This window comes from Dendrobates tinctorius, unplaced genomic scaffold, assembly GCF_039654945.1.
Source record: "Dendrobates tinctorius isolate UK_male_01 unplaced genomic scaffold, ASM3965494v1 ptg000051l, whole genome shotgun sequence".
Classification (NCBI taxonomy): domain Eukaryota; kingdom Metazoa; phylum Chordata; class Amphibia; order Anura; family Dendrobatidae; genus Dendrobates; species Dendrobates tinctorius.
This window is the reverse complement of record NW_027361719.1, coordinates 11,582,173-11,654,261: the sequence shown is the minus strand read 5'-3', so window position 1 is coordinate 11,654,261 and position 72,089 is coordinate 11,582,173. Positions and strand designations below refer to the sequence as shown.

Below are 72,089 nucleotides of genomic sequence, written 5' to 3'. Positions count from 1 at the left end.
ACTGCCACCAAGTAGGCCTCGGCCTGCACCCTGGTTCTCCCTGTGCTCCAACAACGCTAGTTGGTGCTCAGAAGTGCTGTCCACACAGAAAAACACACTCATTCATGTGAAAGTGGGGGTCAGTAATGTCAGCTGATCCCCTGCTGTGTGGAGGGCAAAGTGTCCTGCTCCCTCCAAAGTCAAAATACCTCAGCTTTACACCTGGCTCCTAGTAGACCTCGGCCTGTACCATGATTGTCCCTGGGTTCCAACAACGCTAGTTGGTGCTCGGAAGTGCTGTCCACACAGAAAAACACACTCGTTCATGTGAAAGTGGGGGTCAGTAACGTCAGCTGATCCCCTGCTGTGTGGAGGGCAAAGTGTCCTGCTCCCTCCAAAGTCAAAATACCTCAGCTTTACACCTGGCTCCTAGTAGGCCTCGGCCTGCACCATGATTGTCCCTGGGTTCCAACAACGCTAGTTGGTGCTCGGAAGTGCTGTCCACACAGAAAAACACTCTCGTTCATGTGAAAGTGGGGTTCGGTAACGTCAGCTGATCCCCTGCTGTGTGGAGGGCAAACTGCTGCTGCCTCCAAATTGTAACTACTTCAGATTTAAACATTCTCTGATTTGGCCTCTGTCTCCACTCTGTCTCTAGTATTTCCCCTGACCTCCAACACCGCCAGTTCCTGCACACAGTTGCCGTCCACGCATTCCACACTTGTTCCTGTGTTCCTGGAGTTCTGTAACGTGAGCTGATCCCCCAATGTGTGTCCGGCACTGTCTCCTGCGCTGTCCACCTTCCCACTGCAAGTGGTGGGAATGTGGACAGAGCAGGAGACATTGGCAGACAAACATCAGGGGATCTGCTGACATTACAGAACACCAGTAACACAGGAACACGTGTGGATTGGGCAGACGGCTACTGTATGCATAAACTGGCGGTGTTGGTAGTCACGTGAAATCCTGGAAACAGAGTGGAGACAGATGCCTAATTGGAGCACGTTGACAGTCTGCTGTAGCCTACAAACAATCTAAAACTACCACCAAGTAGGCCTCGGCCTACACCATGATTGTCCCTGGGCTCCAACAACGCCAGTTGGTGCTCGGCAGTGTCTTTGGCACGGGGACTCCCTGTTGCCCAGCCTGGTTCCAGCACGCCTGCTGTTTCCGGGTAGTGTCAAGGTCACTATGCCACCAATCCGTTGTCCTGTCGTCTTGCGGCCGGGTTAGCCGACTCTACGGTGCCTGCAGTTTAGGTGACTCCAATGTGGGCTGCGGGAACTGGCACTGAAGGCTGGATCAATGGGACATGGACCCCCTGTAGGACTGTGGGTTTCGGTAACTGCGGCCGGCTTGCGGCCTGGCTACTTTGCTTTCAATGGGTACCTTCTGCTACCCACCCGGGTTCCAGCACTGTCTGCTGGTTCTCGCCAGAGCCTTTGGCCTAGGTGCCTCCATCTCGGTATCCGAGGTCCAGCACCGTCAGCTGGTCCTTGGTAGTGCTTTCTAGCACAGGTACCTCCTGCCTAGTATCCGTGGTCCAGCACCGTCAGCTGTTCCTCGGTAGTGCCATTGGCTCTTGTAGCTTTTGCTACCCATCTGGGTTCCAGCACCGTCAGCTGGTTCTCGGCAGTGTCTTTGGCACGGGGACTCCCTGTTGCCCAGCCTGGTTCCAGCACGCCTGCTGTTTCCGGGTAGTGTCAAGGTCACTATGCCACCAATCCGTTGTCCTGTCGTCTTGCGGCCGGGTTAGCCGACTCTACGGTGCCTGCAGTTTAGGTGACTCCTATGTGGGCTGCGGGAACTGGCACTGAAGGCTGGATCCGTAGTGCCAATGGGACATGGACCCCCTGTAGGACTGTGGGTTTCGGTAACTGCAGCCGGCTTGCGGCCTGGCTACTTTGCTTTCAATGGGTACCTTCTGCTACCCACCCGTTTTCCAGCACTGTCTGCTGGTTCTCGCCAGAGCCTTTGGCCTAGGTGCCTCCATCTCGGTATCCGAGGTCCAGCACCGTCAGCTGGTCCTTGGTAGTGCTTTCTAGCACAGGTACCTCCTGCCTAGTAACCGTGGTCCAGCACCGTCAGCTGTTCCTCGGTAGTGCCATTGGCTCTTGTAGCTTTTGCTACCCATCTGGGTTCCAGCACCGTCAGCTGGTTCTCGGCAGTGTCTTTGGCACGGGGACTCCCTGTTGCCCAGCCTGGTTCCAGCACGCCTGCTGTTTCCGGATAGTGTCAAGGTCACTATGCCACCAATCCGTTGTCCTGTCGTCTTGCGACCGGGTTAGATGACTCTACAGTGCCTGCAGTTTAGGTGACTCCTATGTGGGCTGCGGGAACTGGCACTGAAGGCTGGATCCGTAGTGCCAATGGGACATGGACCCCCTGTAGGACTGTGGGTTTCGGTAACTGCGGCCGGCTTGCGGCCTGGCTACTTTGCTTTCAATGGGTACCTTCTGCTACCTACCTGGGTTCCAGCACTGTCTGCTGGTTCTCGCCACAGCCTTTGGCCTAGGTGCCTCCATCTCGGTATCCGAGGTCCAGCACCGTCAGCTGGTCCTTCGTAGTGCTTTTTAGCACAGGTACCTTCTGCTTAGTAACCGTGGTCCAGCACCGTCAGTTGGTCCTCGGTAGTGCCATTGGCTCTTGTTCCTTCTGCTACCCATCCGGGTGCCAGCACTGTCTGCTGGTTCTCGCCAGTTTCTCAGCCTTCTTGTACCTTCTGCTACATTTCCAAGATCAAGCTTTTTGAAATTGTCTTTGGTAATCCTTATTGATCTCCATGACGATGACCCTGATGATGACGACCCTGAAGACCACACCAAAGAAGACCAGAAATATGACCCTAAATAATAAGACCAAGAGGACAAAGAACATGAAGACAACCACCAAGATACAGAAGAACAAGAAGCAGAAGATCATTAAGCATAAGACAAAAAATCAGCATAGAAGAAATCAAAATTATAAGCAGAAGAAGACTAAGCAGTAAATGGGGGTGAGTCCGTTCCTCCTCGTGGTGCCCCTGGAAAATGCCTGCTGCTGCAGGCCAAACTGAACGCGGACAAATCCTGTTGTAAATCTTTAGTGACAGGCAGAACGTAAGGTGTAATCTTATAACTTTTATAGATAAGTACTACAGGAATGCCTGTCACCATAAGAAAATGAAGAAAAAGAAGAATAGGAAGAAGATGAAGAAATAGCATATGAAAATTAATAATGGCTGAATAAGAAGAATATGAAGAATGGAAAAAAAAAATTAATGGGAAGAAGGTGAAGAAGAAGAAGATGAATAAGGTGAAGAAAAAGTTGATGAAAAAAATGCTACTGCTGCGGATCATGAAGGAGAAAGTGTGGGAGAAGTACAAAAGAAGGTGAAGAGCATGGAAGTTGCGAAACATACATATCTGACTAAATATAAAAAAGTTAACATATTCAATATCTTTTTAACTCCGAACGTCTTGAAAAAAAAATTGGAATTAATGCTATGCCATGTGATTTGAATAAACCACTATGCTTTTAATGTCTCCTCCACCTCCCACAATACATTCTACATGATTCTTATTTGTTTTCAATTATGTAGAATTAGCCAACAAGGAAATAAAGGCCTTTTTTTTAATTCCGATACCGGAAGTCCCATTGACTTGAATGGGACTTCCGGTATCGGAATCGGCGATACCCGATATTTTTTTCGTATCGGGCGATACCATCCGATACGATATTTTTGGGTATCGAACGGTATCGCTCAACACTACTGATTAGGCAAAATTTGACAAAGAGTGGAATCCACTAACAAGACATTCCAATGTCATTCCCAAAACCCTGTCTGATGACAAATGCACATATAGCAACCCTAGGTAGGTGTGGGGTTATTTTTATCAGTAGTTTGCACCTGAGCTGCTCCTTTCCTTTATTAGTGGAGGCCTGCTGCATCCTGCTATATGTGCATTTGTCATCAGACAGGGTTTTGGGAAGGCCATATCTTGTGGTATGAGTTTTTTTGAATTTTTTCTATGTTAGCTGTTTTGATATTAGTGTTAGGGACCTGCAAATTATGAGGAGCCTTGACGCGGCTTGCAGGCTCTATCTATTTTTGCCAAAATATTAACCAATACCTCATTTACTGTACTCATTGTATGCATTAATTTTTTGCACTTATATAATTTTTTGCAGGATGCAGCCGGGCCTCTTTTTATTGGCTTTGTCTATTGGGGCATCTGTCACTGTGTGTTACATATTATAGTGCTGGAGCAGCCCGCCTGAGAATACTATTGTGAAGGGTTAATACTAAAATCAGAGTTGAAGTTTCGTTTTATCCATTCCCTGGAGGTTTCGTTTCTCGGTTTTTGTTGTTGTAAGATAAATTTTTATAATTGGCATGGGCTGTCATGAAACCAGACTGTTCTCATCAGGTACAAAGATAATGGAGGCGGGGGGTGTAAAACTATGAAGAATATGCCTTATTTCTACGCTATTTAGGTACGGACATATATGTAGTTTCCGGTTTTCTTGCAATATTATTGGCTTACAAAGTGAAATGATTTTATTGGTAGATGAGAACTTTGCATAATTAAGCAAATTGTTATAAAAGAAGTGACTAAAATAAAGGGGCTTAGTGATCTGCCTCGATCCTCCCGTACAGAGACCCCAGTCTCCGTGTGGTCATTTGAGTTGCTAGCAACACTGGAATAATTTGGAAATCACTGGCTCAACCGTGAAGGGTTAATTTAGCCCTCCCAAAATAGCTACCTCGACAGTGGCGCCCAACGTGGGGCCCCTGAACAGGGACGCCTCTGCCCCCGGAGGACAACAAGACAAGGGACCCTCAGAGGGGACACAGGTGCTGGAAAATTGGGACTGATCACCCCCAACAACCGCGGTAAGTTGGCAGTTATACTGTTCAGACTGACCGGTGGTGTGGTTTTTGCTGTGCTTGTTGCTGCAAAGAGGATCTGAGGTTTGTCCCCGTGGTGGGGTGATTCATGGGTGGAATCATATAGAGGTGTAGTCCCGTTGGGGGCCCAGTGCTCGAATCGTACCTCATAAGGGATGGACACCCCGGATTGTGACTCTCTTTATAGTCAAAATATCCTGAAATCCTGAATTCACTGTTAGAGTCAGGCGTGGTGAGTGATCAAAGACTGGGTAGGATACGTAACTCAGGTATATATAGATAGATATATATAACCAGAGGTGTCTCTGGAAAAAGGACCAACTCGTGTGTCTCCCTAAGCGGATGTACCCTGCTATTGCCACATGGGCACATGGGCCTACACATCGAGGAAAGAATCAGGCCCTCGCACTGGTGCAAAAATTCTACTGGGCCCTGGTTCTCCAGTTGGCCGGAAGCATTCCCTGTTATCAACATGACTGCAAAGACCACAGCGAAGAAACTGGTGATGGAAGTTATATGCATATATGGGGTTCTAGAAGTTGTTGAAAGTGATCAAGGCCCGGCCTTTCCTTCCCATGGGTACCAAGAAGTTCTGACAATGCTTGGATCCACTGTAGCCCTCCATACTCCATACCACCCACAATCCATTGGGAAAGTTGAGAGGTTGAAAGGCACACTGAAGGGACAACTGACCAAAATGATGCAGGAGACTACGGCTCCATGGCCAGAGCTCCTACCCATTGTGTTATACCACATTCGTACTACCCCTAGTGCAAAACATGGCCTGTCCCCATATGAGATACTGTTTGGTACTAGGCCCCCAGTTGCAAATTTCCAGCCTTAGCAGTTATCAGAAGACACTGACCGTGCTGTTCAATATGTTATTCTGCTTAGTAAAAATCTTGCTAACACCTATGTTCTAGTTTTCTTTTCTTTTCCAGATTCAGCAGAAACCGACACCTGTCATAACCTGAAGCCTGGTGATTTGGTAGTCGTGAAAAGGCATGTCAGGAAGCATGGACTAGAACCCTTGTATGACAGTCCCTATCAAGTTCTCATCACCCCAACAAGCCAATAGCAAATGAAGGGACATAATGTTTTGGTTTTCCGCATTTTTCATATTATTATTATTATTATTATTGGTAGAAGTTAAAAGTTAAAGTTAGAAGATATTCAAAGACTCAGAGATCAATATGATAAAGACAATGATTGTAATAAGGACAGTTGGTGATCAGACACTTTCTCCTTTCTCAATCCAGCCAATTGGTTTAAGGGAATTGGGGGCTGGATAGCTGGGATCTTACAGAGCTTGTTACACATTGCTGCCTGTATCCTTGTTGTATATGTGATGCTAAAACTTGTTCTTTGGTGTATTTCTGTATGTATTAGGTAATTCTGCACTAAGACAGCTAATGATGATACCAAAGGTGTCGTTGCCCCTGCTCTTCTCTGCACCAATCTCAAAAGGCTACTTGATGAAGATGTTGAAGCCAAGCATATGGCTACCTACAAAAGATCCGCACCACCATCATCAAAAATTGTTATTCGTGAACTGCAGTATACAGGGGGGACGGGTGCGCCGCGACAGCCATGACAGATAACACGGCATCAGTCATGTGAAGACCAGTACCCCTCAAGCTGTTAGCTTGGGATAGCACCTCTGATGCTGCATATGTGTTGAAAAATTTATCTAGGGGGGAATGTGAAGGGTTAATACTAAAATCAGAGTTGAAGTTTCGTTTTATCCATTCTCTGGAGGTTTCGTTTCTCCATTTTTGTTGTTGTAAGATAAATTTTTATAATTGGCATGGGCTGTCATGAAACCAGACTGTTCTCATCAGGTACAAAGATAAGGGAGGCAGGGGGTGTAAAACTCTGAAGAATATGCCACTATACTTATTTCTACGCTATTTAGGTACGGACATATATGTAGTTTCCGGTTTTCTTGCAATATTATTGGCTTACAAAGTGAATTGATTTTATTGGTAGATGAGAACTTTGCATAATTAAGCAAAATGTTATAAAAGAAGTGACTAAAATAAAGGGGCTTAGTGATCTGCCTCGATCCTCCCGTACAGAGACCCCAGTCTCCGTGTGGTCATTTGAGTTGCTAGCAACACTGGAATAATTTGGAAATCACTGGCTCAACCGTGAAGGGTTAATTTAGCCCTCCCAAAATAGCTACCTCGACACTATGGGTGTCATTAATAGGTTGCAAGCCAGACACTTTGCATCACACCTACATGTGTGACTGGCGTCCTATGCAAGCCTCATCTATGTGCATTTTTTTCTACTAGGCAGCCAACCCCTCCATGGTTTGGTAGGTGTTGGGTGGTTGTTTTTATCAGTAGTTTGCACCTGAGCTGCTCCTTGCCTTTATTAGTGGAGGCCTGCTGCATCCTGCTATATGTGCATTTGTCATCAGACAGGGTTTTGGGAAGGCCATATCTTGTGGTATGAGTTTTTTTGAATTTTTTCTATGTTAGCTAACGTGGCATAAACCCCTGAAATATGCCTTATTGACAATAGGAAAAACATTAAAAACATTATTCTATGTGACCAGCAAGTGGTGGAGCTGGACTAATCTCATCTCCGACTATGGCTCTGGCCAGATCTTCATTGATCGACCCCATCAATCTGATGTTGATGACTTATCTTAAGGGGTCACACAACCATAGATCTGAGAGAATCTGGTCGATAATACTAATGACACTCCGATTAAACTCTGATCCGAGCAGATGGAGCATAAAATTTCTCCATTTTCTCCATTGTGTGTCATCCGAGTGCAGTCTGATTATTTCCACAGACTCATTGACTTCAAAGAGTGAGTGCCTTCCGATTTCAGAGAGAAATCAGTGCTACAACTTCTAAATTTCCCCTTAAATGGGTATTCAAAGGGTATACATATCTCCTATCATCCTAATAATTTACAGACCCATCCTGCCGTTTCTCTTCTCTTACCCCATGTATTTACAACTCCATCCTGAAATATGTCATCCCTCTATACACAGCCTCATTCTACTGCATATCAGTCCTTTCCTTTCAACTTCTAAATATTCAGCCCAAACTTGCTGTACATCACATCGCTCAGGCCCTGTATACAAAGCCTCATCCTGCTGTATATCACTCTTCTAAACCCATCCATATAAAGTCCAATCCTGAAGTATATCTATCCTATTAGCACTATCATGCAGTATATCATTCTTTCCAGCACCCTATATACAGTCAAATCCTGCAGTATATCTCTCCTTTCAGCCCCTCTATACACAGCCCCATTCTGCAATATACTGTTCATCTGAGTCCTCCCAAAACACAGTCCCATCCTGCTGTACATTACTCCTTTCAGCATCTCTATATTCAGACCCATCTTGCTATACTGAGCACCTCTACCTCCCGAGACGGCAGGACAGGTTTTCAAAACTCTGAACCGTCCCTCTGCATGATACTGCCTGATATTACATGACAATATAAATAGAATATAAAGAATAGATAGAATAAGTATATGTCCTGTCGATATTTAATGTTGCAAGCCCACTCCATATAATAAACTAGCACCCCTTAGTGCCTTTCATGTGCCTTAAGTGCCTTTTATGTGGCACTAAAAGGATGTTCTCCTTAATAAACCTGTTAAATAAATAAGTAATTAAAAAAATGGCATGGGAACCCCTTATTTTTAATACCCAGCAAAGGCTAAACAGCCAGCTGGGGGCTGATATTAATAGACCAATAACACCAACCCTCAGCCTCTTCAGAAATGGTGGATCCATTAGATGCGCCAATTCTAGCACTCAGCCTCAGCTCTTCCCACTTGCTCTGGCGCTTTGGCAATCAGGGTAATGGTTTTGGGGTTGATACCAGCTGTGTAATGTCCTCTGACGTCAAGCCCATGGGTTAGTAATGGAGAGCTGTCTGTTAGACACCCATCACCTACAGTGGGGAAAAAAGTATTTAGTCGGCCACCAATTGTGCAAGTTCTCCCACTTAAAAAGATGAGAGTGGCCTCTAATTGACATCATAGGTAGACCACAACTATGAGAGTCAAAATGAGAAAACAAATCAAGAAAATCACCTTGTCTGATTTGGCAAGATTTATTTTTCAAATTATGGTGGAAAATAAGTATTTGGTCTTTAACAAAAGTTCATCTCAGTGTTTTGTTATATATCCTTTGTTGGCAATGACAGAGGTCAAATGTTTCCTGTAAGTCTTCACAAAGTTGGCGTACACTGTTGGTTGTATGTTGGCCCATTTCTCCATGCAGATCTCCTCTAGAGCAGTGATGTTTTGGGCCTGTCGCTGGGCAACACGGATTTTCAAATCCCTCCAAATGTTTTCTATGGCGTTGAGATCTGGAGACTGGCTAAATTGCACCCTGCACCAGGCTGGGAAGACTGAATCCACAATAGGCAAGCAGCTTGGTGTGATGAAATCAACTGTGGAAGCAATAATAACAAAATGGAAGACATACAAGACCACTGATAATCTCCCTCAATCTTGGGCTCCATGCAAGATCTCACCCCACGGGGTCAAAATGATCACAAGAACAGTGAGCAAACATCCCAGAACCACACGGGTGGACCTAGTGAATGGCTTGCATAGAGATGGGATCACCGTAACAAAGGCTACCATCAGTAACACACTATGCCGCCAGGGACTCAGATCCTGCAGTGCCAGACGTGTCCCCCTGCTTAAGCCAGTACATGTCCGGGCCCGTCTGAAGTTTGCTAGCGAGCATTTGGATTATCCAGAAGAGTATTGTACATTAAAGAATGAATGGGGCCATGTATCGTGAGATTTTGAGTGCAAATCTCCTTCCATCAGCAAGGGCATTGAAGTTGAAACGTGCATGGTCTTTTAGCATGATAATGATCCCAAGCACACCACCAGGACAATGAAGAAGTGGCTTTATAAGAAGCATATGAAGGTCCTAGAGTGGCCTAGCCAGTCTCCAGATCTCAGCCCCCTAGAAAACATTTGGAGGGATTTGAAAATCCGTGTTGCCCAGCGACAGGCCCAAAACATCACTGCTCTAGAGGAGATCTGCATGGAGAAATGGGCCAACATACAACCAACAGTGTACGCCAACTTTGTGAAGACTTACAGGAAACATTTGACCTCTGTCATTGGCAACAAAGGATATATAACAAAACACTGAGATGAACTTTTGTTAATGACCAAATACTTATTTTCCACCATAATTTGAAAAATAAATCTTGACAAATCAGACAAGGTGATTTTCTGGATTATTTTTCTCATTTTGACTCTCAAAGTTGTGGTCTACCTATGATGCCAATTAAAGGCCTCTCTCATCTTTTTAAGTGGGAGAACTTGCACAATTGGTGTCTGACTAAATACTTTTTTCCCCACTGTAACCCCATAGTCAAAAGAAATAAAGGGGCCCCCTTTTTAATAACCAGTAAAGGCTACGCAGACAGCTGTGAGCTGTTAATAGGCTGGGAAGTACCATGGATACTGGCCCCTTCCCAGAATAATAACGCCAGCCCTAGCTATCTTCTTTCCCTCAGCTGATTATTAAAAATAAAGTGGACCCAAAGCTATTTTTTCATGAATTCTTTTAATTACTACCTAAATACAAGTTCAGAAAACTACACACACAAAGCACTGATAATATATCTCACTGCCATATGCTGTATGCCCACTCAGTATATGGAGGCAGGATAAATTAACATGTGTTTTTGGAATCTTGAAGGGATTTTACTTAGTGCGACCGTTAATCAAAATCTTTCAATCTTTCACAGTAGATGTGAGGTAATGGCTTCCAGGCAGACGTTGATTTTATAAGGTTTTAATCGGCAAAATTGATATGTCACTCTCCACAAGGAGAAATGTTACCCCTTTGACCTCAGTCAAGAGCCTCTCACCTAGCCAAATCAGTTCTCGTACTTTGAACTGATGAGGGTCAATAGCCTGAAGAGGTAATTTGCATATTAAATTTCCCAGAGGAGCACTGCACGGCGAATAAGCCTCCTTACTTTGACATGCCAGAGCTGGTATGTCACCCTCTAGAATGGTTTTAACCCCTTTCTGACATGAGACGTACTATCCCGTCCACGGTACCCGGGCCCCTAGGACCGGAGACGGGATAGTATGTCATCGCGATCAGCGGCGCCCGAGAGGGGGAGCTGCGCTGTTCGGAGGGTCTCCTTCCCTGCAGGCCCCCGGATCCAATATGGCTGCGGGGGCCTTCGGGGGCCTGCAGGGAGGTTGCTTCCTCCTGTGCAGTGCCTTTCAGATTGCTGATCTGACAGAGTGCTGTCCAAACTGTCAAATCAGCAATCTGACATATTACAGTAATGTTTCCCCCCGGGACAATAAAATAAAGTTAAAAAAAAAGTTTAAAAATAATTTATAAAAAAAATCACTAAATAAATGTAAAAAAAATCCCTAATAAATTCATTTTTTGGAAATAAAAAAAACAACAATAAAAGCACACATATTTAGTATCGCCGCATCCTTAACGACCCTCCCTATAAAACTGTCCCACTACTTAACCCCTTTAGTGAACCTTTTAAAAAATAAAAAAAACAAAGCATAAACAATGCTTTATCATCGTACCGCCGAACAAAAAGTGCAATAACGCGCGATCAAAAAGATGGATAAAAATAAACATTGTACCCCTGAAAACGTCATCTTGTCCAGCAAAAAATGAGCCACCACACAGCATCATCAGCGAAAAATTAAAAAGTGATGCAAAAATAATTATTTTTATATAAAATTGTTTTTATTGCATAAAAGCTCCAAAACATAAAAAACCCACATAAATGAGGTATTGCTGTAATTGTACTGACCCAAAGAACAAAACCGCTTTATCAATTTTACAACATGCAAAACGGTGTAAATGTCCCCCCCAAAAGAAATTCATGAAATGTTGGTTTTTGTTCATTCTAACATAGTAACATAGTTTTGAAGGCTGAAGGAAGACCTTATGTCCATCTTTTCAGCCTCTGTATGTGCTCTGAAGCTTTTCTCACTTTCCAAATCCAGAATGGTTGCTTCTGCTTCATCCAAGAAGTCCTCATGTTCTTTAATTCTTCAATGTTGCTATTCTTTCTTCCAGTCCCTGCACCTTTTCCTTTAAGAGGGCAACCAGTTTGCACTTCTGACAGGTAAAGTTGAGTTTTTGGGCCGGAAGATCCGTAAACATGTAGCATGTGTTGCAGGTGACCATGTGGATTTTCTTCCATATTGCTGATGCAGGCTATTTGATGGGTGGAAACGGCACGCGGTTTTGCGATGTCCTCAAACAGCGAGACCCGGCAAGTCCCAGCGATCGATCAGCTTAAGGCGACTCTTCTCCTCTTCCCAGAATGCACCGGAAATATGCAGATGAGCTTCCTGCTTCTCCAATCCCTGGTTTTATTCTGCATCCCAAAAATCAGAATAAAAAGCTATCAAAAAAGTCACGTGCCCGAAAATGGTATCAATAAAAAATGTCAACTCGTCCCGCAAAAATTAAGATCTCACATGACTCTGTGGGTCAAAATATGGAAAAATTATAGCTCTCAAATTGTGGTGATGCAAAAGCTATTTTTACAATGAAAAGTGTCTTTTAGCGTATGACAGTTGCCAAATATAAAAACCCGCCACAAATAGTAAATCAAACCCCCCCTTTATCACCCCCTTAGCTAGGAAAAAATAATAAAATAAAAAAAAAGGGTATTTATTTCCTTTTTCCTATTAGGGTTAGGGCTAGGGCTGAGATTAGGGTTAGGGGTGTGTTGGGGTTAGGGTTGGAGTTAGAATTGGGGGGTTTCCACTGTTTAGGCACATCAGGTGCTCTCCAAACGTAACATGGCATCTGATCTCAACTCCAGCCAATTCTGCGTTGAAAAAGTCAAACGGTGCTCCTTCCCTTCCGATCTATGCCCAAACAGTGGTTTACACCCACATATGGGGTATCAGCCTACTTAGGACAAATTGCACAACAACTTTTGTGGTCCAATTTCTCCTGTTCCCTTGGGAAAATAAAAAATTGGGGGCAAAAATATCATTTTTGTGGAAAAAAATGTTTTTTTTATTTTTATGAGTCTACGTTATAAACTTCTGTGAAGCCCTTGGGGGTTCAAAATGCTCACAACACATCTAGATAAGTTCCTTGGAGGGTCTAGTTTCCAAAATGATGTCATTTGTGGGGGGTTTCCACTGTTTTGGCACATCAGGGGCTCTCCAAACACGACATGGCATCCGATCTCAATTCCAGCCAAAAAAGTCAAATGGCGCTGCTTCCCTTCCGAGCTCTGCCATGCGCCCAAATAGTTGTTTACCCCCACATATGGGGTATCAGCATACTCAGGACAAATTGCACAATAACTTTTGGGGTCCTGTTACCCTTGGGAAAATAAAAATTGGGGGTGAAAAGATCATTTGTGGAAAAAAATATGATTTTTTAATTGTATGGCTGTACATTATAAACTTCTGTGAAGCCCTTGTGGGTTCAAAGTTCTCACCACATATCTAGATAAGTTCCTTGGGGGGTCTAGTTTCCAAAATGGAGTCACTTGGGGGGGGTTTCCACTGTTTTAGGCCGGTTTCACATTAGCGCTTTTTAAGCGCACGCACGGCCGGGGGTAGCTCCGCCCCCGAGCCGGCTCTCTGCCCGGCGTGCCCGCCCCTTGCTTGTAGCGCCGCCTACTAGCGGACAGCGGCGCCTGCGATCGGCGCACCCTATCTTTAGCATAGGGTGCGCAGATCGTGCGCAGGCCGTGCGCTAGTTGCGCTTTGACCTGCGCTGCGCACTTTTGACGGTGCGCCGTGCGCGCCAAAATCAAACTTTTCGGATTTTGGCGCGCACGGCGCACCGTCAAAAGTGCGCAGCGCAGGTCAAAGCGCAACTAGCGCACGATCTGCGCACCCTATGCTAAAGATAGGGTGCGCCGATCACAGGCGCCGCTGTCCGCTAGTAGGCGGCGCTACAAGCAAGGGGCGGGCACGCCGGGCAGAGCGCCGGCTCGGGGGCGGAGCTACCCCGGCCGTGCGTGCGCTTAAAAAGCGCTAATGTGAAACCGGCCTAAGCACATCAGGGGCTCTCCAAACGTGACATGGTGTCCGATCTGAATTCCAGCCAATTTTGCGTTGAAAAAGTCAAACGGCGCTCCTTTCCTTCTGAGCTCTGCCATGCGCCGAAACAGTGGTCCCCCTCCACATATTAGGTATCGGCGTACTCAGGACAAATTGCACAATAACTTTTGCAGTCCAATTTCTCCTGTTACCCTTGATAAAATAAAAAAATTGGACCTGAAGTAATTTTTTTGTGAAAAAAGATAAATGTTCATTTTTTTAACCATTCAAAAAATTCCTGTGAAGCACCTAAAGGGTTAATAAACTTCTTGAATATGGTTGAAGACCTTGAGGGGTGCAGTTTTTATAATGGTGTCACTTTTGGGTATTCTCTATCATATAGACCCCTCAAAGTGACTTCAAATGTGATGTGGTCCCTAAAAACAAAATGGTGTTGTAAAAATGAGAAATCGCTGGTCAACTTTTAACCCTTATAACTTCCTAACAAAAAGAAATTTTGGCCCAAATTGTGCTGATGCAAAGTAAACATGTGTGAAATGTTACTTAAGTTTTTTTGTGTGCCATATCTCTGTGATTTAAGGGCATAAAAATTCAAATTTGAAAAATTGCAGAATTTTCCAAATTTTCGCCAAATTTTCATTTTTTTCACAAATAAACGCAAGTTATATCAATGAAATTTTATCACTAACATGAAGTACAATATGTCACGAGAAAACAATGTCAGAATCACCGGGATCCAAGGAAGCGTTCCAGAGATATTACCTCATAAAAGGACAGTGGTCAGAATTGTAAAAATTGGTCCGGTCGTTAAAGTGCAAACCACCCTTGGGGGTTAAGGGGTTAATCAAGCAGCTTTCCATCACACAGAATCACTTCTCTTTATACAATGCTTCTAGCAAACAAATATGAAAGTCTCTTCGCAGACAATTTCTCTTCACACAGACCTATCTTTACACAGAGTAGCACAATATCATGGAGTTGCTAATACGCAACAATGATCACTCCTTGGCTGTCCTGACTGCCTCTATTCTCCCAACAGTCACTTCCCAGAAACAGCTGATCTTGGCAGCTTACAGTAAGTACTTCTTCCTGCAGGTCTTGGACACAATAACAACTTTCCCAGAATCCCCTGTGGCTGTGCTGACCACTTTCTGTCTCCTTTAACCACTTTAATGCTTCTAGTTGCTGGATGATTCTAAATCATCAGTGCAGCTTCTACTTGTCATACATATTTCTCTATATTCCATCTATTCTATTCTGACAGTTCGGGTTGTGAATTTACCGTACTTGGCTGATGAAATGTCTGGCTTCCTTTGAGATGTTTGTGTAAAAATCTGATGGCATATGCATGGTCCGTGTGCCGGGGGATTTTGTTCTTGCACCCATTGATTTGCATTGGCAAATCTTGTCTGATATACGTGGCCACTCGCAGCATGCTGTGATTTTATTCCTCAGTCCGATCTGAGCTGAGAAAAAAAATTGCAAATGATCATTGAATAATATTAGTCAGAATGCAATTCGATTTTTTTTTTTTTTTTTATCAGATTCCGCTCGTCCGATGAGAATCAGCCTTTCTAAGATTATCTCAGCACATGGACTTTTTTTAAAACATCCATTTGTGGAGCCTGTTGTTATTCTTAGACCTACTGATTAATATGTACTTTGTTCATGAGACAACCCTGTTAACAAAACAGAGCAGTGCTGTGAAAATATGAGCATACAAAGTAAATATGAGCAAGATATGTGGGTTTTATTTGTATGTAAAATTACTAAAAAGCATGTCACAAGTGTGGAAAAACCCATTAGATAATAAAAGCTTGTGATAACATGTTTTTTTTAAAGTCATCATAAAAAGACCAGACACAAAAAAACAGTGAAAAACTGATACAATTGTTTTGAAATACACCTATATTATGGTAACTCAAGAATTAAGTCTCTTACTTAGCAACAAGTTTGACATAGTTGTCATACTTGTTTAGAACTAAACCAACAGCAAAAAAGTACCGCAGAATATTTTATGTGACACATATAGCAATGCAATGCCCTCCATTCTCACACTGTCTGATCAATTGAGGAGCCTGCTGCTATAAGTCATAAGGTATGTACAACTATCTTGTAATTATTACCTGTAAAATGAAAATTTCTATAATTAGGGGAAAACAAGGGCTGGATACAAAGCTAAGAATGCCAATACAAGCTTGAAGGCTTTGTCCGGCTTCAAATTTCATGTGGCCATAGAGTGGCCTATAAGGTAACAACCACAGCTGTGACTCACCCTCCCTGGGTTTACTGCTGTCCCTATCGCTGTTCTGGCTTTACTTGATAGGTTACAGCCACAATGTCACATCCACTGTTGCCTTTAAGCTGTGCACTCTGTAAATGATAGTAGTAAAAATCTATAATTCCTTTCTTCAGCCTCATCATTAGTTTGTTTGAACTTTTTCCTTTCCTTTCGCACAGCTTAAAGGAAACACTAATCATGTTTATATCATGGATCACCGCTGCAGCAAATCACTGGATTCAGTGGTGATAGTAATGTAGATCACACAAGTTATAGAGCCTAGTGATTGCAGTGATAATGTGTGCTGAAAATTTGATGCCATTGCTGCTATCTGTCAATAAAGACCAAAGCAGAACTGGAGAAGCAGTGCAGGCCTTAAGGAGGGTAAGTAGCAGCTGTGATTGTTTTACAATTTGAAACTATTTCTAAACATTACTGTAAGGTAAACAGTGCCTTAGTGATGGGCGAGGGGCTTCTTTGTTCCCACACCCCAGCACCCTACAAATAAACTGTTCCTCAATTCCCATGTGCTGTGCGTGTGGTGCAGGACACTTATGTTTTGGCAGCAGGCTTTCTCTGTATCCAGGCTCCCGGATCCAGGAACATCCGAACACAAATCAGAGGACATTTGCTTCATAATCATCAGTTCAACTTTACTTAGCAGGCCATGTTCAATTGATGTTACAGGACAGTATGTTTCCATATTCTTTGTTCATTTGGCGTGAGCTATCCCTTTTCTTGATAGCTCCCGTGGCTCCTGGGATATTCTATCCAGCCCCGCAGCTCTCATGAGTCCAGTCCCCTTTTCTTTCACAAGTCTCCCCATCCAGCTTCCTCTTGTGGGAAGGGAATAACACTCTCACTTCCCAGTGTCTAGCTCTGGCCAAGGGCCCTGAACCTTTGGTGAGCATGCCATGTCTCTTGGTTTTGATGACCTCCCAAAATTTCCACAGCAGTCGAGCATAGTATGCCCCAGTGATCATGGTACCCTTTGCTAGGAAATCCATCAATACTACTCTGTGTTGGTCCCAAAATACTGTGAGCATGACCTTGCCTGCCGAGGGTGGGGCACATACCTTCTTTGGAGGCGGTGAGTCATGATGCTTCCATTGCATTGACTGGACTTTAGTCTCAGGATCATAGTGATGGACCCAGCTTTCATCCTGTGTGATCAGTCTGTTGAAAAAGTCCTCCTGGCTTCCATGTCACATCGTCAATAGAGCCTGATTGCATTCGACTAGTTCCTGCTTCTGGAAAGGTCTGAGTAGTAGGGGAACCCAGCAAGCAGATACCTTGAGCATGTGAGGATGGTCTTGGATCATCTTTTCCACGGATCCGACATCAATCTTGACATTTTGCGCTAGGTGGCGAATCGTTACGTGGCAATTTTTCAAAATGGTGACCTCCACTTGCTGGATGGTGTGTTCATCAATAGCAGAGTTGGGTCGCCCTGGAATTGGAGCTGTTTGCACCAAAGTCCAATGAAATTTGAAATGACGATGCCAGTTCTTGACTACATCATATGATGAGGAATCATTACCATAAACCTCTTTCATCTCATGGAACATCTCTTTTGATTTGCAGCCTTTCAAGTAAAGGAACTTGATGACTGCTGTATTTCGCTGGGTCCATTATCAAACCTCACGCTACTTCAGCACCTGTAAAATCAAGACCATTATCAGTTCTGAGTTGCAAATTGGCACAAAATTAACCCCCCAAAACAAAGAAAATACATAAAGGAAAACAGAACTAAAGACGTATTTTTCCCAGCATGCTATTACTAACTCCCTGACATAGTGGTTATGAAGGACTCTATTATAACCTGTGTCTTTAGTGTAAAATTCACAATTTATATACTCAGAGAACATCTCCTGTTAAATATACCAATGTTTTTATAGACTTAAAGGAATTGTCATTATTAAAATAGCGGGATTGTGTATCCAACAGAACGATTTTGAATTAGCAATGGATAAAATTTAACTTTTAATCAAGGTCCCAATAAAAATAAATATAAATAACATCACCCTTGCGAAAAACGCAAAAAACAAAAAACCACAAAAAACGTGAAGACACACAAATAAGATAAAAATACTCACAGGTATAACCTGCCTAAAAATGAGTAATAAGGCCTCTCATAATATGATAGGTGTTCTTTTTGGTTTTTAGTTATCAGATGAAACCACCATAATCAAAAATGCATAGCTGCGGTCAATTAATGAAGTCCATACCTGTGGATTAGACCATCAAAACATTTACCAACATCACATGGGGTTAAGAGCGTACCTATAAATATTCTTATACAGACCAACAAATAGTTATTCCCTTTGTACCATGTGGAACAACAGTAGCGTTAACACATAGGCATATGTCTTTTATGTATATATAAACGATTCCTGCATGAACGCTACTGAATGCATAAAAAAGCACTCCATAAAGTAGCAAGAGGCCAGTATATTATTTCTGAAAGATGCAGCTTATAGACAAAGGCAGTAATGAGGGGAGAGTATTGCAAGAGTCACACTATAGGAACCATGCTGCCTCCCTAATCAGTGAGCATTCCAAGTGACCATAAGAAATTCAAAATCAGCAATGCAATATTAACACATACTATTGCGGCTTACTGTATTGTCAGATCTCACCCAATATTGAGAGGTCCAGTCCTTCCAATGTTCTTTATCGTGACCATAGGACCATATTAGTCGGTACCCAATACTGTCTGCCTTGAGTGTTGCGCCTCCCGACGCGCTTCAGCTAAAACTATTTTAACCACAAGAGCGGAGGGATCACGGTAAGGCAGCCAAATGTTTTGCTAAACTCCCCTGATGAGTATACTATAACCAAATGCATCGGGAGACGCAACACTCAAGGCAGACAGTATTGGGTACCAACTAAGCAGCCATTTATTTAACATAAATAAACATTACAGTAAATCACAACCCAGAGGGGCGGTCCTCGAAGCCCGAAACCAAAAATTCCATGATGTTAACCATCCCATCTGGCCTCAGGTCGAGTTCTTTACCTCCTGTCGTAAAGCACCAGCTCAGAGGCACCAAAACAACCCGCCTGTCCAGAACCATTAGCCTCTCCCAGATCCGTTTTCCCATCCTCAGGATACCCAAAATGGTCGTCCACTTAAGCCCACTCTGGAGGGAGTCCAGGACCCCATTCCGATCCCCCCCCAGAGCGTCCAGCCGCACCAACTTCGAGGACCACCCCCGCGCCACCAACACAAATGTTTTGACCTCCGTCTCAAACATTTGTGTCCCTCCACACCTGCAAGCCTTTTTCAATGCCTTCTTGCACCGCTAGACACCACATATCCAACCCCACGGCATTGAGATGAATTCCGTCTTTCCTCCAGAACTCCCCTTGTCCCGACTCCAGATCCAAATGACGCACAACGATTGCCCCGTTTCGTGCCATGAAATGAGAAACCGCCCTATTCACTTTAATTCTGGCCCTATTAACGCCCTGAGCAGACCAAGCCCCATGCCAGACTTTCCTTGGGATAATATCCGACCAAATTATCAATAACCTAGGGAACATAGCCCACAGGCACAGCACGTCAAATTTGATGTCGCTAATCAATTCGTGGCATGGCCGCTTTCCTAAATCGTTACCCCCTAAGTGTATTACCAGTAAATCTGGGGGGTGATCAAGTCTTACGAATCTGTGGAATTCCGGCAAAAGCTGTTTCCAGACCATGCCCCGCTTTCCGGTCCATCTCACGACGGCTGCATCACGAAGCACACATAGCTGTCTCCCGTCTGGACGAACTGCGCTCTCATTGCCGCCCAGAAAACGAAAGCGTGCCCCATGATCCAACAGAGGAGATGTGCGAACTCTGAAAAGAAACAACATGTATCAACCACAACAAGGAATCACCATTGAATGCAAAAAACGCCGTGCTCAGACCAAAATAGGGCGAACATAAGAGCAAAACCTTACTGATTCCCAACACCCGATCCTCTTAACCACCTCTTCGCCCAAACCTCTTTTTGCCTCTTCCGTGGCTGCTCCAATGCGAAAGGAATTGCCACTAAAGTTTTTGGACGGAATACCCCCTTTTACCAAGCACGTTCGAAAAACTGTCACAAACTGATAAACTGATAGCGCGACAAAAACGAACCATCCTCGTGAAGCAGAAGAGGAGAATACGGAACTCTCACTTCCCCCAAAAAATTTTTTAAACATGTAACCGGACACATGGGGGAACCCCTGACCTCGAAAAGAACAATCTTGCATCCTTTTCCCATTTTATCCATTTTCGATATCCAAATTAATATAACTAATCTATCCCCATAAACCTCCACATCCTGCCTCAAAAGACCAGCTTTCCTTTTTGTGGATGGACTAACCAATTCCCCAATCTGAAAAGCCCCGAAAAAAGCCAAAGAAAACGCTGCTCTGAAGAGAGCCCTTTCCCACTGAGAAAAACAGACTGAACCTAACTGGCCTTCCAAAATTAACAATATTTCATATGATACAGGCCGTCTCCCATCCACAGATTTCCAGCCCTTCCGCCAACCTTTTATCGCTTGTTGTACCAAAAAATTCTTCATCAAATCCCGCAAGCCTCTAAATTTAAAGCCGAACACCAAATCAGACATGAAATTATTAATTTTTGACACAGACCAACCTGACTCCCAACCGTGCCCCACAAGCATCAATAGCTTACTTTCCTCATCCAACTCATCGCTCAAGGAAGACTTCCATTCTTCCCAAACGCTCCAAAATTTCCTGTAATGGGCCCAAGTGCCTTCCGACAATGATCTGGCTAACAGTTCCCTTACCGCGCCAACGGGAGGTTCCATAACTCTGCAGTACACCTCAACCCCCTTGGTGCCGACTGGGGGGACAGTTCCCGAAAACGATCCCACTGTGAAGTGAAAAGAGCATCAAGGATAGGAAACTTGACTTCAGAAACAACCTCCGAAACAACCCACAAATTATTACTTAAGCCTAACTAAACCAAATGTTGCAGCATCCTCACGACAGCACCCTCCGAGGAAGACAAGGAGTTCAGGGCCCTCACCGTGCCCACCGATTCACACCTGAAGCAAATCTTTTTGTTCTGAATTCTCGACCCCCATAATGACAATGCGACAATTATGGGGAATATCTCATGAACCACCTGACTAGATGACAAACCCAACTCCTTCCATGTTTGCGGCCAAGCCTCAATTAGCCATTCTCCCTGAAAAAATGTACAAAAACCATTGCCATCCGACAGGCCCACCAAAAGACCCAGCTCCTCAACTAATAGGACCGGTGCAATCCACATAGACCTGCCATTGTAAGAATCAAGGAACAATGCCCAAACTCTCAAATCATCGCGAACTTCCTTCTTCAGTCTAGGATAATGGTTCGGAGATCGAACCCCAACCGTCGCCAACGACAACCTGCGACTAAAGGCCCTCCCCATGGGCATGGGTAAGCAAAATTCAACTTGCCCAGCAGGGACTGCACTTCCCGTAAAGTTGCCTTCTTCAAATCGCTAACCCGGTGAACCTCCACCCTCATCTCCACCACCTTATCCATTGGTAACCTGCATTCCATTTTTAGAGAGTCAAATTCGATGCCCAGGAAACTCAACGAGGTAACCGGGCCTACGGTCTTGTCCTGTGCCAATGGGATTCCAAAACATTTAGCCAAACTCTCCATGGTACGCAACAACGAACTGTTAGTACTCTGCGCTGGAACGATGAACAAGAAGTCATCGAGATAATGAATACATGACTTCAGGCCAGACACTTCCCTCACTGTCCACTCCAGAAATGTGTTGAATGCCTCAAAGTAAGAACATGATAATGAACAGCCCATCGGCAAACAATGATCCACATAGAAACCCCCATTCCAAAAACAACCAAGAAGGTGCATACTATCCGGGTGAACTGGCAACAACCGGAAAGCCAATTCAATATCCGTCTTTGCCAGCCATGAACCTTTTCCACAAGCACGAACCCAATACAAAGCAGCATCGAAGGATGTATACATCACCAAACACAGCTGCGGGTCTATCCCGTCGTTTAACGAAGAACCATTCGGAAACAAGAGGTGATGAATGAGCCTAAACTTGTTAGGTTCCTTCTTCGGAACGACAACCAATGGGGAAACTCGTAAATTTGCTAACGGAACTGCATCAAAGGGGCCCGCCATTCTACCCAGCAAAACTTCCTTGGATAACTTTTCGGACACCACCTCGGGAAACTGAAGGGCAGATTTCAGATTTTTAGTAGACAATTTAATCTCAACATCAACGCTAAGAATCTTAAAACCATCCCTAAAACCATCCCTTAATAACAACGCTGCCGACCTATCAGGATACTCATTTAGAAAGTGTTCCATCTCTTCCAGACGTACCGGTGTCACTCCTTTTTTCAGTACCATCTGAACCCCATTTTTTTCCAGCTTTGAAGCATTTCGATACGCCGTGGCTACCCCCACATGAGGAACACTCATGTCTAAACTTACATTTCGTTCCGAATCTGCAGGAACCATCATTAAAGGCGAAGCACAGTCCCTTTTGCATTGACACCGAGTGTCCGGACTGTCCTGAACCCCCGGTGCCCCCTTGACACCCCTGATAACTCTGGCCCGCTCTAGGCGGAGCCATCACCCTCATCCACAAAGCTATGTCCCTATGCTCCCAACGGATGTTAGGTCTAACCGCTTTCCTTTGATGAAACTGTTCATCGTACCGCAACCAACCCTGCCCCCCATAAACCCTGTACGCTTCTCCAATTGCATCCATATAAGAAAATAGGCCCGAACAATTGTCCGGAGACTTCTCCCCTATCACACTAGCCAGTATAGCGAACGTTTGCAACCAATTTGAAAAAGTTCTGGGAATTAGACGAAATCTCCTCCTATCCTCATCCTCCTTCTTACTGTCTTCCCTTCTCATTCTATCTAGGTTGAAACGTTCTAAAGGAGGTAGGGAGAATATCTCAACATATTCCCCCTTCCAAATCTTTTCCCTAACCTCGGCCTTCAAATGCGTGCCTAGGGGGCCCTCGAAGCAAATGTAAACTTCACCTTTCGCTGCATCGCCAATCGAAACATCTTCATCTTTCTCTTTCTCGGCTACATCTAACGATGTGGCTCCTGGACCCTGCACCCCTAACCCCTCGCCGACAGCTGCCGAGTTGCTAACCGAGCCGGAAGCACTTACCCCTGCTAATGAGCCTGGCAAAATTGACCCCATAGGTTGGCCCTGGCTCCCGGACTCCCTATCACCACCCAACCAAGCTGACGCTGGCGAAACCCCAACCGGCACGTTACTCAAATCCCAGGAATGAACTAGCTCTCGTAAGCCATGTAAAAAGTAACCTGCTCCCATATTAGCTTCCCCAGCTGACCCGACATTACCTCTGCTATCCCGTAAAGACAAAGAAGGGTTCACATTCTGATCATTATAAGCCTCACCTCGCTGCCTGGGTGCTGTGGTTCCAGCAGCCGAAGATCCGGGGTCCAGACGCGAAGAGACCGCTCCCATCCCTGGACCGATCGCCGGCTCATTTAGCAGGTCGCCGTCCTCCATCGAATCCTGCTGCGATGTACCCCTCTGCGACAGCATCCGGCTTCCTGGACCGAGTCCTGGGAGGCCAGCTGGTTGCTGCCCGATTCCTTGGCATCCTTCAGCGCCCATGCGTCCATTTGGACCTCTTCCTTCACTTCCCCACGGAGATGCCGGCTGCTGCTGACTCATCCCAGACCACCCCTATACTGCTAACCTCAGCGCAGCCCCGGGCGTCCCTCCCCCCTAAGCCAGCTGAATGCTGCACGTGATGATGAGCTACTCCAGAGCTGCTATGTCTACCATAGCCTCTCTCCCTCCCCCCAGGCCAGCCAAATGCTGCCCGTGGTGTTGAGCTCCTATTCAGCTGTCCTGTGGCACATGGTACCTTTCTCCTCACCTCCCCTGGACGGCCAAATACTGCCTGTCCTCTCCAGGCCCCCTGTGCTCCCATGGCCACTACATACTCTGCTAGTCTCCCCCATATGCACAGGGGGCCGCTGACTTTCAACCCCCGCACCCCCTGTACTTCCCATATGAACGCAGCCCCTGCGCTCTCTCCCCCCGGGGCTTCTGAGTACTGACAGGCAGCTGGCGATGAAGGAATCCCTGCTGTGAGCGGGTGAGCGGTGCTACTGCGGCTGCAGCTGCTGACATGGAGCGCCAGCGATCCTGGCCCCCGTTCCCCCGGTACCTCCGACTGTAAGTGCAGAGCGGGCACTGCGTTAGCCTACAGCCCCGCAGCCCCCCCGGCCCGGCCACCGGTCTCTGTACCTCTGGCGGCCTGTGCTCCCAGCCAGTGGGCGGGGCTACGACACCTCGCTTCCCGGCTGGATTCACGCTGAGAGGCCTGCGTCGCAGGCCCCGCCGACTCTCTGTGCCTCCTCTCCCACGCCGAGCAGAACCCGTTCCTTGGTGTTTTCCCGCCGTACCAGGCCCCGGATCCTTATTCCCAGCTGCATTGTGAGGAGGGGGAGCCGATACTCCCCCCCGTTGCAGGCCCCGCCTACCAGCAGGATTCCTCCCGGCTCTTTGCCTGCGAGCACCAGGCCTGCAGCTCGCAGCTTGTACCGGAGGGTCCCTGGAGGGGCTCCTAATGCGGCGCCCGGCCCAAGGGGTGGGATCAGGACTAAGGCGCACCGGAAGCCTAGATCTCCGTGGCCGGTGTTCCTCTGGTTGGGGTTGAGGGGACCCCGCCACCCCTTGGAGCAGACCCTGGACTGAAGACTACAACTAATCAGCACCCCGGGAACCCGCGGCATCCCTCAGCATCTGGAGAATGGACTCAATCTCCATAATGACAAGTATCTCAGATTCCTATTGCTGTTAATGTGTATCCAAAATGGTTGTCCCTCTAAAATGGCTTCCCCTCTTTATACTAACAGCCCGTGACCCCCCCACACCATGTGACCCTCCCACGTCTTAGCCCAGCCCATCCATGCCAGCACAGAAAGATTAACCCCTTATTCTCTCTTCCATTCACCAACTACCCCCGTATCTACTTCCCTCTCTACCCTGTCATGCCGGCCTCCCTTTTACGACCTCCAGCCTAGTACGGCCTCACTATTTGTTGGTCTGTATAAGAATATTTATAGGTACTCTCTTAACCCCATGTGATGTTGGTAAATGTTTTGATGGTCTAATCCACATGTGTGGACTTCATTAATTGACCACAGCTATGCATTTTTTGACTATGGTGGTTTCATCTGATCACTAAAAACCAAAAAAGCACCTATCATATTATGAGAGGCCTTATTACTCATTTTTAGGCAGGTCATACCTGTGAGTATTTTTATCTTATTTGTGTGTCTTCACGTTTTTTGCGGTTTTTTGTTTTTTGAGTTTTTCACAAGGGTGATGTTATTTATATTTATTTTTATTGGGACCTTGATTAAAAGTTAAATTTTATCCATTGTTAAAGGAATTGTCCAGTCTAAATAAAAATTCTCTCCTGGGCGATGGCCATGGGCTGCTCTGGTGGATGTGACTTTGACAGGGCCGGACTAGCCATCTTGCAATTCTGGCAAATGCCAGAAGGGCCTGTCTGTTTGTAGGCTGCCTTGCCTGCTATGTTGTTAACAGAGTCGGTGTTCTCAAGATACCCATACTGTTAAGAGTTGTGATGGAGCACAAAGTCTCTGACTCCATTACTTACCCCATCAGGCCACGGGTATCATTAGAAATATTGGTCTTGTAGTAAATCTGAATCTCAACCTCTCCAAAACTGAACTTCTTCTGCTCCCGCCGTCTACTAACCTCCCTAAATCTGACATTTCCCTCTCCGTGGGTGGTACCACAATAACACCCCGGCAGCAGGTGCGCTGTCTGGGTGTTATGTTTGACACCAATCTCTCCTTTACATCCCATATACAATCCCTTGCCCGCTCTTGCCGCTTACACCTAAAGAACATCTCTAGAATCCGCCCTTTTCTCACTATGGAAACAACAAAAACCCTCACTGTTGCATTGATCCACTCTCGCCTGGTTTACTGCAACGCTCTATTAATTGGCCTCCCCGTCACTCGACTATCCCCTCTCCAGTCCATACTCAATGCAGCAGCCAGGATCGTCCATCTGGGTAATCGGTACTCGACGCGTCCGCTCTTCGCCAGTCCTTACATTGGCTGCCCATTCATTATAGGATCCAATTCAAAGTACTTGTTCTCACCCACAAAGCTCTCCACAGTGCGGCACCCCCTTACATCTCTTCTCTCATTTCTGTCTATCGGCCTAGCCGATCGCTGCACTCTGCAAACGACTTTCGACTAACCTCTGCACTAATCCGTACCTCCCACTCCCGACTCCAAGACTTCTCCCGTGCTGCTCCTATCCTCTGGAATGCTCTACCCCAAGAAATCAGGACTATCCACAATTTGCATAGTTTTAGGCGCTCCCTCAAAACACACCTGTTCAGAGCGGCCTATCACATTCACTAATCAAAGTCATTCTCTGTGTAAGTGTGCGTGCGTAGCCCATTCACTATCTCCATCCATCCTTCACTCCTGCAAGATGGCTGGACCTTCATTGTAAATACACCATTGTAAATACACACCTGTACTCTGTATCTCCCCCACCTCATTGTAGATTGTACGCTCTCACGAGCAGGGTCGTCTTATTTCGTCTTATTTTGCTTTAATTATTGTATTGTTAGCGTTGTTACTTATGACTTGTGTTTTGAAACTGTTAAACTGTAAAGCGCTGCGGAATATGTTGGCGCTATATAAATAAAGATTATTATTATTATTATTATTATTATTATTATTATTATTAAATCTTGCTTTCCTCCATCCAGGGTAATATTAGTAATATATCCCATCTGGAGCTTGGGGACTGGGACAGCATGGGCCTGTGTGATTTCACATGCCAGGGCTGAATTTCAGCCCCAGTCCGTACCTGGTATTTGATAATAAGTTGTTCAAGTCACATGAACACTGCATCCAATCACAGGCCTCATCTTTTACAGCTGTGGCACAGATCACCTAATTGACATCATTTGAGGTGACATTAGATGAATGTAAGGAATAATGTAATATTACGATAAACGTCTGACATTTACATGGTTGATTTTGTACAAAGGACCATAAAAATGTTGAACTTTGATTGCAGGCTAGGCCATAAGTATATGACAGGAATCAGGGGGTCATTTCTTGGAGTAGAGAGAGTGCCATTCTTGATACTTTCCAAGAATAGGCAGCTTCAGATGAAAGGCAGATGGACATATATTGTCTAATCTAAACATTTCTCATTATCTATAGTAAGAAAGGAGGGGACAGAATCACAAAAAATAGCACTTCATATTAATTGTAACTGCCCCTACAGACCTGAATGACTAAAAGGTGGTAACATGCTGGGGTAAGCGAAGTCTGAGTGTGTTCCATCAATCTCCTATACTCAGGAAGACAGAAGAGCATCTACTAGAGATGAGTGAGCACTAAAATGCTCGGATGCTCGTTTCTTGAACAAATCAATTTCATGTAACGAGTATACTGGAAGACAATGGGAAATCCTAGCATTTTTCCATCAGACTCTACAAGGAGGTCTGGTGGGCAGTGAAAATGTTTAAATGGATGGGAAAAGTGCTGAATGGAAGGAGAGCAGCATGGGGAAGACTCTTGGAAGCATCTCTGACTACCAGATGGCTGCTGAGAACAATGGTATGACACTTTTACTCCACTTTAAGGAGTGACAATAAGACATTTCAAGTCGACGAGAAATTGCATTTTACAGGAAAAAAAATGTTAAGAAATAACAATGACTTGTATATAAGGCACATTTTTAAGCTTATTAAATAAAAAGAAACAGATATCCGGCACTGTTTATGTGGTGAAATTACCCTCCTTGTTAACGCATATGCCTTCACTACCGCAACTGGTATGACACCTTAATCCCATATTGAATGGGTGCTCTATCCCACATGGAAAGACATGAACTGTTGAATTAAAAAAGAAAAAGAAAAATAGGATGGCACTCACCGTCTTCACACAATACTCCTGTGCCGATGCCTATGCCTTGTTTATAAAGAAATAAAGTGAATTGTCTTATGAGAACGGTGAGTGCCATCCTATTTTTCTTTTTTCTTTTTAAATTCAAAATTATTAAATATATATATATATATATTATATATATAATTTAAGAAAACCAAAATTTAGTTTTTTGTTAAAAAAAATAGGAAATTTCAGTGTAATTTATGAAGGAAGCAAGAAGTCTCCAAAATTAGGGACTCAGAGAGACTCACATACACCCTGTATTAGACATAAAGGAGGCACTCATACACATTCTGTTCAAAATTGTCATGTATTGATACTTTTAGACTTATAAAGGCAATGCACTAAGTGCAAATCCTGCCAAAATTTACAAGCAGGGTCATCCATACACCCTTGAAGGCATCAACTGTATTGCCTCATTCAAATATTGTAAACAAAGTATAGTTGTGATACTCCCACAGACTTTGCACAAAGTGCAAAGCCAGGAAAGAATTATAAGAAGGATTATCCATAGACCCTAGAAGACAATAATTGGAGGGCCTCATTCAAATCTAGAACACTAAAAACACTTAAAGTCAGGTCTAAGCCAGGCTTTGCTCACTGTAATCAGAGTGAGCCTGTCAACACTTTCTGTTGACAGGCGAAAACATCTGTCTGTTATGACCCCCCTGTGGTACTAAAAATCCGCTCAGTCAAGACGCTAGTGGCAAGGCAGCACAACGCCTCCAAGGCATAGAGGGACAATTTATTCCAGGTGTCCAGCTTTGAGACCCAATAGCTAGAGGACGCAGAGGAATTAGAGTTTATGCTGGTTTTGCCGGCCAGGTATTGCTTGCCCATCTTTTAAAACTTTTCTCTTCTTTCCAAAAATACCTGGTTATGAGGGCATGGACGCTGGGAGGGTGTCATGAAATTAGCCCAGTCCTTTGATAGTGTACCCCTGCCTTTGCTGTACCTAGTGTGTGTCTCCCTCACCTCTAGTGCCCCCTGCCAATAGCGTTGTATAATGAAAATGTTTTCAACACATTTTCCACAATGGCCTTCTGGCATAGCACCATTTTAGGAGACCTCTCCGCCTCAAAATATCGGCCATATGTGCCAAGTTCCATACAGACAACACTTCTCTGTTTCCACCATGATGTTGACTCTCTATCTTTCTCCTTCTTATTCCCCTCCTTACACTCTCCATATAGGAGAAATGGGAGAAAGGTTGTGTGGGTACTAGCCTCTGTTATACTAGCCACCAGATCCTGTTCCTCCTCCTCTTCCTCATCCTCCAAATCGTCATTGTTACCGAATCTGTGCTAAGCAGATGAGATAGGGCTGGGCTGGGTAATATCTCCCTGTCTCATGTCTTCCTCCTTCTCTACCTGGTACCCATGGAAAGCTTCAGGTTTAATTGTCAGCAGTGAATGATTAAGTAGGTGCAGAAGCGGGATTGTTGCTCTGATTATGGCGTCTTCACTGATCACCATCTTTCTGTAGTCCTCAAAGCCTTAGAGAACCGCACAAATGTCAGACATCAATGATTAGACTTCAGTTGTTATGTGTGAAGGCTGACCAGAATACCGATGGGCGTGTTGGAGCTGGTATTCCACAATTGGCCTCTGCGGCTCACAAGACCTTGTCAGCATGTTCATTGAGTAGTTCCAGCTCATGGGCACATCGCACACCAGTCAGAGAACTTGCACTTGCATGCGCTGCCACAGTAGTGCCGGAGCAGCGGCAACTGTAGCCGATTTGTGGAAATGTGCGCTGACGCTGCATACTTTAACCAGAATCTCTGTCAAATCTGGGTAGGTTTTCAGAAACCGCTAAACTACCAAGTTGAGCACATGTGCCATGCATGGTACTTGTGTGAGTTTGCCAAGCTTCATAGCTGTCACCAGATTATGCCCATTATCACACACGACCATGCCTGGTTGGAGGTTCAGCGGCAAAAAACACAGGTCTGTCTGGTCTGGTATTCCTTTAAGTAACTCTGCCGCGGTGTATGGTTTTTAACCTAGACAAATTAACTTCAGCAGAGCCTATTGTCGCTTCGCTAAGGCAGTGCTGCAGTGCTTGCAGCTGGTGTGGGCAACTTAAATCTTTTCACCACTTAAATAAAAAATACTATATATGTTTGATATCTGCGTACTCGCACTGACCTGGGTAATCATATTGCCAAATCAATTTTTGCCATATATTGAACATAGTGAGTAAAAAAAAACTCACAAAATCTTTGTGAAATTGCATTTTTTTTTACATTTCTCCGCAATTGGAATTTTTTTTCCTGTTTTCCAGTACATTATATGGTAAAATCAATGGTGTCATTCAAAAGTAAAATTCGTCCTGCAAAAACAAGGCTTCATATGGCTATTTGGATGGAAACATAAAAAAGTTATAGCTTTTGAAAGAAGGGGAGGGAAAAAAAAAAAAACAAAACTGAAAATCGCCTGGGGTGAAAGGATTAAATGCAGTTCTTCTATTAAGATGTCTCACTGTTATTTAACTTGTAGAAATTATTCCTATGTCGTGTTCAGAAGCTCATGCCACGTTGCCGAAGAAGAGCTTTCTCTGTGGTTTCCTTGCTGGGTTCACTTTGTTGTCTTTTGTGCAAAAGAATCCTCTGAAATGCAACAACCTACTAACACAGTAGAAAGAAATACAGAAACGTGCAGAAATATGGATGCACAAAATAGATTAATTTCTTACACAGGTAATGTATATTTGGCGGTATAGTATCTATCTACGCTTCATTCCTCCTCCATATTACTTACATCTTCTCTTAATTAACCCCTTTATGACATTGGATGTACTATTCCGTCCAGGTGCCCTGGGACTTAATGCCCATGGACGGAATAGTACGTCATACTACTACGGGGGAGCGTGGCTGATCGCGGCCGGGTGTCAGCTTATTCTCACAGCTGACACCCGGCACTAAGTGCCAGGAGCGGTCATGGACTGCTCCTGGCACTTTTACCCCCCCCAGAACTCTGTGATCAAACATGCAGCATTCCCGGAGCAGGCAGAGGGGCTGTCAGCTGTGACAGCCCCCTGCCTTTGGATCGAAGACCCCGCGGCAGGACACAGAGACCCGATCGCTCCTATGGTAATCCAATGTCGTCATGATGGTTACCAGAGCTGAGAGACTTCATGTCATGCACAGTGCATGTCAGGAAGTCTCTGAGGTCAGTGTGCACAGAGTGCAGCGCTGACAGCTTATATGGCATGCAAATCAGCCTGCACAAAATGAGTGGCCCATAGTGGCACACAGTGTAAAAGTAAGAATGAAATAAAAAATGTTTTTTAAATAATTGTAAAAATATAAAAAAATAATAAAAAATAATAAAAAATCAATATTTATTCTATCATTAAATCAATATTTGAATAAAAAAATCTGAACAATAAAAGTACACCTATTTAGTATCGCCGCGTCCGTAACGACCCGACCTATAAAACTGTCCCATTAGTTAACCCCTTTAGTGAACACCATTAAAAGAAAACAAAAAAAGGCAAAAAAAAATGCTTTATCTTCATACCGCCAAATAAAAGTGGAATAACATGCAATCAAAAATACGGATATAAACGTGGTACCGCTAAAAACATCATCTTGTCGTGCAAAAAATAAGCCGCCCTATAACTCCATCATTGAAGAAATAAAAGTTATAGCTCTCAGAAAAAAGATGCAAAAATAATTATTTTTTCTATAAAATAGTTTTTATTGTATATAAGCACCAAAACATAAAAAAATTATATAAATGAGGTATCGCGGTCATCATACTGACCTGAAGAATAAAACTGCTCTATCAATTTTACCACACATGAAACGATATAAATGCCCCCCTAAAAGAAATTCATGAATTGCTGGTTTTTGTTAATTCTGCCTCCCAAAAATCAGAATAAAAAGTGATCAAAAAATGTCATGTGCCTGAAAATGGTACCAATAAAAACATCAACTTGTCCTGCAAAAAACTAGACCTCACATGACTCTTATCAACCCCTTAGTTAGGGAAAAAGAATAAAATAAAAAAATGCATTTATTTTCATTTCCCGTTAGGGTTGGGGCTAAAGTTAGGGTTAGGATTGGGGCTAAAGTTAGGTTTAGGGTTGGGGCTTAAGTTAGGGTTGGGGTTAAGTTAGGATTAGAGTTAGGGTTGGGATTAGGGTTAAGGTTGGGATTAGGGTCAGGTTTGTGGTTAGGGTTATGGTTAGGGTTGAGATTAGGGTTAGGGGTGTGTTGGGGTTAGGGTTGGAGTTAGAATTGGGGGGTTTCCACTGTTTAGGCACATCAGGGGCTCTCCAAACGCAACATGTGTCTGATCTCATTTCCAGACAATTCTCCATTGAAAAAGTCAAACATTGCTCCTTCCCTTTCGAGCTCTGCCATGCACCCAAACAGTGGTTTACCCCCACATTTGGGGTATCAGCATACTCAGGACAAATTACAAAACAACTTTTTGGGTCCAATTTCTCCCATTACTATGTGAAAAAAATAAGATTTGTTATTTTTGCGGCTGTACATTATAAACTTCTGTGAAGCACTTGGGGGTTCAAAGTGCTGACCACACATCTAGATAAGTTCCTTAGGGGGTCTACTTTCCAAAATAGTGTCACTTGTGGGTTTGGGATTAGGGTTAGGTTTGTGGTTAGGGTTATGGTTAGGGTTGGGATTAGGGTTAGGGGTGTGTTGTGGTTAGGGTTGGAGTTAGAATTGGGGGGTTTCCACTGTTTAGGCACATCAGGGGCTCTCCAAATGCGACAAGGTGTCCGATCTCAATTCCAGCCAATTTTGCATTGAAAAGTCAAATGGCGCTCCTTTCCTTCTGAACTCTCCCATGCGTCCAAACAGTGGTTTACCTGTATATATGGGGAAATAGCGTACTCAGGACAAATTGTACAACAAATTTGGGGTCCAATTTCTCCTGTTAAACTTGGTAAAATAAAACAAATTGGATCTGAAAAAAAATTTTTGTGAAAAAAAGTTAAATGTTCATTTTTTTTAAACATTCCAAAAATTCCTGTAAAGCACCTGAAGGGTTAATAAACTTCTTAAATGTGGTTTTTAGTACCTTGAGGGGTGCAGTTTTTAGAATGGTGTCTCTTTTGGGTATTTTCTATCATATAGACCCCTCAAAGTGACTTCAAATGTGATGTGGTCCCTAAAAAAATGGTGTGTAAAAATGAGAAATCGCTGGTCCACTTTTAACCTTTATAACCTACTAACAAAAAATAGTTGGTTCCAAAATTGTGCTGATGTAAAGTAGACATTTGGGAAATGTTACTTATTAACTATTTTGTGTGACATCTTTTTCTGTTTTAAGGGCATGAAAATTCAAAGTTGGAAAATTGCAAAATTTTCCACATTTTCGCCAAATTTCCTTTTATTTCACAGATAAATGCAAGTCATATCAAATAAATTTTACCACTACCATGAAGTACAATATTTCATGAGAAAACAGAGTCAGAATCACTCAGATCCATGGAAGCATTTCAGAGTTATTACCTCATAAAGGGACAGTGGTCAGAATTGTAAAAATTGGCCTGGTCATTAACATGCAAACCACCCTTGGGGGTAAAGGGGTTAAAATATATAATAATGACCATAAAATAAAAAGGGGTTAATGATAATCTCTCAGAATCTAAGATAGTAAAAGGGATTATGGTTCTGAATATGTTGTACAGTAGTGAAGGGGTTAGGACTAGAAATGAGCGAACTTGTTCGGAAAACATTTGTCAGTCTCAAATTAGGCAGGAATGTAGCACATTTGGATTCAAAATTCGGCCACAGTTTGTTACATAATTGCTTTTCCACTAATGCTTTTGTTATGGCTTTGGCTAGGATACTGGTGCTGTATGATAAGCGGAAGGGGGGGACATACATAATGAGGGGAGGGTGTGGGGAGAGGTTAGAGGACTGTTTTTTTTTTCTTATCTTTATGCGTGGAGATTCCAGCAGCCAATCATGGCACAGAAACCATCCCGAACATCCAGAAACAAGGGCTTGTGTCATTGGCTGCCAAAGTCACTTGTCCCTCCCCATATGAAGAGCGGGCATGTTATTTTGGTGCCATTTTGTCAGTGTAGCAGCACAGAGAGGCTGCTCCTAGTGCTGCTACTGGATAGTCAGAAAGTTATCTACCCGAAAAGAGAATAAAAAATGGCATAAAGTACAAAGGCAAAGGCACATGATGTCAGAAAACTACCTGTCAGTGTGCACAAAAATAGGCTGGGACCTGAGATTTACCCTATATAGAAATATAACATGCAATAATGATGCTTGGTAACAAATACGACCTATATGTAGAATAATCCTTGTAGGGGTTGATATACCCAAAAAGGGGGCAATAATAACTAACATCAAGTATGAATATACAACAATATCTTAGATCATAGTAGATAGAGTATCTCACCCATAATAACGCAAATATAGGTAGCATCAGCCCCAACACGTGTTTCATGTAGGCTTCTTCGGGGGAATGAAACAGCAATCTGTCCTGCTTCCTGTCCGTGCATCCTGCCTCACACAACAGTCAGTAGCGTGGCTGGATGACATCATCATTCAGCGCCGCGGCTGTGCCAGTGAGAGGAAACTGCCGGCAACGGTGATGCTGCGTTTGCAGGAGAGTGTGCAGAGAGATGAGAGATGCTGTGTGTGTGTGTGAGTGAGTGAGCGTGTGTACAGATGAGTGGTGGTAGTATGGTGTGTGTGCGTATGTGTATAGCACTGTGGGGGAATGTGCAGAGAGGTGAATGGTGCTGTGTGTATCTGTGTGTGTGTAGGTGGAGGAAAAGGCAATGATGGGGTGATGGGGAGAAGGCAATGATGGGGGTGACAGAGAGGGCAATGATGGGGTGGCGGGGGAGAAAACAATGATGGAGGTGGTGCAAAGGACAATGATAGGGTGGTGGAAAGAGCAATAATGAAGGTGGTGGGGAGGAGGAAATGATTGAGGTGGTGGAATGGGCAATGATGATGGTGGTGGGGGAGAAGGCAATCATGGACTTGGTGGAAAGGACAATGATGGTGGTCAAAAGGTCAATAAGGGGGTGGTGTGGGGGAGGAAATGATGGAGATGATGGAATGGGCAATGATGGGGTGGTGGGGTAAAAGAAAATGATGGTGGTGGTGGAAAGTCAATGATGGTGGTGGTGGAAAGGGCAATGATGGGGTGGTGGGGAGAAGGCAATGATGGTGGCAGTGGAAAGGACAATGATGGTTGGGGGAGAAGGCAATGAAGGGGTGGTGGAGAGGGCAATAATGGGAGTGGTGGGGGAGGAAGCAATGATGGAGGTTGTGGAAAGGGAACTTAAGGCGGGTGGTGGGGGGAGAAAGCTATTATGGAGGTGGTGGAAAGGACAATGATGGGTTGGTGGGGAGAAAGCAATGAGGGGGTGATGGGGAAAAGGCAATGATGGTGGTGGTGAAAAGGACAATGATGGGGTGGTGGGGAAGGAGGCAATGATGGAGGTGGTGGGGGAGAAGGCAATGATGTAGGTGGTGGAAAAGGCAATGATGGGGTGGGGGAGGAGGAACAATGATGGTCGTGGTGTAAAGGGCAATAATGGAATGGTGGGGGAGGAGGAAATGATGGAGGTGGTAGATTGGGCAATGATGGAGGTGGTGAAGGAAAAGGAATTGATGGCGGTAGTGGAAAGGACAATGATGGTAGAAAGGGCAATGGTGGTGGAATGGGAGAAGGCAATGATGGAGATGGTGGAATGGGCAATAATGGGGTGATGGGGGAGAATGCAATGATGGAGGTGGTGAAGAGGACAATGATGAGGGTGTGGGAGAGGACAATAATGGGATGCGGATGGAGGAATACAATGAGGGGTGTGTGGGATTTGGGTGGGAGGAAAGGGGATATATAATGGATTTAGGAACAGGGGGAGGTGGAGGAAGACATTATCATTGCTTATGTATAACACAGTCCCTTAGTATAAAGTGTACTCACTTATTATAGTAGGTAGATAATCCAGCTCAAGACTAAGGGTGTTGCGCCACCTGAAAAGCGTTTATAACGCAACCTTCTGCTTCATACTGGCTGATATTTTATCCTCTATTGGAAGTTGAGTGATTATTATTATTATTGAGCTGGATTATCTATCTACTGGAATTTTGACGCCAAGAAACGGAAGTTCCGTGCTCCGACTCCCGGGATGTCTTTAAGTGGTGAGCTGGACTGTTTTTTCACTCACTTATTATGCATGGCACAGCCCCTTAGTATATAGTATACTCACTTATTATGTATAGCACCGTCCCTTAGTATATAGTGTAGTCATTTGTTATGTATAGCACAGTACCTTAGTATATAGTGTACTCACTTATGTATAGCGCAGTCCCTTAGAATATAGTGTACTTACTTATTATGTGTAACACAGGCTCTTAGTATATAGTGTGCTCACTTATTATGTATAACACCATCCTTACTTAAAAAGTTTCCTCTTTTGTTATGTATAACTCCGTCCCTTATTTCGAACCATCCTCTTTAGTTATACATGATGCCATCCCTTATTATATAGCTTCCTCTGCTGTTATGTACAGTGCTGTCTCTTACATAGTGTATTCTTGTTATTTGTGTTATTCACAGCGCTCTCTTTTATTACATAGTTCCCTCTCTTGTTAGATATAAAATGACTGCTGATGGAGGAGTCGGTAACCAGACTACCAGTCCATCAGCTCCTCCATTAGAAAATAAGTTTTCCCATGCTCCATCAGCCGTAATTGCATTATACAGCTAACTAGACAGGATGGTATGTAATGAAAAACAGGGCTCTATATAATTTAATATGTAAGGGACGGTGCTGTACATAACAAGAAAGGGCACTGTATTGTAAGGGATGGCAATATACATAATAAAGGAAACTATGTAATACATATATTCATGTACATTTTTTTCAATATATTCATGTACAGTATGTGTATATATATATATTTATAAAATCAAGAAAAATAGGCATCACTCCAAATTAAATGTGAAAAAAGTATATATTTATATATATATATATACTGTATATATACAGTATATATATATATACATACATACAGTGTATATATATATATATATATATACACACACACACTGTATATATATGTAGCGCTTTGTTGCCATAAAAGGAGGGGGGCCCAGACACATTTCTTGGACAGGGGTCCTAAGCTGTCAGTGTCTGCCCATGGCTTACAAGCACTCAGGTATGACACAGTTCGGAGCTGAAGTTGATCACAGGGGTTTTATTCAAGCTTCTTTTCATCACACAGAATCACTTCCCTTCATGCAATGCTTCACCAACATGCAGTATATGAAAGTCTTTTCACAGATAACTTCTCTTCACCCACAGTGTCTTAACCTAAGCAGATCTGTACCTTGCTCATGCACTGAGAAGGGGAGAGGGGTATGAGTCTGTTGCTGCAGCTCTCTCACCTCTCTTTTGAAGTAATAAAGATGCTCCTGGCTGTCCTGACTGCTTCTATGATTACAGCAATCGCTTCCCAAGAAAAACTGGTCTATACAGCTTTTCTGATTTCAGTCTGACAGGAGACTCTCTAGCATAGGGTTCCCCAACTCCAGTCCTCAAGGTCCACCAGCAGATCATGTTTTCAGGATTTCCTTAGTATTGCTCAGGTGATATTTGCATCACCTGTGCAATACAAAGGAAATCCTGAAAACATGATCTGTTGGTGGGCCTTGAGGACTGGAGTTGGGGAACCCTGCTCTAGCACACACCTCACTCTTGGATGTCAAGGACACAATAATAACTTTCCCAATATTCCCTGGGGCTGTGCTAACCACTCCCTGTTTGCCATAAACATTTTAACCCCTGTAGTTTCAGGATGATTCTAAATCAACAGTGCAGCTTCTAGCTGTCCCACTAGTCTCTTGTATTGATAGACAGCGGTCCGGTGAAAACCGTGGGTGCTCCAAGTAATGATGTGGGTGTGCACTAGGGTGACCGGATCTCATATGGGGGGGGGAAATGTCAGAATCTTGTTCGTCTGGACCCCACAAAACGATTCCCCTTTCCAGATATTGAGAGAGCCAAAATTTGAGCTCGATCAAACGACGTTAACCCGTGCCGCTCGTCGCTCAAAGTTTGAAAAAATCCAAATTGAGGTATTTTAAGATTTAGGTATTTTGCATAGTCTGTTAGACTATAAAGAATGTGACAACAACATTGCAGAAATAGCCCTGACCAAATTTTCGAACCATTTGTGGTATTTGAATGCAGAGTTGGTGGGATTATCGTTTTTTGATCCCACCATTACAGACAATGAAAAGTTGTTAATGGCTAATAAATTGCTCAGTAGCACAGATGAACCATCAGAGCACGCTAACCTACATGAGTTGATAATTTTACATAGTTATCTAATCTATTCTAGAGCTTTTGTTAAAGTAGTTTTTGAAACGTCAGAATATAATGCTCGGCATTTGCTTACAACTTGCAGGACATATTGCTTTTGTTCTTCATCTTTTGTCAGAAGGTCGTTAAAGTCGGTTACTTCCTACCTCTTTTAATTTTTCTTTCCTAACTTTTGGATTTACAACCCTAGTGTGCTCTGATGGTTCATCTGTGCTACTGAGCAATTTATTAGCCATTAACAACTTTTCATTGTCTGTAATGGTGGGATCAAAAAACGATAATCCCACCAACTCTGCATTCAAATACCACAAATGGTTCGAAAATTTGGTCAGGGCTATTTCTGCAATGTTGTTGTCACATTCTTTATAGTCTAACAGACTGCAAAATACCTAAATCTTACAATACCTCAATTTGGATTTTTTCAAACTTTGAGCGACGAGCGGCACGGGTTAACGTCGTTTGATCGAGCTCAAATTTTGGCTCTCTCAATATCTGGAAAGGGGAATCGTTTTGTGGGGTCCAGATGGACAAAATTCCGACATCGATTTTTTGCGGTCACCCTAGTGTGCTCATAATGTGGCTACGGACATGCTCCAATGCATGAATCCTGCCTGTCCTTGGTCGCCGCTTGATGCACCTGGAAACGTAGCGAGTGACTTAAGGTATGACAGCACCATGTGAGGTGTACATGCTGTCTGTTCGCTTAAACACCCCTCATCCGCTTCAGCGAAAGACAGGCAGGAACCAGAAATAAGAACGCACCTGCAGCCACATTATGTGCACAGCCAAACTTAAACTTGGAGAGCAGTGATTTTAGGCAGCGCTCGCTCCTACCAATAGAGCACTGTTGATCAAGACAGAGGACTAACTTTAATATGCAAATAAAAGGGTGTAATGGTGCACAAAGGCAACGGCCATGCCAAAAGAGCACCTTTGCGCCCTCATTTGCATAAAAAAATGAAAGAAAATTTTTCATTATTAGGTAAAACTGTATACGCCTGGTATGATTTTTATATGGGCTACTTTCCCTAAATATATGTTTATGGCGTTTAATTGTTATTCGAGGGGTGACAGAGGCCCTATTAATATCATATTTCTTGGCAGCACATTGATCTGTGACCACGTGCTGCCAAGAACAATGCTATTCTATGTGCACAGGACGATCATGTAAAGATCCTGTGCACAAGAAAGTGCGGTTACAAACTATCTAAACAGGCTATTAAACGACTGTAAATCTGCTTGATATAGCAGATCAGCCTTCATTTTAAATCAGCATTTAGCTAATGTGTTTACCCACGCTTAGATCTAGGAACCTCACAGGTCCTGGTGCCATCATGACTTTTCCGATCCACAGATTGTGTCTGCAGACCTCCCTCTTCTCCGGTCTTATGCAGCACATCCCAATATGGTGCCTTTAAGAATAAGCCTGACGCTGAACCCTGAAATAAAAAATTGCCCCTCGCTGTGATCCCTCTTATGGTACGTGGCCTCCACACTGTCCTTTCTTACAAAATATTCCCACCACACCGCTCTCCCTTGTAGACTATGACCAACACGCCGTACCCCCTTTACATACTATCAGCACCACGCTATCCCCCTTATGAATTCTATCTATCGCACCATCCTTACATATGAACTACGACCTCCACACTGTCCCCAACCCATTCTTCCTCCTCTTTGAACTGTCTCCCTCATGTTAGCCTTCTTAATACTGCAACCTTTTCCCCATATTGACTACCCAACGCTCCTCCTGCTTACTGAGCTCACTCCTCGCTGCCCCTTCTCCATAGCGATCCCACCTCACTCTTTATTTTTGAATCCTGAGCCTGGCTCAGCCCCCTGCGACCCATCGCACTAGCAGTAGGCCATGGACCTCTGTTGCCTGGTGGCAAATACAGGCCTGCTTGGATCACTGCACAAGCTATCCAGTAGCAGTGTATTATCATCTATACCTGCATGGTCAGTTCCAGAGAAGGCACCTGGGAATAAGTTACTTAAAGGGAATCTGTCACAGGATTTTGATACCTCATCTGAGCAGCCTGATATAGGATGTGCCACTTACTGGGCTGTCTGTTGTATTTTTGATAAAATGACTGTTTTATCAGCTGCAGATCACCCAGTTACCAGAATGCTGTGCTCTGTATAGCCCCGCCCACACTACTGATTGGCAGCTTTCTGTGTACACTGTGCGTAGGCAGAAAGTTGACAATCAGTGATGGAAGTGTGGTTGTACAGAGCTCATAAATATGTAGAACTACATGGCAGGAGGTTCACTAGTCCTTTAGTGGTAATATCCTGCTGATAAAGTGGCACATTCCTGACATCAGGGTCTATGTCTTTACATTGTTCTGCTCTTTGATTAGGTGGCAAAATCCTGGTAACAGATTCCCTTTAAGTTATGTATAGGGCTTAGACTAAAGGGGATGTGCAGCCACAGGCCAGCTAGTTTCATGCAGCTTCTTTCAATTCTCTTCTATTTGGAGGCGGCAAATGAGATTAAACAGCACCTAATGGCAAGTATGCAAATCACGTACATGGGGTCACATGACCACAAACCCACACAGGGAATACAGGAGAATAGTGATAGTGTGCACATTGCAAACTGTCATGATTTTGCATTCTGCAATCACACAGAGTGACTTTTCTTTTACAACCGGACAGCTGCTTTAAAGGTAAGTAGAGTCTGTAACAAAACAGGGCAACTGTCTGTTTATTGGGAGCTTAGACCTGGCTCCGACAGTTAATGACACCTTCCCTAAAGGGTCGTGTCACTGACTGCAAGAGCCAGGTGTCATCCACTTGTTCTATAGGGCAATTTGCTGACAATTTTTTACGTGTAAATTGGTAGTTACTAGGTGTAAATGGCTGAATAGGCAGTGGGAAACATTAATTTTACAGCAGTGTTTTTAGGTAGTTCATTATAATAATATTGAAGAAATCTTTTTGAAATACTGAAAGCATTTTCAGGGTCTGCATGAACTAACTGTTTTCTTCACACAAAATAATCTGAAAATTAACATAGTGACTGCGTAAATAACATTGCATTTTAAAGGAAACCTGTTCTGAAACTTTTACCACTGAAACTTGTGATATGGCTGTATAGACCCTAATGCAACTATAAAAAATGTATCTTTATCATAGTAATCTGATGTGCTAGCGCTGAGAAATCAATTACAATATAGTGTGGAAGCGCATTTGTGCAGTCATATTAATACAGGAAAGATGTATATCTTTGTACCGTGTTAGCCAGTAGATAGAAGAATATTCAGAATTGAGAATCCTCAGTGGTTGATACCTTTTAATGGCTAACTGAAAAGATGGTAACACATTGCAAGCTGTAGAGACTACTCAGGTCTCTTCATCATTCATGGATCAATGCCTGATGAAGAGACCCCAGTAGTCTCGAAAACTTGCAATTTGTTACCATCTTTTCAGTTAGCCATTAAAAGGTATCAACCACTGAGGACTCTCAATTCTGTACAGTCATATTACTACTTTAAATGGTATAATCGTCCTGACAGTATTCCTCTAGTTGTCATCATGACATAGACATGGACATCTATTATAATGTTACATTTCTTAGGACATGTTGTATTTGTTACAGGTAACAGCACGGAAATGATGATCTATCCAGAAACATTAGAATTCTTTGCTGGATTATGACTAAACGAGATAATTTATATACAAGAACCATTCATGTAAAACATACTTGGGCCCGTCGCTGCAATACTGTCCTTTTCATGAGTTCTACCACCAACGAGACATTTCCAACCATTGGTGTGGACACAAAGGAAGGTCGGGATCAGCTTTATTGGAAAACCATTCGAGCGTTTCAATATATACACAAGAACTATCTGGACAAGGCTGATTGGTTTCTTAAGGCTGATGATGATACTTACGTCGTGGTGGAAAATTTACTTTGGATGCTCTCAAATTATTCTTCAGATCAGCCAGTCTTTTTTGGAAAGCGTTTAAAACTATTTACCCAGCAGGACTTCATGAGTGGTGGAGCAGGATATGTACTTAGCAAAGAATCTGTAAATCGTTTTGTGGAAGCTTTCAGAACTGGTGACTGTACTCACACATGCCATTTAGAGGATGTAGCTCTGAGTCAGTATATGGAAAAAATAGGGGTTATAGCTGGAGATTCACGAGATACTCAGAAAAGAGAGACCTTCCACCCATATTCACCTGAAACTCATCTGACAACATATTTTGGTCCAGACGTTTGGTATTCACAGTATTCTTTCTACCCAATCATAGAGGTAAGAGCTCAAGTCACGTTTAGATGAAGATTATGGCTATGCTATTGAGTATGAAAGGTGAAATGCTACCAATTGGTGTGATCTAACCCTGCAGTCTTGGAATACTCACTTCTTCTTTTGTCTCTTTATGCCTCGGAATAGGTCATCAATATGAAATTGAAACAAAATAGGAGAGAGGACGGGGCGCTCCTGGTGTGATACCCAGTGGTCAAATAGAGTAGGTTAGGAACAAAGTACACTAACCTACCGTGGTTATGCTGCCGGCATAACCACGTTTGCAGAGCCTGCAGACTGCAGTGCTTATCGTGCACCATTCGACATCCTGGCTTCCAGGTTCCAAGGTTAGCTAGTCACAAGGGGCGTCATGTGATGCTGATGTCACCACAGGTCGTCCGTCTTTCAGGTCTTGCAGGATGGTTGGAAGCCTGCTGGGTCTGTGCTGCTCCAAGCCACTCACCCAAAAAGGTGTAAAATACAAGGAAAGAGAAGTACAGCTGATTAGGGTGCTCAGACCAAGACAGACACTTGTTTTGGATGGAAAATAAACTTTTTTACTTGGTCATTATGTCCTCACAAAGCTTTTCGGCGGTGAATCCGCCTTCATCTGGTGTTGACCAGTGTTACATGCTGTTGTCTGGAAAGACACGCCACATCTCCTTCTCCGCAGGTGATCCGCAGGCGTCAAGTACGCAGCATCCAACCCGCAGCATTTACTGACCGTATGCACCTACCCTTAAAGGTGGATAATGATAGAACATGATATATTGTAAATGACAATGTGCATACAGTTGTACAGAATAGAAAATCAAACAATGTGATTCATGTTAACACTGGTTGTTTAATTTGTGTTCTGCAGGGACCTCAGTGCTGCTCAGACCTGGCCATATCCTTTTATTACGTAGAACCAGCAGTAATGCACACTCTGGAGTATTTTGTGTATCATTTGAGGGCACATGGATACCAGTATCGTTATCAACCACCATTACCAGAGGCTGCACAACAACTGACAGTGCACCACGAGGACTAGTCTGCAATTATGGGGAATCTGTCAGCAGGATTTCACATTCCAAACTATTAGTATGCAATTGTAGCTCTTTCAAAGACAAGTCCAGGAATAGACCTGTACATGGCCAGTTCATTCCTCTGTTACTGAGAAATCAGCATTTATTAATATGATGTAAATCGGGTTGCAGATATGAAGCCTCTGTCACTCCATCTCTATTCCCTGCCCAGCGCTGTCTCTTCCTGATTGACTGACGGCTTCTTTGCCTGAAGTCTCACATCCTAGGGGCTGTCAGGCAATCAGGAGGATTCGGAGCTGGGTGAGAAATAGAGCTGGAGTGACAGAGGCTACCATGGCAGTTTGCTAATAAATTCAAATGCTGATTTCTCAGTAACAGAGGAATGGCCTGGCCACGTAAAGCTATTGCTGGTCTAGTTTTTGAAAGAGCTAAATGCCCTTATAGATAGTTTGGCATGTGAACTCCTGCTAACGGATTCCCTTTGAAGCACTATAGGTGCTACGAACAATGGACATCACTATGATAATACAGCATAACATAATGAGATCCTGAAAGGCTTCATCAGCAAAGTCATGGAAGTTGCATGTTCTTTACCTCTACATAATGACAATGTCAGATAAGGGTCAAAAATGGACATCTTTTAGTAGAGACATTCAAAGTAAATATAAACATATATCAAGATTTTTCAGCTTTAGGGATATTTTGCTTTTTCATTTATTGTAGATTTTGTCTTATTTCAGTAAAATATACATGATTAACCAAATAAGTTACTTTTTAATTGCATTCTTCATTTTAGTTTTTCCTTAAAGAATTCCCTTGACCCTATATGTGCTGGTTTTGGTATATTCTAAATCAGTTTTGGAGGTGCAGGATGATGACATAGTCAGGAGATAATTGACTGTAAATTCCAAAGGCCATGTATTCTGGTGATCACTGCCAGTCACAGCTCCCTGGCACCCACCAATGTGTAAGTTTACAAGTAGCATATCAATAACCCCTTCACCATGGAACTACATTTGTATATGTTATTCAGTATTGGGGGTTTAGTCAAAATGCACTATAGGGATGTAGCAGTGCCACAGACCCCTGCAGGCCGTATCACATATTTCATATATTATGTAATGTTTTTCATAATGATAATGGCCAAGGTGAACCTCACAATAACAGAAACAGCCCCAGAGATACTACGTACTGCAGTAGAACAACTGTAATTCGAAAACATTAATTTTGTGCTGGAGAACTACAAATGTTTAAAAAGTGTATGCTCCTTCCTGATTTCCTATTCTTTTGCATGCTTGTCACACAGTGAAGGAAATAATTATTTGATCCCTTGCTGATTTTGAAAGTTTGTCCACTGACAAAGACATGACCAGTCTATAATTTTAAGGGTAGGTTAATTTTAACATTGAGAGATAGAATATCAAAAATAAAATCCAGAAAATCACATTGCATAAATTTATTTGCATTTTGCAGTGAGAAATAAGTATTTGATCCCTCTGGCAAACAATACTTGATACTTGGAGGCAAAACCCTTGTTGGCAAGCACAGCAGTCACATGTTTTTTGTAGTTGAAGATGAGGTTTGCGCACATGTCAGGAGGCATTTTGGTCCACTCCTCTTTGTAGATAATCTTTAAATCATTAAGATTTTGAGTCTGTCGCTTGTCAGCTCGGAGCTTCAACTCCCTCCATAAGATTTTGTCTCATCTGACCACAGCAGCTTCTCTCAATCACTCACAGAATCATCAAGGTGTTCATTTGCAAACTTCAGACGGGCCTGCACATGTGCCTTCTTGAGCAGGAGGACCTTGCGGGTATTGCAGGATTTTAAACCTTTACAGTGTAATGTATTACCAATGGTTTTCTTGGTGACTGTGGTCCTAGCTGCCTTGAGATCATTAACAGGTTTAGGCCACCTTCCTCGTGAACAAGGATACCCCATGAGGTGAGATTTTGCATGGTGCCCCAGATGGATGTTGATTGGCAGTCATTTTGTATTTCTTTCATTTTCTTACTATTGCAGCACCAGTTGTCTCCTTGTCACCCAGCATCTTACTTATGGTTTTGTAACCCATTCCAGCTTTGTGCAGGTCTATGATCTTGACCCTGACATCCTTATAAAGCTCTTTGGTCTTGCCCATGTTGTAGAGGTTAGAGTCTGACTGACTGATTAATTGAGTCTGTGGACAGGAGTCTTTTGTAAATGTGACTATGTAAGACAGCTGTCTATAATGCAGGTAACAAGTTGATTAGGAGCGTCTAACTGGTCTGTAGGAGCCAGAATTCTTAACGTTTAGTAGGGGTTCAAATACTTATTTCTCACTGCGAAATGCAAATACATTTATATAACTTATACAATGTGATTTTCTGGATTTTATTTTTGATATTCTATCTCTCAATGTTAAAATTAACCTACCCTTTAAATTATAGACTGTTCATGTCTTTGTCAGTGGGAAAACATACAAAATCAGCAAGGTATCAAATCAGGGGCTGGCTGACACTTTTCGGCCTGGGGGGCAATCACAACGCAGTGGCCCTAGAGTTGCGGTGGCCCTCCTTTTCCCTGCTTATCTCTGGCCATTGCATTAAAGCAGCAGAGATAGCTGGCTTTAAAAATAGACTGGTACATAGATATGGGAACAGATCAGAACTTGCTGGATAGATATGGGAGCAGAACAGAGCTTACTACAGAGATATGGGACCAGAACTGAGCTTACTACAGAAATATGGGAGCAGAACCAAGCTTACTCCAGAGATATAGGAGCAGAATCGAGCTTACTCCAGAGATATGGGAGCAGAACGGAGCTTACTCCAGAGATTTGGGGGCAGAACGGAGCTTACTCCAGAAATATGGAAGCAGAACAGAGCTTACTACAAAGATAAGGGAGCAGAACGGAGCTTACTACAGAGAAAAGGGAGCAGAATCAAGCTTACTACAGAGATATGGATCAGAACGAAGAATACTCCAGAGATATGGGAGCAGAACGGAGTTTACTACAGAGGTATGGGCACAGAACCGAGCTTACTACAGAGATATGGGAGTAGAACTGAGCTTACTACAGCGGTATGGGAGCAGAACCGAGCTTACTACAGAGATATGGGACCAGAACTGAGCTTAATACAGAGCTATGGGAGCAGAACTGAGCTTATTACAACGATATGGGAGCAGAGCCGAGCTTACTACAAAGATAAGGGAGCAGAACCGAGCTTAATACAGAGATATGGGACCATAACTGAGCTTAATACAGTGTTATGGGAGCAGGACCGAGCTTACTACAGAGATAAGGGAGCAGAACCGAGCTTAGTCTACTACATGGAACCAAGCCTGCTACATAGAAACTGGAGTAGAATCGAGCTAACGGCATACATACGGTACCATAATCTAAATTGCTATATTGATACAGTACCAGAACCAAGCTTACTGTTTAGATATGGTGCCATAACTGAGCTTACTTATAAACATAAATGCAACAATACAGCTACACAGTGCCTACTACTATCACCACTACACAGTGAATACATAATATTATAGACCAATGATACCACCATACACCTTTTGCTGTAATGACTGAATTACATTAAGCTGCTACTAAATTTAAAAAAAAATGCTACCTAAAAAGAGCAATATTACAACTAGAGTTGAGCGATACCAGCCGATACTTGAAAATATCGGATCGGAATGGATCGGCCGATCTTAAAAAAAAGTATCGGTATCGCCGATTCCGATACCGGGAACCAATGCAAGTCAATGGGGCCAAAATATCGGAATTAAAAAAAAACCTTTCTTTCCTTGTAGGTTAATTCTACATGAAGAAAAACAACTAAGAATAATGTAGAATGTATTGTGGGAGGTGGAGGAGACATTAAAGCCATAGAGGTTTAGCCCAATCAAATGGAATAGCAGGAATTAAACTTTTTTTTTTAAAGATGTTAGGAGTTACAAAGATATTGACTATGTTAGCCTCATTTATATTTTGCCAGACATGTATGTCTTCTTCTTCTACTTCCTTTTTTTACATTCTTCTTCTTCTTCTTCTACTTCCTTTTTTTACATTCTTCTTCTTCTTCTTCTACTTCCTTTTTTTACATTCTTCTTCTTATTCCTTTTTTTACATTCTTCTTCTTCTTCTTCTACTTCCTTTTTTTACATTCTTCTTCTTCTTCTTCTTCTTCTTCTTCTTCTTCTTCTTCTTCTTCTTCTTCTTCTTCTTCTTCTTCCTTTTCTTACATTCTTCATATTCTTCTTATTCAACAATTATTATTCTACATATTCAGCTTCTTCATCTTCTTCCTATTCTTCTTCATCATATTCTTGTTTGTGTCAGGCATTCCTGTAGTTGTTATCTAGAAAAGTTAGAAGTTTACACCTTCCGTTCTGCCTGTCACAAAAGATTTACAACAGGATTTGTCCGCGTTCAGTTTGGCCTGCAGAAGCAGGCCTTTTCCAGGGGCACCACGAGGAGGAACGGACTCACCCCCATACACTGCTTAGTCTTCTTCTGCTTATAAATAAGATAATATCATTTGCTCAGAGTATTAGTCTTATGCTTAATGTTCTTCTGCTTTGTTTTTTTTATGCTTCTTTGTCTTCTCTCTCTTGTTGTTCTGCATCTTGGTGGTTGTCTTCCTGTTCTTTGTCCTCTTGAACCAGCTGACGGTACTGGCACCCGGAGGGGCAGCAGAAGGAACAAGAGCCAATGGCACTACCGAGGACCAGCTGACGGTGCTGGAACCCGGTTACTAAGCAGGAGGTACCTGTGCTACAAAGCACTACCAAGGACCAGCAGACGTTGCCGGAACTCGGATACCGAGATGGAGGCACCTAGGCCAAACGCTCTGACGAGAACCAGCTGACGGTGCTGGAACCCGGAGGGGTAGCATAAGCTGCAAGAGCAAATGGAAATAGCGAGGACCAGCTGACAGTGCTGGCACCCGGAGGGGCAGCAGAAGGAATAAGAGCCAATGGCACAACCGAGGACCAGCTGACGGTGCTGGAACCCGGTTACTAAGCAGGAGGTACCTGTGCTACAAAGCACTACCAAGGACCAGCAGACGTTGCCGGAACTCGGATACCGAGATGGAGGCACCTAGGCCAAAGGCTCTGACGAGAACCAGCTGACGGTGCTGGAACCCGGAGGGGTAGCATAAGCTGCAAGAGCAAATGGAAATAGCGAGGACCAGCTGACAGTGCTGGCACCCGGAGGGGCAGCAGAAGGAATAAGAGCCAATGGCACAACCGAGGACCAGCTGACGGTGCTGGAACCCGGTTACTAAGCAGGAGGTACCTGTGCTACAAAGCACTACCAAGGACCAGCAGACGTTGCTGGAACTCGGATACCGAGATGGAGGCACCTAGGCCAAAGGCTCTGATGAGAACCAGCTGACGGTGCTGGAACCCGGAGGGGTATCAGAAGTTACCCCTGAAAAGCAAAGTTGGCATGCCGCAAGCTGGCCGCAGTTACCGAATCACACAGTCCTACAGGGGGTGCTTGTCCTACTGGCACTATGGAACAAACCTTTCTTACCAGAACCCGCAGTCCACATAGGAAGCACCTAAACTGCTGGCACCCTAGCCTCGGCTAACCCAACCGCAACACGACATGGCAACTTGGGGTGGCAAACTGACATTGACACTTCCCGGAAACAGCAGGCAGGGCTGGAACCAAGCTGGGCAGGAGGGAGTACCCGTGCCAAAGTCAGTTATGAGCAGCAACTGGCGATGTTGGAGCCCAGGACAAGCACTTAGCAGGCTGAGGCCTGATGTGCTGTCAATTGGGAGGCAGCAGGACAGATTGCCATCAAAACAGCAGGGGAACAGCTGACGTTACTGAACCCCACAAACACAGGAGCTAGTGTTTTACTCTGTGAAGACGGCACTTCCGAGCAACAACTGGCTGTGTTGAAGCCCAGGGACAAGCACGGAGCAGGCTTAGGCTGCATTGAAGAAATTTTAAGATCGGTTGTAGACTACTAATTTGAACCAAGCTCCACTTAGGCCTGTGGATTCACTGATTTTCGTATTTCCCCTGTCCTCCAACCCCGCCAGTTACAGCTCCGAAGTGGCGTCTGCACAATCCACACTTGTTCCTGTGTTACAGGTGTTCAGTCCGGTCAGTTAATCCCCTGATGTGTGTCCGGCAATGTCGCCTGCTCTGTCCACATTCCGATAATGGGAATGTGGACAGAGCAGGCGACATTGCCGGACACACATCAGGGGATTAACTGATCGGACTGAACACCTGTAACACAGGAACAAGTGTGGATTGTGCAGACGCCACTTCGGAGCTGTAACTGGCAGGGTTGGAGGACAGGGGAAATACGAGAGACAGTGGAGCCACAGGCCTAATTGGAGCACGGTTAAAAATCAGTAGTGGTACGACTGTGTAGGCAGCAGGAGACTTTGCCATCCACACAGCAGGGGATCAGCTGACATTACTGAACCCCACTGAGACACGGGAGCAAGTATCTCTTTCCGTGTGGACGGCACTTCCGAACTACAACTGGCTGTGTTGAAGCCCAGGAAATAGGAGGGTGTAGGCAGAGGCCTACTGTATTTTGAATGAGTTTACAGCAGGAGAGACTGCCATCCACAAAGCAGGGGATCAGCTGACGTTACTGAACCCCACTGAGACATGGGAGCAAGTATCTCTTTCCGTGTGGACGGCACTTCCGAACTACAACTGGCTGTGTTGAAGCCCAGGAAATAGGAGGGTGTAGGCAGAGGCCTACTGTATTTTGAATGAGTTTACAGCAGGAGAGACTGCCATCCACACAGCAGGGGATCAGCTGACGTTACTGAACCCCACTGAGACACGGGAGCAAGTATCTCTTTCCGTGTGGACGGCACTTCCGAACTACAACTGGCTGTGTTGAAGCCCAGGAAATAGGAGGGTGTAGGCAGAGGCCTACTGAATTTTGAATGAGGTGACAGCAGGAGAGACTGCCATCCACACAGCAGGGGATCAGCTGACGTTACTGAACCCCACTGAGACACGGGAGCAAGTGTCTCTTTCCGTGTGGACGGCACTTCCGAACTACAACTGGCTGTGTTGAAGCCCAGGAAATAGGAGGGTGTAGGCAGAGGCCTACTGTATTTTGAATGAGTTTACAGCAGGAGAGACTGCCATCCACACAGCAGGGGATCAGCTGACGTTACTGAACCCCACTGAGACACGGGAGCAAGTATCTCTTTCCGTGTGGACGGCACTTCCGAACTACAACTGGCTGTGTTGAAGCCCAGGAAATAGGAGGGTGTAGGCAGAGGCCTACTGAATTTTGAATGAGGTGACAGCAGGAGAGACTGCCATCCACACAGCAGGGGATCAGCTGACGTTACTGAACCCCACTGAGACACGGGAGCAAGTATCTCTTTCCGTGTGGACGGCACTTCCGAACTACAACTGGCTGTGTTGAAGCCCAGGAAATAGGAGGGTGTAGGCAGAGGCCTACTGTATTTTGAATGAGTTTACAGCAGGAGAGACTGCCATCCACACAGCAGGGGATCAGCTGACGTTACTGAACCCCACTGAGACACGGGAGCAAGTATCTCTTTCCGTGTGGACGGCACTTCCGAACTACAACTGGCTGTGTTGAAGCCCAGGAAATAGGAGGGTGTAGGCAGAGGCCTACTGAATTTTGAATGAGGTGACAGCAGGAGAGACTGCCATCCACACAGCAGGGGATCAGCTGACGTTACTGAACCCCACTGAGACACGGGAGCAAGTATCTCTTTCCGTGTGGACGGCACTTCCGAACTACAACTGGCTGTGTTGAAGCCCAGGAAATAGGAGGGTGTAGGCAGAGGCCTACTGTATTTTGAATGAGTTTACAGCAGGAGAGACTGCCATCCACACAGCAGGGGATCAGCTGACGTTACTGAACCCCACTGAGACACGGGAGCAAGTGTCTCTTTCCGTGTGGACGGCACTTCCGAACTACAACTGGCTGTGTTGAAGCCCAGGAAATAGGAGGGTGTAGGCAGAGGCCTACTGTATTTTGAATGAGTTTACAGCAGGAGAGACTGCCATCCACACAGCAGGGGATCAGCTGACGTTACTGAACCCCACTGAGACACGGGAGCAAGTATCTCTTTCCGTGTGGACGGCACTTCCGAACTACAACTGGCTGTGTTGAAGCCCAGGAAATAGGAGGGTGTAGGCAGAGGCCTACTGTATTTTGAATGAGTTTACAGCAGGAGAGACTGCCATCCACACAGCAGGGGATCAGCTGACGTTACTGAACCCCACTGAGACACGGGAGCAAGTATCTCTTTCCGTGTGGACGGCACTTCCGAACTACAACTGGCTGTGTTGAAGCCCAGGAAATAGGAGGGTGTAGGCAGAGGCCTACTGTATTTTGAATGAGTTTACAGCAGGAGAGACTGCCATCCACACAGCAGGGGATCAGCTGACGTTACTGAACCCCACTGAGACACGGGAGCAAGTGTCTCTTTCCGTGTGGACGGCACTTCCGAACTACAACTGGCTGTGTTGAAGCCCAGGAAATAGGAGGGTGTAGGCAGAGGCCTACTGAATTTTGAATGAGGTGACAGCAGGAGAGACTGCCATCCACACAGCAGGGGATCAGCTGACGTTACTGAACCCCACTGAGACACGGGAGCAAGTATCTCTTTCCGTGTGGACGGCACTTCCGAACTACAACTGGCTGTGTTGAAGCCCAGGAAATAGGAGGGTGTAGGCAGAGGCCTACTGTATTTTGAATGAGTTTACAGCAGGAGAGACTGCCATCCACACAGCAGGGGATCAGCTGACGTTACTGAACCCCACTGAGACACGGGAGCAAGTATCTCTTTCCGTGTGGACGGCACTTCCGAACTACAACTGGCTGTGTTGAAGCCCAGGAAATAGGAGGGTGTAGGCAGAGGCCTACTGTATTTTGAATGAGTTTACAGCAGGAGAGACTGCCATCCACACAGCAGGGGATCAGCTGACGTTACTGAACACCACTGAGACACGGGAGCAAGTATCTCTTTCCGTGTGGACGGCACTTCCGAACTACAACTGGCTGTGTTGAAGCCCAGGAAATAGGAGGGTGTAGGCAGAGGCCTACTGTATTTTGAATGAGTTTACAGCAGGAGAGACTGCCATCCACACAGCAGGGGATCAGCTGACGTTACTGAACCCCACTGAGACACGGGAGCAAGTATCTCTTTCCGTGTGGACGGCACTTCCGAACTACAACTGGCTGTGTTGAAGCCCAGGAAATAGGAGGGTGTAGGCAGAGGCCTACTGTCTTTGTAATGCGGAGACAGCAGGAGAGACTGCCATCTCCACAGCAGGGGAACAGCTGGCAGTGCTGAACCCCACTAACACTTGAACGAATGTGTTTGGCTCTGTGGAGACGACACTTCTGAACACCAACTGACGCTGTTGGAGCCCAGGATTAGGCGAGGAGCAGGCTGGGGCCTACTGGATTTTGGCAGGTGAAGGCAGCAGGAGACTTGCCATCTCCACAGCAGGGGAACAGCTGGCAGTGCTGAACCCCACTAACACTTGAACGAATGTGTTTGGTTCTGTGGAGACGACACTTCTGAACACCAACTGACGCTGTTGGAGCCCAGGATTAGGCGAGGAGCAGGCTGGGGCCTAATGGTTTTTGGCAGGTGAATGCAGCAGGAGACTTGCCATCTCCACAGCAGGGGAACAGCTGGCAGTGCTGAACCCCACTAACACTTGAACGAACGTGTTTGGCTCTGTGGAGACGACACTTCTGAACACCAACTGACGCTGTTGGAGCCCAGGATTAGGCGAGGAGCAGGCTGGGGCCTACTGGATTTTGGCAGGTGAAGGCAGCAGGAGACTTGCCATCTCCACAGCAGGGGAACAGCTGGCAGTGCTGAACCCCACTAACACTTGAACGAATGTGTTTGGCTCTGTGGAGACGACACTTCTGAACACCAACTGACGCTGTTGGAGCCCAGGATTAGGCGAGGAGCAGGCTGGGGCCTACTGGATTTGGGCAGGTGAAGGCAGCAGGAGACTTGCCATCTCCACAGCAGGGGAACAGCTGGCAGTGCTGAACCCCACTAACACTTGAACGAACGTGTTTGGTTCTGTGGAGACGACACTTCTGAACACCAACTGACGCTGTTGGAGCCCAGGATTAGGCGAGGAGCAGGCTGGGGCCTACTGGATTTTGGCAGGTGAAGGCAGCAGGAGACTTGCCATCTCCACAGCAGGGGAACAGCTGGCAGTGCTGAACCCCACTAACACTTGAACGAATGTGTTTGGTTCTGTGGAGACGACACTTCTGAACACCAACTGACGCTGTTGGAGCCCAGGATTAGGCGAGGAGCAGGCTGGGGCCTACTGGATTTTGGCAGGTGAAGGCAGCAGGAGACTTGCCATCTCCACAGCAGGGGAACAGCTGGCAGTGCTGAACCCCACTAACACTTGAACGAATGTGTTTGGTTCTGTGGAGACGACACTTCTGAACACCAACTGACGCTGTTGGAGCCCAGGATTAGGCGAGGAGCAGGCTGGGGCCTACTGGATTTTGGCAGGTGAATGCAGCAGGAGACTTGCCATCTCCACAGCAGGGGAACAGCTGGCAGTGCTGAACCCCACTAACACTTGAACGAACGTGTTTGGCTCTGTGGAGACGACACTTCTGAACACCAACTGACGCTGTTGGAGCCCAGGATTAGGCGAGGAGCAGGCTGGGGCCTACTGGATTTTGGCAGGTGAAGGCAGCAGGAGACTTGCCATCTCCACAGCAGGGGAACAGCTGGCAGTGCTGAACCCCACTAACACTTGAACGAATGTGTTTGGCTCTGTGGAGACGACACTTCTGAACACCAACTGACGCTGTTGGAGCCCAGGATTAGGCGAGGAGCAGGCTGGGGCCTACTGGATTTTGGCAGGTGAATGCAGCAGGAGACTTGCCATCTCCACAGCAGGGGAACAGCTGGCAGTGCTGAACCCCACTAACACTTGAACGAATGTGTTTGGCTCTGTGGAGACGACACTTCTGAACACCAACTGACGCTGTTGGAGCCCAGGATTAGGCGAGGAGCAGGCTGGGGCCTACTGGATTTGGGCAGGTGAAGGCAGCAGGAGACTTGCCATCTCCACAGCAGGGGAACAGCTGGCAGTGCTGAACCCCACTAACACTTGAACGAATGTGTTTGGCTCTGTGGAGACGACACTTCTGAACACCAACTGACGCTGTTGGTGCCCAGGATTACGCATGCCGCATGCAGAGGCCAATGGGCAGCGGTTTTTATGGAGGTTGTGGACTACTACTGATTCTAACCATGCTCCACTTAGGCCTCTGGCTCCACTGTCTCTACTATTTACCCTGGCCTCCAACCCCGCCAGCTACATCTCTGAAGTGGCGTCAGCACAATCTACACTTGTTCCTGTGTTACTGGTGCTCAGTCCCATCAGTTGATCCCCTGATGTTTGTCCGGCAAGTTCGCCAGCTCTGTCCTCATTCCCACTACTGGTTATGGGAATGTGGACAGAGCAGGAGACCTTGCCGGACACACATCAGGGGATAAACTGATGGGACTGAGCCACAGGAACACAGGAACAAGTGTAGATTGTGCTGACGCCACTTCAGAGATGTAGATGGCGGGGTTGGAGGTCAGGGGAAATAGTAGAGACAGTGGAGCCAGAGACCTAAGTTGGGCACGGTTAAAAATCAGTAGTGGTTTGAATGTTGATGGAGCTGGTGACTCTGCCGTCCACACAGCAGGGGATCAGCTGGCATTACTGAACCCCAGTAACACAGGAGCTAGTGTGTTTCTCTGTGCAGACGACACATCTGAGCGACAACTGGCTGTGTTGAAGCACAGGGATTATAGTTCAGGTGGTAGAAAAATGAACACACCAGCAGACCTGGATACAGTTGCCAACCACTAATTTAGTCTGTAAGAGGAATGGCAAAGTCTTTGGAGATCCAGGCCTTGTTCATTTTCAGAAAAGTCAGCCGGTCAACATTATCGGAAGATAGTCGCGTGCGACGGTCTGTTAGTACACCACCTGCGGCACTAAAGACACGTTCCGATAATACACTGGCAGCAGGGCAAGCCAGCACCTCCAATGCATACTGGCTAAGCTCTGGCCATGTATCCAGCTTAGAGACCCAAAACTTGAAGGGGGAAGAGCCATCTGGGAGTACAGCGACAGGGCAAGACATGTAGTCTGACACCATCTGACGGAAGCGTTGCCTCCTGCTGACTCGAGGCGTCGCTGATGGTGTAGACAATTGTGGTGGACACACAAAACTTTGCCACATTTGGGCCATAGTGGTCTTGCCTTGTGCTGCGGCACTGCCTCTGCTCCCTCTTTGTGCAGAGTTTCCTCCACTGCCTCGACGCACAGAGCTGCTTTGTAAAGCACTTGCAACAATGCTGTCGGGTGGAATGGAAAACATTATGGACTGCACCAGTGACTCTTCGTACTCCCGCATTTTACGCTCCCGGTTCAACGTTGGTATGAGCCTTTGTACGCTGTCCCGGTAGCGAGGATCTAGGAGGGTGTACACCCAATAATCAGCCGAGACGAGAATGTGGGCGATGCGGCGGTCGTTTCTCAGGCACTGCAGCATGAAATCAACCATGTGCTGCAGACTCCCAACTGCCAAAGAACCGCTGTCCCCTGTTTGAGGCGTGACCTCGACCTGCTCTGCATCACCCCACCCTCGCTGTACATACTGAGTAGAGGTTTGTGTACCTCCCTCCTCTGGAGAGATGTCTTCCTCCTCCATCGACTCCTCCTCATCCTCCTCACAAAGTGTCCCCTGCCTAGGCCTTTGTGAGGAAACACGTAGCGCAGACTGTCCAGAAGCAGATGGCATTTGGGACTCCTCATCCTCCACCTCTTCTGAAACCTCATCCCTTAGTGCTTGCAGTGTTTGTTGAAGCAGGCAGATAAGGGGGACAGTCATGCTGACTAGTGCATCATCTGCACTCGCCATCCGCGTGGATTCATCGAAGGCACGCAAAACGAGGCAGATGTCCTTCATAGAGGCCCACTCAATGGTGCTGAAGTGTGAACGGCGCACAGTGCGACTTGTTTGCGCCTGATGCAGCTGGTACTCCATGACTGCTGCCTGCTGCTCACACAACCGCTCCAACATATGTAACGTTGAATTCCACCGGGTGGGTAGGTCACATATGATGCGATGTTCTGGAAGGCCAAATCGTCGCTGCAGAGCAGCGAGGCGCGATCTTGCCGTGCTGGAACGTCGCAAGTGAGCGCACTCTATGCGGACCTTGTGCAACAGTGCATCAAGATCCGGATAGTCCCTCAGAAAGCTCTGCACGACCAAGTTAAGAACATGTGCCAGACATGGGATGTGTGTGAGGTTGCCTAGGCCAAGAGCTGCCACCAGATTTCGGCCATTGTCACACACTACCAAGCCCGGCTGGAGATTCGCTGGCCCAAACCACACATCGCTCTCCAGCTTGATAGCATTCCAGAGCTCCTGCGCTGTGTGGCTTCGATTCCCCAAAGAAATTAATTTGAGTACAGCCTGTTGACGTTTGGCCACGGCTGTGCTCATATCGGTCGTAACAGGCTCCTGCTCTGCTGTTTCTGAGGAACTTGAGTAGGAGGAGGAGTCTATGTGTACAGACTGGAGTCCTGCAATCCGTGGCGTTGGAAGAACACGTACAGCGCCACTCTCCAGATCCGTACCCGGCTCCACAACATTGACCCAGTGGGCAGTGAGGGAAAGGTATCGTCCCTGTCCATGGTTACTGGTCCACGCATCGGTGGTCAGGTGGACCTTGCTACTAACGGCGTTTAGTAGCGCATGTTTTATTTTGCCCTCAACATGTTTCTGCAGGGCAGGGACGGCTCGCCTGCTGAAATAAAAGCGGCTGGGCACGTTGTATTGGGGGACTGCCAATGCCATTAAGTCCCGGAAGGTGTCAGTGTCCACCAGCCTGAATGACAGCATTTCAACTGCCAGAAGTTTGGCAATGCCAGCATTCAGAGACTGTGCTCGGGGATGGTTTGCCGAGTAAGGGCGCCTTTTATCCCATGCCTGTGCTACCGATGGCTGTGATGGATGGGAACGTGCTGTTATGGGTGGAATCTGACAGGGTCTCCGGACAACAGTGGCAGAGGTTCTTCCTTGGCGATCCTGTGAGGAAGCCGAACCAGCAGTGTGTGAGCTGGAGGAAGAGGGCCCAACACGAACTGAAGAGGTGGTAGGTGGTGCTGTACGTTGGCCTACGTCTTGAGGGTGTCTCTGCAACTCCAACTCGTGCTTGGTGCGCACATGTTTCCACATATTTGTGGTATTGAGGTTGCTGACATTTCTCCCTCTTTTGACTCTCTGATGACACAGCTTGCATTTGACAAAGCAAATGTCATCTGCAACTGTGTCAAAAAAGGACCACGCACTGCAACTCTTGTGAGCGCCCGGTTTGCCTTTGGAAGGAGGAATGCTCCTAACGGGTGCCGAAGTGGAGGGTACAGGCAACCAAGTCTTCCCCCTCCCTCTGCCTCCTGTTTTGGCCGGTAGGGGAATCTCTTCCTCCGAGCTGCTCCCACCACCTTCCTGTTGCTCACGCCATGATGGGTCAAGGACCTCATCATCTTCCCTCCCCTCTTCAAACAGCTGCTTCTCCGGGGTTGTCTCGCCAGCACCGTACGCACCAGAAAGTGGCAACTGAGTCTCGTCATCATCTGATGCGTACTGAGGTGTGCTGACCATAGGCACTGGCCCACTCGCCTCTTCAGATTCAGAGGGACAAAGAAGTTGCGCATCACTGCATACTCCCTCTTCTTCACATTCAGGAATGCTGCTTGGCTGGCCCCCTCTTTCCAAGCCAACAGATTCCGAGAACAGAAGTAGAGATTGTGATGGCTCCTGTCCATGTCTCTCTGACTGCCTGGGCACTTTGGCAGGTGGTGAAGAGACAGATGGTTGCTCTTCGGTGCTCTGACCCTGAGAGGATGCGGAAGTAATTGAAGTCGATGCGTTAGCTGCCATCCATCCGACAACGGCTTCAATTTGTTCCTCCCGCAGCAGTGGGGTACGTTGAGGTCCTACAAAGCTGCGCATAAAGGACTGTTGCCTGCTAAAACTGGGGGATGCTGATCCACTGGTGCCCGCAGCAGGCCCAGAATCCCCACGTCCTCTACCTGTAGAATCCCCACGTCCTCTCCCTGCAGAATCCCCACGTCCTCTCCCTGCTGAAACTCCACGCCCACGCCCACGCCCCCGCGCCTTACTCCCTGCCTTCTTCATCTTGCAAGACTGCTTAAGATAGGCAAAAAAGGACAAAGGGGGGCCTTAGTGTGCTTATTCCTGAACAGCTGGTTACAGGTACAAGAAACACTAATTTTATGAAGTGTGTGTGTGTGGACTAGACTTTAATAGGAGCTGATGTGGCGTACACAAGTTCAAAATGTAGTGTTTGGTGAACTTTTTATGTGGTTTCTTTGTTTGAAACAAACTCAAAGTATGAGAACAAAGAATTGAAACTGATAGTATCACCAACTTTTTGGAGCTATTACAATGCAGGCAGGTAACCTACAATGCAAAAGATGAGGCTCCAAAAAAATTGGGTAATACTAATCTGGCTGCGCCGGCAGGGCACAAGCCAGAAAAAAAGGCTCCTCTATCTACTCCTATATAGTGTTTGCAACCAACCAATGTTGATGGATACGGATGGATGCACACTAATAGGAGAAGAAAAAATGAGCTGCACTCAGAGACAAATATGTGTGAGGCAGTGACGCACGTTGAGCGTCCTACAACCAGACGTAGCTGCAGGACACTCTACTCAGCGTGAGCTGCACTCACACACAGTCAGAGACCTCTCAGACAGCCGTCAACAGTGCAGCTAAGTGGGCACTGGCACTGACAGGCTGCAGAAAGGCTCCGCTGTGTACTCCTATATAGTGTTTGCAACCACCGTAGATGGAGACGGATGGATGCACACTAATAGAAGAAAAAATGAGCTGCACTCAAATAAAAATATGTGTGAGGCAGTGACGCACGCTGAGCGTCCTACAGCCAGACGTAGCTGCAGGACACACTACTCAGCGTGAGCTGCACTCACACACAGTCAGAGACCTCTCAGACAGCCGTGAACAGTGCAGCAAAGTGGACACTAGCACTGAAAGGCTGCAGAAAGGCTCCGCTGTCTACTACTAGTGTTTGCAACCAACGTATATGGATACGGATGGAAGCACACTAGATTGAAATTATTTAAAAAATGCAGCTCAAAAAATAAAAGATGTATGAGGCAGCAGTGATCACACTGGGTGGCCTACAGCCTGACGTGGCTGCAGGACCCACTCCACAGCGTGAGCTGCACTCACACAGCCCTTGCAGACAGCTGTGAAAACAGCGCTGCTAGGGAAAAGCAAGCTACAGTGGTGGTTTATGTAGCCTGGATAAAGCACAATATTGTTTTTAGAATCGCTATTTCTAACTGTCCCTCACAGTCTTCTACAGCAGCCTGTCCCTAACTGAATTCACAGCAGAGTGACCAGAAATGGCGGCTGCGGTGGCTTTTATAGTGCATCATGACATCATTTCGGCAGCCAATCACAGCCATGCCAATAGTTAACATGCCTACATGCCTAACAGGATGTGCCCACACTTCGGAGGATTCCCATTGGCTTAATCAAAGCAAGCAGGCTCATAGCATGATGGGAACTTCCTATTCCGATTCCGATCCCGGAATCCGATATGAAAAAAGTATCGGAATTAAGTATCGGAATTCCGATACCGCTGATATCGGCCGATACCCGATACTTGCGGTATCGGAATGCTCAACACTAATTACAACCTTACAGTAATCGTATATTGGTAGATACCAGTTCCGCAGAACAAGTGATTACAGTACAGTTAGATATAGTAACTTACAGATGACGTTCTTTCTGATTCGGGTTGTTCACTTTTTTATCTGGCCCAGATCGACATGACAAATTCTCCAGCCAGGACTCATCTGTGCAGATTACAACAAAGGTACATTTGATTTCTCAGATTTCCAGAGCCGTCTCCATCTATTCCCATCCAACAAAAACTCCCCACTCTGTGTGCATTTGCAGTGTGGACCACAGACCCCAATTTTTAATCAATTATGTCATTACTAGGATTACTTCCACCCCCCAAAAATTAAAGTGTCCCGCAGAAAGTATTAATGCCCCTACTGTGCAAAGACCTGTATGCTCCTTTGAAGGATATAATATCACAAGAGCCCCCTTCCACCAACAAATACCCTTGAGTGTTCACTTAAAGTAACAATGTCCCCCCCATAAAAAAATAATTAAATAAGGGAATCTGAATGCCCTTATCAAATCTAATAATGTCCCCATTCATAACAAATAATGTCCTCTGAGCACCCACACAGCTCTGTATATTCATAATGATGGACCCCAAAACTCGCTATATATAGTAAAATGGCTACATAGCCCCTATATACAATATGATGTCCCCACTGCCTACTATATATAGTATGAGGCTTTACAGTTTCCCCACAAATAGTATGTCTCCAAAACCCCTTATATATAGTATGATGGTCCCCTACAGCTTTCTAATTGCGATATTATGTACCTTGCAGCTTCCTATATAAAGTATAATGATCCCGCATCCCCTCTATATATAGTATCATGTCCCTACAGCCCCCTATATGGAATATGGTGGCCCCACAGTGTATTTTATTTATATATATATTATATATAGTATGAAGATATCCTACTGCCCCACATATATAGTATGATGGTCCCCACAGCCCCACATACATAGTATATATAGTGAAATGGCCCCAGTTCCTACCGTAAATATAGTACGATGGCCCAAGTTGCCCATATATATAGTATGATGGCCCCATTTCATAATTTGCAATTATTTCTATGAAGTTATGGATAATACATGACTTATGTGCTGTCAATGAAGTTATAGTACTGAACACATCTATGGTACCAAACCCACACACTATGTTTTTTTTTTATCAATTCTATTTATTTTTCTATGGTTTAAGGTGATTGACCTGGCCAATGCTTTCTTCAGTTTATTTCTACATGCTGCAAGCCAGTACCTGTTTGTTTTCACATGAGGGCCAGCAATATATTTGGACTATGATGCCTCAAGGGGCACAGTATAGCCTCTCTATGTTCACCCGAGCCATGACCACGGTCCTGGAGCCCTGGAAGAGGATACATCCCACAGCCACTTCGTTTTACAATATATATGGATGACCTCTTCCCCTGACTGAAGACAGCCAAGCCAATACTGCTCTTCTACACATGCAACCTTTTTATAATTATTTCAAGACTTTCCAAGAAGGTAATCAGTGTGTTTTATATACTAAATTGCAATCACATTTTCACAGCTCTAGGACTGCCAGGCTATACCGAACTGTTTTGTCTGTTTGTCATGAAGAAGCCTGACCATGTAAATGGAGTCCTAACACAGCTTCACGGAGGAAGACAATGCCCTCCTGGCTTCTACTCTCCAAGACTTGACCAAGTGGCTCGTGGAGTCCCAACTTGCATGAGAACCGTGTTTGCAACCCACCTGTGCTGGACAAAGCTTCTGATATTTTTATGGGTCACCAGTTGAAGATCCTGGCCCAAAGCACCTGTCTGCAATGCCCTACTCTGCTCCCGGACGTCACCATCTCCAGATGTGCTGTCCATAATCCAGCTACTCTTCTACCTCTGCCAAAGGGGGGAGGAAGATGGAGGATGAAAACCACATCTCTGACACATTAGTGGAAGAGGTAGTCGACTCTGAAATGGCTGAACGCGATTGTCTTGCTGTCATGAGGCAAGAGAACACCTAGAAGATCCTGACCTGATGCTCTTTGTGGATAGACCAAGGTATGCAGACCAAGAAGGCCGTTCGCACACTGGTATAGCAGTAGCCACAGAAGTAACTTGCTGCCAGCAAAACCACTGCCTATATCCAAAGGGACTGCAGGCCTTGACAGAAGCATACGAGAGGTCCACTCAACATGAAGCTATCAAGATCAATCTGGAGAGAAAGAGACTTCATCACGGCTAACGGAACGCCGGTCAGACACCACAAAGCCATGCAAGAATTAATGGAGTCCTTGTTGATGCCAGGAAGAGTTGCGGTGGTAAAAGTAAAAGCACACACACTGGAGACACTTCAAGGGAAGCAGTGGGCAACAGGCTAGCTGAAGTAACAGCAAAAGAAGCAGCAGTAATACCGGTTGACACGGAAACAGAGGAAAAGGAATAACACTCCAGAAACAAGTATCCAAGGAAGAAAAGAAGAAATGGACCTAAGATGAAGTTATACAGGATGAAATACGCCAAAGGATGAACAAGGAAAATTTAAGGCCTCGAACAAAACTCTACATACTTGATGCTATACAGGAAACAGGGAAGTCATAGCATAAGAGTTTAGTCTTTCCCTTGGGTCACATACACGCACAAGTATAATTGCCTATATGTAGACTAAGTTTAAAAACATGTGACTAAAATGCATTTTCGAGTCTTTTCATCCATCCCAGATCCTGAGGACATAGGAGCCCACCAGATCCTGCCCGGTGACTGAGTCCTCATCACCAAGAGGTTCAACAGACGTACCCTTGAACCTAGAGATGACAGCCTGTTCCAAGTCCTGTCAACTATCGCAGCAGTCCATGGGTCCTCGCTTCCCACTGCAAGGAGATGCCGGATCCAGAGTCCAGTAGCGGCTGCCACTCTTCATCCGTCTGCACTTATCCTTCTCCTAGCTCAAGGGGTAGTCAGTCACCAAGGGGTAGTCACTCATGAGAAGGGCATACTGACTTTCTGGTATAATGTCTCCACCCCAAGAGTAACATATCAATTTGACTACTGTCTCACAATAAGAATGTCCAGGCCCCATGGCACAGTTTCATATCGGGGTTAATACACAATTCATCTGTGTCACTACTGTAGGGTCAAACTGGGGTCAAACTGTAAGGACTGGTCACTTGTTGGGTGGCACACTGGTGAAAGTGACTGGAGACATCAACCAGCCCAGGCCCTACAGCAAAGGGACAAATGGGGAATAAGCCTATTAAGTCGCATGACCCTGTCCAAAGCCCATTTTAAGGGTCAGAGTGGCCTTCCAGATTCAATACTCCCTGTCACTGCCACTCACTGCCCCAAGGAGGGATGCATAGTTCTGTACCTTACTATTGACAACCCTCCAGAATCAACAGTGAGCAAGGGTTATATGTACTAGGCTCAAGTACTAAACTTGGGAGGGAAAATGGTGACACAAAAGGTAAATTTTGGCTAAGAAGCATAGATACCAATGGGGGGCACACAGGGAGTACCTGACAAATTCAAAGTCGAGAACGAGACAATAGTTGTGTTTAAACCCACCATCCCTGTAAATAAGAATGCAAAGCGGATAAACTATTTATGCAATAATCAACAACGGTTTATAAAATATACTGGGGATGTCATAAAGGCAATTATTGACCTATTAAGTTTGCAAAAGTTATTTTATGTCCTTTGATCATATTTTCCTTAATTCTATGCTGCATAGTTCCATGCCTTAAGAAAATGATGATGAAAACTATGGAAACCACAGTGATGACCATGCATGCCGATTTTGAAGATCCCCTGTATGAAAGATGTCCCAATGAAAACATGCAAGCACCACCTCCGGAATATGCCTGCTTGAAGCAAGCCAACGAGGGAAAGTCCAGGATCTGACTTCCTCCTGTGCAAAGTCCGTTAGGAGGGGGTCCATCTACTAGAGATGGGTCGTCTCGTATATACGGTGAAGATTAGTTAGCTAGTTTCCAGCATTGATGAGATAGGTAGGCCGGGAGGACAGATCGATAGGTTCGACGAGATTAGGATTTTGATTTTGCATATCTCCAAAGGAGGGACTGTTAAGGGGAGAATATATGGCACATGAATATATACAAGAATCAAAATTGTACCATTATATAGACGCTTTGCTGAATAATAGGACCATGTTGCTTTAAGATACTTCTGATTTTCTGCTTAATTATTTCTGTGCAGGACCCACCTAGGCTTCATATAATACCGCAATACTGGGTGGATCGGGCTAAAGAACAATACTTATGTACACGGTGATTATGTAGCATATGAGATCAGTAAACAGTAACTCAGAAACGTACATAGTGATATGTAGCGGCATGGGAACGGTAAATAATAACTTAGAAATGTACCCATGATGTAATAACACAAACTCTGTATAAAAGCTGTTCATTTTTGGATTAAAGACAGAGAAGAATCATACTGACACGATACACCTTGTCTTGTGTATTCTTTTCTCCGTGCACGTACAATCTCTACCAAAGATCCAATTTGGCCACAGACAATTAAGACGGGCCACACCCTAGTGCGGCAGAATCAACAGTTGGCGCTCAAACAGTGGGGCTCAGGACGATACCAGATGATCACAGCCGCAACAAAATCTCCCCCAGGACGGACGTCTTTCCAGCAGGACGAGGCTGCAGCTCGAGACCTGGTGAGAAAATATATCATCTTACCTACCCTTCTGTATTCACGTCCGGCTGGGAGGAGATAGTTGGCTGTCTTCTCTGAACCCTTAAACTGACCACGTTTGAAAGTCCTGAGCCTACGGACTCGGTCAGGTATATAATTCCTTAATTGTCTGTGTGTATTATCCGGTCTAACCAATTCGGAGGGTGTGTCTAGAATCCATCTAGTATCTGATAAAAAACTATTTCATACTGCACTAGGGCTACTAGAAACAAAACAGAGCAGAGTACAAAGGGGGTGTTCACACGGGTTATCACCCTGGTTCCGACCTTAGACGGTCGAAGAAGTTATATATAGGTATATATATCAGATATATACATATAGGTGCTCACGTCCGGCCATACGCCCACGGTATAAACTGGGCCCGGTGACGTGAATGACACGGTATATATATATATTTTTAAGGAAAGAGGTGATTACTATTCTTCCCCCTCTGCTGAAATATCAACCACCTATCTAGAGGTGATTACCACTATTTACTACAAGTCCTAGCACCAAAAGCCCAGCCCTAGTTGCCTTGGTAACAAAAGAACAGTGAAAGGGATAAGGAATACATTCATAATAGTTTTTATGTTTTGAAGTATTGATGCATTGTTGAGACACGCCTGTCCGCAGCTCTCATATTGAATATACTGCCATACTGGTTAGACTGCTATTTCAGCTGCATTTCCTGAATCCAAAGAAATGTGAAATTAGAGAATTGGATAAACTAGTTTTGTTCTGCATACTATAATTATAAGGTTCGTTGTTAAAAAAATTTGTTCAGGTAGAAAGAGAATTACTTGAATGGTAATTGCTTGATTTGTACAGATATCTCTGTGAGATCCAAGGTCTATTGTTACTTTTTAGTTATTGTTTTACTAATGTCACTACATTTCTCTGTGAGATGTTTTCTTTGAAATGTTTTAAAGCGAAAGTTTTGAGGAAACAGAAATTTTAACAATTTTTCAGGTATTTTTATACTACGCAGTTTCTGGATATACAAAATTTGTGAAATACTCTGGTGTTAGTTGTTGGTTAATTTCCTATATTACTGTGTTCAAGATAGCTAGACATCACTATGTTCACTGAAGACCCCTTTACTCGGACATAAGGAGTACATACAGCTTTTACAGTCACATATCCAACTGTTTATAACCCCGTGAGAATTTGTTTCAAGACGCACACATACATATGTTTTTCAGATATACTCAGAATTCAGATGATAGAATGGGTGGGAGCGGTCAGTCAATATCTATAAGACAGATATGACCCATAGTGGAGTGAGAAAGAAAATGTACGTTAAGAAACCCTCTGATCACGAGGGGAGGAGCATTAGATAAGAAGGGATAGAAGAATGTGTTAATGAGTAGAGAGCAGCGTCCCAGCCTCAGGTGTTATGAGGTGTTACAGGACCCTGAAGCATTTTATAAGATGGCAGAGGAAGTTAGGAAAAAAAAAAAAGGGCATGAGGAGAGGAATATAACAATATTGCTGAATCTTGTGCAAAACAAATATTTACACAGGAAGATGTCAGTTGCAATATCTGCATTACATTCATTTATACTTCTATATACATTCCCGATGACTGGACGTGTGCCAGCTGTCAAACGCAGAATGCAGAATATAGTGAGACTTGTTCTGACTGTTAGATGAGCAACCCAAAGAGCCGTACCTTCTTTCCAACTATTTATATAGACGGCACGTCTTGTGCTACATCCTGTCCAGCATCCATTATAGTTTTATTAATTAATGTAGTTTATGAAAAGAATAATGAAGAAAAAGATGAATATGACATGGAGGTATATAAGTAAACAGAACCGGAGGAGACAGGAAATAAATAGCTCAGACTGATAATCTACAGTATTTATCGTTATATGGTGAGGGGACATAATTATCATCATCATCATCTTTTAAGCCTCAAAGCTCATACTTTTGTACACAATCTACTACATGCAAGGACTCCTGGAAATACCAGGAGACAGATACCCTAGTAAGCAGCTTGCCAGACCCCCCATTCTCCAGGATGTCATGCAGGGAAAAGGAGAACCTGTGGATAGTTTCTTCCACCGATGTAACAAAAAGTTTCTGGATCTCAGATTTGAAATGCAAATTAGTTCCAAGTTGGAAGAAGCTTGACACCCACCAACATCGAGCTCCAGATTTTAATAGGGTATTGGCATACTGATTCCACAACCCATGAAAGTACGTACTCTTACAGCCCGCCCCCCACAAAAATACAGTAGAGAAACAACATCTCTCACCCAGACCGAGGTTGAGGATACTCCTCTCAAATTCCTGGTGGGTCCTGATGCAATCAGAAGAGTAATCAGGGATATTGATCTACTTGCTGAAGAAGTATGTAGTCTTTTCTTTTTTACAGGACACATCTGTAGATCATGTGGGCGTTGAACAAATGGCACTGATCCCAGACTCAATATTGGCAGGCTGAAAATCCAGTTTGTAAAGGTGGGGCCGAAGCCAGTAGCCCTGCTGCCAAGGAAATTGCAATATTCATCCTATTTCACCCTCCATTTCATAATTTGCAATTATTTCTATGAAGTTATGGATAATACATGACTTATGTGCTGTCAATGAAGTTATAGTACTGAACACATCTATGGTACCAAACCCACACACTATGTTTTTTTTATCAATTCTATTTATTTTTCTATGGTTTACGGTGATTGACCTGGCCAATGCTTTCTTCAGTTTATTTCTACATGCTGCAAGCCAGTACCTGTTTGTTTTCACATGAGGGCCAGCAATATATTTGGACTATGATGCCTCAAGGGGCACAGTATAGCCTCTCTATGTTCACCCGAGCCATGACCACGGTCCTGGAGCCCTGGAAGAGGATACATCCCACAGCCACTTCGTTTTACAATATATATGGATGACCTCTTCCCCTGACTGAAGACAGCCAAGCCAATACTGCTCTTCTACACATGCAACCTTTTTATAATTATTTCAAGACTTTCCAAGAAGGTAATCAGTGTGTTTTATATACTAAATTGCAATCACATTTTCACAGCTCTAGGACTGCCAGGCTATACCGAACTGTTTTGTCTGTTTGTCATGAAGAAGCCTGACCATGTAAATGGAGTCCTAACACAGCTTCACGGAGGAAGACAATGCCCTCCTGGCTTCTACTCTCCAAGACTTGACCAAGTGGCTCGTGGAGTCCCAACTTGCATGAGAACCGTGTTTGCAACCCACCTGTGCTGGACAAAGCTTCTGATATTTTTATGGGTCACCAGTTGAAGATCCTGGCCCAAAGCACCTGTCTGCAATGCCCTACTCTGCTCCCGGACGTCACCATCTCCAGATGTGCTGTCCATAATCCAGCTACTCTTCTACCTCTGCCAAAGGGGGGAGGAAGATGGAGGATGAAAACCACATCTCTGACACATTAGTGGAAGAGGTAGTCGACTCTGAAATGGCTGAACGCGATTGTCTTGCTGTCATGAGGCAAGAGAACACCTGGAAGATCCTGACCTGATGCTCTTTGTGGATAGACCAAGGTATGCAGACCAAGAAGGCCGTTCGCACACTGGTATAGCAGTAGCCACAGAAGTAACTTGCTGCCAGCAAAACCACTGCCTATATCCAAAAGGACTGCAGGCCTTGACAGAAGCATACGAGAGGTCCACTCAACATGAAGCTATCAAGAACAATCTGGAGAGAAAGAGACTTCATCACGGCTAACGGAACGCCGGTCAGACACCACAAAGCCATGCAAGAATTAATGGAGTCCTTGTTGATGCCAGGAAGAGTTGCGGTGGTAAAAGTAAAAGCACACACACTGGAGACACTTCAAGGGAAGCAGTGGGCAACAGGCTAGCTGAAGTAACAGCAAAAGAAGCAGCAGTAATACCGGTTGACACGGAAACAGAGGAAAAGGAATAACACTCCAGAAACAAGTATCCAAGGAAGAAAAGAAGAAATGGACCTAAGATGAAGTTATACAGGATGAAATACGCCAAAGGATGAACAAGGAAAATTTAAGGCCTCGAACAAAACTCTACATACTTGATGCTATACAGGAAACAGGGAAGTCATAGCATAAGAGTTTAGTCTTTCCCTTGGGTCACATACACGCACAAGTATAATTGCCTATATGTAGACTAAGTTTAAAAACATGTGACTAAAATGCATTTTCGAGTCTTTTCATCCATCCCAGATCCTGAGGACATAGGAGCCCACCAGATCCTGCCCGGTGACTGAGTCCTCATCACCAAGAGGTTCAACAGACGTACCCTTGAACCTAGAGATGACAGCCTGTTCCAAGTCCTGTCAACTATCGCAGCAGTCCATGGGTCCTCGCTTCCCACTGCAAGGAGATGCCAGATCCAGAGTCCAGTTAGCGGCTGCCACTCTTCATCCGTCTGCACTTATCCTTCTCCTAGCTCAAGGGGTAGTCAGTCACCAAGGGGTAGTCACTCATGAGAAGGGCATACTGACTTTCTGGTATAATGTCTCCACCCCAAGAGTAACATATCAATTTGACTACTGTCTCACAATAAGAATGTCCAGGCCCCATGGCACAGTTTCATATCGGGGTTAATACACAATTCATCTGTGTCACTACTGTAGGGTCAAACTGGGGTCAAACTGTAAGGACTGGTCACTTGTTGGGTGGCACACTGGTGAAAGTGACTGGAGACATCAACCAGCCCAGGCCCTACAGCAAAGGGACAAATGGGGAATAAGCCTATTAAGTCGCATGACCCTGTCCAAAGCCCATTTTAAGGGTCAGAGTGGCCTTCCAGATTCAATACTCCCTGTCACTGCCACTCACTGCCCCAAGGAGGGATGCATAGTTCTGTACCTTACTATTGACAACCCTCCAGAATCAACAGTGAGCAAGGGTTATATGTACTAGGCTCAAGTACTAAACTTGGGAGGGAAAATGGTGACACAAAAGGTAAATTTTGGCTAAGAAGCATAGATACCAGTGGGGGGCACACAGGGAGTACCTGACAAATTCAAAGTCGAGAACGAGACAATAGTTGTGTTTAAACCCACCATCCCCGCAAATAAGAATGCAAAGCGGATAAACTATTTATACAATAATCAACAACGGTTTATAAAATATACTGGGGATGTCATAAAGGCAATTATTGACCTATTAAGTTTGCAAAAGTTATTTTATGTCCTTTGATCATATTTTCCTTAATTCTATGCTGCATAGTTCCATGCCTTAAGAAAATGATGATGAAAACTATGGAAACCACAGTGATGACCATGCATGCCGATTTTGAAGATCCCCTGTATGAAAGATGTCCCAATGAAAACATGCAAGCACCACCTCCGGAATATGCCTGCTTGAAGCAAGCCAACGAGGGAAAGTCCAGGATCTGACTTCCTCCTGTGCAAAGTCCGTTAGGAGGGGGTCCATCTACTAGAGATGGGTCGTCTCGTATATACGGTGAAGATTAGTTAGCTAGGTTCCAGCATTGATGAGATAGGTAGGCCGGGAGGACAGATCGATAGGTTCGACGAGATTAGGATTTTGATTTTGCATATCTCCAAAGGAGGGACTGTTAAGGGGAGAATATATGGCACATGAATATATATGGCACATGAATATATACAAGAATCAAAATTGTACCATTATATAGATGCTTTGCTGAATTATAGGACCATGTTGCTTTAAGATACTTCTGATTTTCTGCTTAATTATTTCTGTGTAGGACCCACCTAGGCTTCATATAATACCGCAATACTGGGTGGATCGGGTGGATCGGGCTAAAGAACAATACTTATGTACACGGTGATTATGTAGCATATGAGATCAGTAAACAGTAACTCAGAAACGTACATAGTGATATGTAGCGGCATGGGAACGGTAAATAATAACTTAGAAATGTACCCATGATGTAATAACACAAACTCTGTATAAAAGCTGTTCATTTTTGGATTAAAGACAGAGAAGAATCATACTGACACGATACACCTTGTCTTGTGTATTCTTTTCTCCGTGCACGTACAATCTCTACCAAAGATCCAATTTGGCCACAGACAATTAAGACGGGCCACACCCTATTCCGCAGAATCAACAAAGGGAGCAGAACCGAGCTTAATACAGAGATATGGGACCATAACTGAGCTTAATACAGTGTTATGGGAGCAGGACCGAGCTTACTACAGAGATAAGGGAGCAGAACCGAGCTTAGTCTACTACATGGAACCAAGCCTGCTACATAGAAACTGGAGTAGAATCGAGCTAACGGCATACATACGGTACCATAATCTAAATTGCTATATTGATACAGTACCAGAACCAAGCTTACTGTTTAGATATGGTGCCATAACTGAGCTTACTTATAAACATAAATGCAACAATACAACTACACAGTGCCTACTACTATCACCACTACACAGTGAATACATAATATTATAGACCAATGATACCACCATACACCTTTTGCTGTAATGACTGAATTACATTAAGCTGCTACTAAATTTAAAAAAAAATGCTACCTAAAAAGAGCAATATTACAACCTTACAGTAATCGTATATTGGTAGATACCAGTTCCGCAGAACAAGTGATTACAGTACAGTTAGATATAGTAACTTACAGATGACGTTCTTTCTGATTCGGGTTGTTCACTTTTTTATCTGGCCCAGATCGACATGACAAATTCTCCAGCCAGGACTCATCTGTGCAGATTACAACAAAGGTACATTTGATTTCTCAGATTTCCAGAGCCGTCTCCATCTATTCCCATCCAACAAAAACTCCCCACTCTGTGTGCATTTGCAGTGTGGACCACAGACCCCAATTTTTAATCAATTATGTCATTACT

The 72,089-nt window shown here is 44.8% G+C and overlaps 2 protein-coding genes across 5 annotated transcripts; one reads left to right on the top strand and one right to left on the bottom strand.

Annotated features, from left to right (window-relative positions):
- Positions 1 to 15,636: 15,636 nt before the first annotated feature.
- LOC141091295 (uncharacterized) lies at positions 15,637 to 67,790 on the bottom strand. Of its 4 annotated transcripts, XR_012232477.1 has the most exons (4): positions 67,541 to 67,782; positions 60,679 to 60,760; positions 43,044 to 43,532; positions 15,637 to 17,846 (listed from the first exon to the last, which is right to left on the bottom strand). XR_012232477.1 is itself a non-coding variant. In XM_073576783.1 (3 exons), exon 1 carries the CDS (start codon positions 22,690 to 22,692, stop codon positions 21,538 to 21,540), a length of 1,155 nt encoding a protein of 384 aa, XP_073432884.1. In that variant the 5' UTR covers positions 22,693 to 25,089; the 3' UTR covers positions 15,637 to 17,846; positions 18,285 to 18,416; positions 19,855 to 21,537. The 4 variants fall into 4 exon arrangements, 1 of the variants encoding a protein (XP_073432884.1); XR_012232478.1 differs by lacking the exon at positions 60,679 to 60,760 and having other exon boundaries at positions 67,541 to 67,780; XM_073576783.1 differs by lacking the exons at positions 43,044 to 43,532; positions 60,679 to 60,760; positions 67,541 to 67,782 and adding exons at positions 18,285 to 18,416; positions 19,855 to 25,089.
- On the top strand, positions 42,154 to 43,827 carry LOC141091376 (glycoprotein-N-acetylgalactosamine 3-beta-galactosyltransferase 1-like). The gene is made up of 2 exons (XM_073576932.1): positions 42,154 to 42,800; positions 43,657 to 43,827. Exons 1-2 carry the CDS (start codon positions 42,195 to 42,197, stop codon positions 43,825 to 43,827), a joined length of 777 nt encoding a protein of 258 aa, XP_073433033.1. The 5' UTR covers positions 42,154 to 42,194.
- Positions 67,791 to 72,089: the final 4,299 nt, after the last annotated feature.

What these genes read in the sequence shown, in the direction of transcription:
- LOC141091295 (XM_073576783.1), bottom strand. Translation starts at nt 22,692, where the DNA reads ATGATGGTTCCTGCAGATTCGGAACGAAATGTAAGTTTAGACATGAGT.
- LOC141091376 (XM_073576932.1), top strand. Translation starts at nt 42,195, where the DNA reads ATGACTAAACGAGATAATTTATATACAAGAACCATTCATGTAAAACAT. An exon ending in CTTTCTACCCAATCATAGAG is followed by an intron (nt 42,801 to 43,656) that starts GTAAGAGCTCAA and finishes TGTGTTCTGCAG; the next exon opens with GGACCTCAGTGCTGCTCAGA.